The sequence below is a fragment of the Choristoneura fumiferana genome, chromosome 3, assembly GCF_025370935.1.
Source record: "Choristoneura fumiferana chromosome 3, NRCan_CFum_1, whole genome shotgun sequence".
In the NCBI taxonomy this organism is placed as follows: domain Eukaryota; kingdom Metazoa; phylum Arthropoda; class Insecta; order Lepidoptera; family Tortricidae; genus Choristoneura; species Choristoneura fumiferana.
Window position 1 is genome coordinate 21,136,447 of NC_133474.1, and position 72,089 is coordinate 21,208,535.

The 72,089-nt window shown below is 37.4% G+C and overlaps 2 protein-coding genes, 2 long non-coding RNA genes and 1 other non-coding gene across 5 annotated transcripts in view; 2 read left to right on the forward strand and 3 right to left on the reverse strand.

Annotated features, from left to right (window-relative positions):
• Positions 1 to 8,071: 8,071 nt before the first annotated feature.
• LOC141426131 (3-oxoacyl-[acyl-carrier-protein] reductase FabG-like) lies at positions 8,072 to 8,827 on the forward strand. The gene has a single exon (XM_074084992.1). It carries the CDS (start codon positions 8,072 to 8,074, stop codon positions 8,825 to 8,827), a length of 756 nt encoding a protein of 251 aa, XP_073941093.1.
• A 17,093-nt stretch (positions 8,828 to 25,920) lies between these two features.
• TRNAR-UCG (transfer RNA arginine (anticodon UCG)) lies at positions 25,921 to 25,993 on the reverse strand. The gene has a single exon. It is a non-coding gene; the product is annotated as a tRNA-Arg (tRNA).
• Positions 25,994 to 41,593: 15,600 nt separating this feature from the next.
• Positions 41,594 to 43,577, reverse strand: LOC141426278 (uncharacterized). The gene is made up of 3 exons (XR_012451217.1): positions 43,239 to 43,577; positions 42,463 to 42,617; positions 41,594 to 41,690 (listed from the first exon to the last, which is right to left on the reverse strand). It is a non-coding gene; the product is annotated as an uncharacterized lncRNA (long non-coding RNA).
• A 9,501-nt stretch (positions 43,578 to 53,078) lies between these two features.
• LOC141426290 (uncharacterized) lies at positions 53,079 to 56,306 on the forward strand. Its single transcript, XR_012451220.1, has 3 exons — positions 53,079 to 53,163; positions 55,311 to 55,472; positions 56,217 to 56,306. It is a non-coding gene; the product is annotated as an uncharacterized lncRNA (long non-coding RNA).
• Positions 56,307 to 60,632: 4,326 nt separating this feature from the next.
• The window catches only part of LOC141426132 (uncharacterized), a 47,173-nt gene continuing 35,716 nt past the window's right edge, over positions 60,633 to 72,089 (reverse strand). Inside the window, exon 4 of the mRNA XM_074084993.1 lies at positions 60,633 to 62,974. Within this exon, the coding sequence (XP_073941094.1) occupies positions 62,522 to 62,974 (453 nt within the window). The 3' untranslated portion in view covers positions 60,633 to 62,521. The remainder of the gene's footprint in view (positions 62,975 to 72,089) is intronic.

Sequence of the window (72,089 nt, forward strand, 5' to 3'; positions counted from 1 at the left end):
GGTCTGTCTTTTTACTGCGTCATCATTTTAGGGGTTGATTGTCTAAAATAATGAAAGATATAACCACAAACTTCATTAAAAAAAAATAGTTTAGGAGATTTTCATATAAAATTTCACGCTTTTTTTCACACCTTACGTTTAATAGCTGAAACCCGGGTTCGATTTTCCATGTCACGCCGTCTCTGTTTATTTGAACACACAGAGACGGCATCACAGATATCTCTCAAATAAAATGTATCAATGAAACAGACTCTTACCATGTTGACGCGAGCAGGCAGCAGACTTCAAACTAAAATTAAATCTCCACCGAGTGACAGTAGGATCACAGTGTTGTGATTGGCTGACTGACGTAACTAGTAATTTGCTATACGGGTATTGACGTCCAATTATGTTGTGCCAAATAGACAACATTTTAAGAGCGTTTTAACATTCTTCTTCTTCTTCGTCGTGTTCTTCATTCCTGAAGGTCGTGCCCGTCTTGAAAAGCCTTTACGGAGACGTTGACGAACTACTGCTACTGTTTTCACATTATCCGATCCGATATCGGTATCGGACGACGATGGACGACACCCGATAGCCAACACCATGTGCTGTTTTCACATATTTCCGACAAAATCGTTCCGATACGGCCTGCTCAAAATGGCCGCCACGCATCGGGCTCTGCGCACACAGAGACAATTTAGATACACGCATAGCACACATACAAACATTATCGACCGACAGCCCAGCGTCGGTGTCAGTTCCGATATGCGATATCGGGCCGGACAATGTGAAAGACAGGTCCATATTTCATACATTTCACTTTCCCCGATGTCTATCGTCGTCCGATACCGGTATCGGATCGGATGATGTGAAGACGCTCTTAGAGCGTGACCGTAAAGGTATCACCAGATTATCATCAGTAGGGGAAACCGCGGGTAAGCACAAGTCTTCCATAAACACATCTTTTATAAATTTTCCAGCATTAAACAATTCTCTTGCGACATCTCCAGATGGCACCACGTGAGCCAGCGAAGCGTGCTGTGACAGATGCGACACGATTCTCTGTATATCCTCCATACGTTTTAAACGTGGTAACATTTTATAAGAAATCTAGCAGCAAAGTATTAGCAAGTACATTTCTGTTATAATAATATGACCTTAATGATTTTCACTCATAATTAATAGGTACCACGATCGGGACTTATCATACTAACAGTCGAGGAATATTTACCTCGATGTTTTGACCACATTACAGTGGCCGTGGTCACGAGTAGACTACTCTACCACTGTTTTTCTGTCTATTCGTGATCACGGCCACTGTAATGTGGTCGATATGTCGAGATAATTATTACAATACAATTCAATGACTTAATTGTACACCACAAATAGTAAGCTATATGGAAAACTGGTATACAGAGAGAAAATTACAAGGTTCTTACTCGTGTCTTTTCTACGAAAAAGTACTTACTATCTGGACAAAATGACTCATAACACTTGGCTCCTGAAACCAACTTTGGCATATCTTGCGACCTTCGTCCAACTCTCACCAGCCATCGACCCTAAAATCCGACTTTTGGACTTTGTCCCTCCAGCGATACTGGAACGTCAGTTTTTAGGGTTCTGTACCTTAAAAGGAAAAAACGGAATTCTGTTAAATCGCTTTGTTGCCAATTTTCAATGACTTAAATCACTTTAAACTTCAGTGTTTCATATCTAGGTAGGTAAGCAATCTCCGACTTGTGAATGCACTCTCAACTCCGTAAAAGTCAGTGGTACCTACGTTGACGACTTTATAAACAAAGATTTTGCACCGATCCAATTAGTTTAATGTTCTTGAATGGAGACTGCAGTTCAGCAAGCGCAGCGCAGGACGTCCACCAACGAGATGGACGGATTATCTGGTTAAATGCAGGTTGCAGGTTGCTTTCAATCAACCACCACCTATCCAACAGTGGATGTTTTACGGCTGATGTGATGATAATGATGATGATGATGATGATAAATAGTCTAGGTAGGTATAAGTGGGGTAACATTTAGTTATGTTTTTTTTCCTGTATTTTCCATAATAAATAAGTTATATTACTACTTCAAATCTAAATTTTCCACTGAATCACAAACTTTAATGGCGGAGACAATCAGCAGTTCCATCCCTCGGGGTTTCTCTCGATTAGCCGGTGCCATTTTTAATTCCCATCCCATCAATATTAATTCAATCGTAGTAACTAAGTTATCGCGTTTGGTATAAATCTCAAGTAAGTATAGTGAAATTTATAAATTTCATAATGGGACAAGGTTCTATTTTTGTAAACTTTTATGATGGACAGTTTTTCTTTTATTGTTATATATTTTTTGACGATTTTCATTTTATAGTTTTACACGAGTTTAAACTTGCAATTTATTTGTATGCCTGTGGGCCAAACATATTAGTAATACCAATTACGTTGTAACACATTGTGTATAATTGTAAACACCTATGTTGACAAAATAAAGATACTTTGACTTTGACTTTGAAAGTTTTTCTTGTAGATGCATTTCAAAATGGCGTTTTTCTGGTTGGACGTATAATTTCGAATTGCCTCTAACTCTTTATTGTTTTGTAATGACCTAGTCTATGCTATTGCTGTTACTACTACTAACTTGACTAATTTTTTGTCATCAATGACTGAGTACATCGGTGACTAACTGTGACATTATACTATAATTTTACTAACAATAGATGATTACTAACAAAATGGATGTAATTGTCTGAGTAAATAAATAAATGAAAAATAATTTTAACAAATTCGTTCAAACTTAACGAGACCAGCTTGCCTTAATCCACAGTGCAACCCCTTTCATTAATATACAAGACACTATAATTGGGGGTTGAGGGGTCGGGGTTGGAGTCCCGAGGAGGCCAATAACACGAAACGGGTGTGGTCAGGCAAAGTTTGGGAAGCATTGCCCTCTGGTGGCCGATTTTGGGTTGCCATGTTTATGATAAAGTTGTAACGGTAAGTATGCATTGTTTCGGCGTGTGCTAGGCAAGTGCATGGTAACACCGGAGGAATTTAATAGAAAAATAAAGGAAATAATTAAATAAGTAACTATAAAGGCTACCAAATTGTTTTTCAAACCCTAGCCAAAAAAAAAGGAAATTATAATCACAAAAACAACTCAGTGTAGGTACAGTCAAACATTGAGTTGGGTCCTGCGCTTCCGGGCCATGGATGCTAACAGTTCCCACAGCCCGGTTGCAATAAGGCAGCAAAGAGGAACACCCTGGGGTTTTTAGTGGGTACACCGTCCCCCTTCTGGGGCGGGACTCCCACATACCCACCGGTCTCCCCGGGTGAAGTCCGTAACGGATTTTCCCCAGGTTAAAAAAAAAAAAAAAAAGGTACAGTCAAACATATTGAATCATGATCATGATCCAGTGAACCTTTGTGCTACTAATGTCATGTTGACATCTCATACTATTGTCAATCGAATCATAGTGAAATTGATTGTTAAAAGGTTCCACCCTGGGTTATGATTCAATTTGTTCGACTGTACAAATTCTTTCAAATGTGAAATAAGTGCGTTAAATAAAACATTTTGAACATAAGCTATTTTACTGATTATAGTTGATTGTATTTTTGTCATACGTTTATAAAATTTCAAGTCAATCTTCAAGTCTTCGATGATCTTCGATGATTAAACCCACATAAAACCCACTAACCACTAACAAAGCAAGTTAACGCCTATCCTAAACTATCCTACGTTGTTCTATTTTATTCTATACTATCCTACTAATATTAAATGAGATAGTTTCCCTTATTCTCGTAGTGCCACCAACCTTTTGAAGATGCTCGAATGTTTCACTGTTTGTTACTCAATGAAGCAACAACGGTTTGACGAATTCAGCATTTATAGTTTTTTTTGTGGTAGGCCTATGTCCAGCAGTGGACGTCTTTCGGCTGACATGATGATGATGTTGATGAGTATTTTTATTTTGGAATTTATTTCTGTTTTAGTTTCAAAATTTGGCGCATAGAAGGTCTATAACCTAGATTAACACGTGGGGTATTTCTTGTATGAAATGAATAAATTACACACAACCTAACTCACGCTTCTCTCACTCTCTAGTTTGCCAAATGCAAATATTCACTCTACCTCACTGGTACTCATCTAGTTTACCACCATTTCCTTGTGCACTTTGTTTAGAGACGACCAACTTGTCTCACCATGTCTCACTACCCCACTCTCACTATGACCCGTCTCACTATGTCTCACTACACCCTACTTTCACTATGACCCGTCTCACTATGTCTCACTTCACTACCCTACTCTCACTATGACCCGTCTCACTATGTCTCATTACCCTACTCTCACTATGACCCGTCTCACTATGTCTCACTACACCCTACTTTCACTATGACCCGTCTTCACTATGTCTCACTTTACTACCCTACTCTCACTATGACCCGTCTCACTATGTCTCACTACACCCTACTTTCACTATGACCCGTCTTCACTATGTCTCACTACCCTACTCTCACTATGACCCGTCTCACTATATCTCACTACCCTACTCTCACTTAGCCCCGCTGTTCTAAAATCTAGGCACAAATCCGCTAACTCGCAGATTCGCAATAAATATCGGCCACTAGCCAATAAAGCGTTTAGGTATTCGTTGCGCCGCCGACATAACACATTCCGTTTAGTGCACCGGACGCATTGCCCGAGTCATAAGCGGCAGCGTTCTTTAAAGGTACCCGCGTTCGGGGCAATCTTCTAAACAAGGCTCCTTTCACTAGGGCCGTACATTACCTTAAGGCTCCGTTTCCACCAGAGATGTGCGAGGATGTGTTGCGAGGAATGTGTTTTTCATGAACCAATAGAAACGCTTCATTTACCTTCGCTCCGCTTGGCTGTTTCAACTAGAGCTGTGCTGTACAAGGATAGATAAATTAAGCGTTAGCGTAATATTTTGGGGACACATCTGGAGACCCTGTTTTTACAGCTCGTAATCATGGACTGAGTCTACCTCCCAAATTTTGTTGAAATCGGATAGATAAACTCAGGGTACAACTTTAAATAGAAATGCCCCTCTGCAATGCGTGCAGTAATTCTAAAGTGCGTGAAATCCCGATTCACGTTGGGATCGCGTGAAAACTTACGGTCCAATTTTAGATAGAGGGTTTTTCGAAATCAATTTAATAGAAGTATTTTTTTTTATTCGACTGGATGGCAAACGAGCAAGTGGGTCTCCTGATGGTAAGAGGTCACCACCGCCTATAGACACCAGCGACACCAGGGGGATTGCAGATGCGTTGCCAACCTAGAGGCCTAAGATGGGATACCTCAAGTGCCAGTGATTTCACCGGCTGTCTTACTCTCCACGCCGAAACACAACAGTGCAGGCACTGCTGCTTCACGGCAGGATTAGCGAGCAAGATGGTGGTAGCAATCCGGGTGGACCTTGCACAAGGTCCCACCACCTGCAAAAAATATAATATCTAAGCAATGGAATATAATAAAGACCGAAAACGATAACGAAAGTTATAATTATAATGCTAATAGACTAAGAGCCCTGTTAACCACTCTGTTTATTCGAACAAAACATACAGAGACTGCATCACAGATATCAGTCACATAAAAATTATCAACGCGTTGTGAAACAGGCCTTCAGTCTAAAATATTCTTTTCTAAATTATAATGATTTGAGAGAATTTCGCGTCCGTAATACGTATTTTCATTTGTTTATTTTATGTAATGTCACAAATAAAAGTTTTCCTTTTGTCTTCCTAAATCGCTACCGCCCCTCCCCTGCGCCAGCGCATCGCACAACCCGCCGGACGCGCATAACGAATGTCCAAACACTGAATAGCTGATGAACAATTTGCATACGAGACTCGTCGGTGACACGGCGGCTTAGGCTCTGCCTGTATTGATTTGGATCTATACTGGCTTGTATCGACTATTTTAATTAAGACTTCATAAGTTCCAATATTGGAACGTTTTGATCCCAGAGTAGAAAAATCAAGAGGAAATAGCATGTCGATGAGACACACTGAAAATAAGATCAAAAGAGCATAGGAACTATTCACAGTACGGTTGTTTTATCATTATAGTAACGTCCATTTCATCGTCAAATTTGATAAAGAAGCGGCTACACCGCTGCTCAAAATACGGCGACGATTTATACGACGACAAAGCGTCAAGATTTTATCGCATACCCTCCGTATCGCTGCTTAAAATAAACCCGGATTTTTAATCCCACGGAAAAAATGTAAACAAAGTTTCGTCATTGTCAAAGTGACTTTTCAGGGGATTTCAAGGTATGGGCCTGCTAGAAATATTATATATTATTTAAGGTATTTTTTTCTATTTTCGATAAAAGAGCCGTTTTGACCGAGAAGTACTTGGACCGGAGTCCATCCTTTCATATAAAAATAAACGAAAAACAACGGAAAACGTAACAATGAACCACTTAACTACAATAAAAATATAACGACAATGTCGACAGTAAAAAAAATAACAGAACAAGAGTCACTGCAAAACGATTACGAATTCAGTCTCGAATGTTAGAGCATTGAGTGACGTCTCGCGTCGAGCGGCCCACAGATTAAAAACCCGGGTGTAATGTATACCAGGACAAGAAATAAATTATGCATACGAAAACAGTACTCTCTTTGAAAATACAAACTGAAATATAGATGCACAGAAAAACCAGAAAAATAAGACCAGCACTGGGAATCGAACCCAGGTCCTCGGTATTCCGTACCGCGTGCTACTGCTGGTCAACGGTACAGACACGAATTTCCCCTATGCACCTCATATCTCAGCTTGTTTGTTTCTTATTTAGCCACTTAAGCAGTGACGCTAGCGACATCTATACCGTAGCCCTCATCGAGAAACTTTCGACACTCCATTCGAACCCGGACAAGAGATGTCGTTACTAAGCAATCAAATTAAGATTCGTTTTTTTGAATCTTTTTGTATTCTTTAAATTGTACAATTGAAAACATTTTGATCTATTTATTACACTCTTAAGAAGGGAAGTTGCGTTTAATTTTATCAATTTTCAAGAGCAAAAGGATAACGAGAAATTCCTAACACGTTTGTCGTCTTAAAAAATATCACCGCACCGTTTTCTCCCGTCCTCGTGCACCTTAAAAATGGCATCGCTCCCGGATAATCGACGGGCCGCGGGCCTCCAGCGACCCGCCGGACCGTCGCAATATCCGGCCCGTGAACGACTCGGCTCGCCGGAAATTTCATCAAATCTGTCGGACTCTATTTTGATAGCTACTGCTGTTTGAATGTATTTAATTGATATTGCGCGTGCGTCAGTACGCTGCGATGCGATTCGAAGACGGTAGGTAATTTCGAGATGACCATTGGGGTCTCGAATTGACACCGCAAAACAACGAGATAAACAGATGACTTAATTACAACCGCGAGTTCACGGTGGAGTAGGCCGCTTCCGACCGAAGCAACTGGAGGTCTATGGGGGAGGCCTATGCCCAGCCGTGGACGTCTTACGGCTGATATGATGATGATGATGATGTGGTAATTTATGATGGCTTCAATCATACGGTGCGAAATAGTTTTGCTACACATTGCTGAGCTGCGGACGGCGGTCGAAACGTTTTAGAGGTCTACCCAGATAGTTAAAGCACTTACTTGATCCACGCACTTTACACACAAGAAAAATTATAGACCTTTTCTTGTGTGCTAAGTGTTCAAATTTCAACCTACGGTTGAGTAGAAGCTTGAAGCTCTTGAGCTTTATTATACAACTATAAAAAAAAGGTTAGGTTAAATTCCAAAGTTTAATCACAGCCAAGAACAAAAGAGTAAGCAAAATAACGACATCAGCCAATTAGATAATATAGAGAAGGAGGAGGAGAGGAGGAGATTCAATTCAAACCCCAAGGTTATTTCACTATCTAATCTACAAATAGTTATCATCATTGTTTCAATGCAGATGTATTTATTAATAGAATCAATAAGTACTATTGTGTAATAAGAATTATCTCTCAGCGATAAACGAGTATAAAAGCCCAAGTGTCTCGTCTCTCCACATTATACAGTTATCGTTGCGCGACGTACATAGACAAACATGACTTTCCAAAACAAAGTAGTGGTGGTAACGGGAGCCAGCATGGGCATCGGCGCCGCCACAGCCCTTCTCTTCGCCAAGGAGGGGGCCGATGTGGTCCTCGTCGCGCGCACGCAGGCCAAGCTCCACGACGTCGCCAGGCAGATCGAAGCCCTCGGCAGAAAAGCCCTGGTCATCCCAGCAGACCTGTCCAAAGAAGCCGAAGTAGCCACTGTCATCCCCAAAACCATATCCCACTTTGGCAAGCTGGACATCCTTGTCAACAACGCCGGGATAGACGTGGAGGGATCTTTACTGAATGGCAAAGCCTTGCAAGCATATGACAGGGTGATGCAAGTCAACGTGCGAGCAGTGATCCAGCTGACAATGGCCGCGGCGCCACACCTGGTCAAGACCAAAGGCAATGTCGTCAACGTATCCAGCGTGGTTGGCACGCTCGTGTGCAAGTCGCCGACTATGGTACCGTACTTCGTTTCAAAAGCTGCGCTGAATCACTTCACGCGTTGCGCGGCCTTGGAGCTGGCGGCGTTGGGAGTCAGGGTCAACGGGGTGGTTCCAGGCCCCGTGGACAACGACTTCCCGGCCAACAACGGCTATTTAAACCTCGACCGGCAGACCAGAATGGCTGGGACTGCCCAAGGATTCATGGCTCAGAATGAGGAGCTGGGAGAACTGATCCTCTTCCTTGCCAGTGACAAGGCGAAGAGTGTCACTGGCTCCAACTATGTCATGGATAATGGTATACTTCTGAAGTGAATGGCTCTGCCATTAGTTAGTTGATGAGTTAGTGATGTCTATGTAATTCTAAATTTTATTTATGAATTATTGGCTTCTCTACAACATTTTGAAAAATATGAAGCTGTACAAATTTTTAATAATTATACTTTTTAACCAACGCAAATTTAGTTTTAGTAAGCTTTTATTACGTCCGCCTGTATCTAAGGTTGTGATGAAATCTATTTTTGACCCCTGACAAAAAAAAAGGGGGTTGATAGGTATAATAAGTTCAACCAATATGTTTGTGTGTGTTTGTTTGTGTTATCATAGCTTCCAAACGAACCTGTTTTGATGCTATTATTTTTTTTCGAAATCTGATTTACTGGAAATGGTTTTTATCTAAGGTCCATTAAACTCAGTTCAGCCGTTTTGGAGATAATTTTTGAACTTTGAAATAACAATATCTTTCAACTTTTCTTAGTTATTCTGTATTTTTCTTACTGGTAATAAAGTAATTTATTCTTTATTAACGTAAAATTCTGTTTCTTTTAGTCTGTGCATTCGGTTCATATTTGGCCTACGTAATATGATCATGTTTCTAATTTCCGATCACAGCTCAGGTGGCTCCCCATCCGCTTTCGCCGAAACTCTCACATTCTCCATCTTCTCTACGGCATTCTCTTTAACCCTGCAACTCCTTGCTACCTCAAAGAGCGATTTAGCTATGTTACTTCTGTTCGTTGCTCTCAGAACTTCCTCCTTACTGTCCCACTTTCAAACTCTAATTCTATGTTTATTCTTACACTGTCCAGGCCACTCGGTTGTGGAACTCCCTACCGATAGACTTGAGGCGCGCAAAGTCCTTGCCTATCTTTAGGTCTATGCTTAGGGAGCACTACCTATCATCTTGCGTATAAATGTATAGTTAGCTTATTTATGTGTTGTTATGGTATCCATCTACCTATCTATCTGTTTAGATTTGTTGTGTATGTGTATTGTATGTGTTAGTTTTATATTCTTGATACAGCTCTGATCTACTGTAAATTGCACCACCTGCTAAAATGTATTCCTTATTTCTGTCCATTGTAAAGGTTGCCTGGAAGAGATCGCTCTGAAGCGATAAGGCCGCCTATTGCTTACCTTAGAAAATCTCTATGTATATACTTGTTTTCTCTGTACTGTTTACTGTATTGGTGTGCAATAAAGAGTTATTGTATTGTATTGTATTGTAAAACCAAACACACTGGCCATAGCTAATTTTTGTAAATAGAAAAAGAAACCATTCTAAGCACCGCTAAAAATGTTTCCGCTATCAAAACTGGCAACACCTAATTAAAAAAAAATACGATTCCAAATTTGAAATTCAACTGTCATAACCAGCCAGTATCATTCACTTCACACCTCAGGTAATCAGTACCGCAAACACCACTCGACATTTATCACCGGCCGAAACAGAAGGCGCATAAGTAAAAAAATCCATGATTTCTCAAAGGGATGTTTGTCAGGCGCTGCGCCGGGAACGCACGAGTTAACTTTTTGACCGGGATACCTTTACAGACGTGATAGGAATAGCGCTGATGGTCCAAGGGAGAGGGGAATGGTATAATTGATAGTCCGAGGTTTTTTTAATCAACTAAGATGGTGGCATTTTAGATCCCCACGTACTAAAAGCCCTCTTGTTCTGAGAGGAGGCCTGTGCCCAGCAGTGGGACGTATATAGGCTGGGATGGACGTACTAAAAACTTTTTGTCGATCGAGAATTTTGTGGGGTTTTAAATCTGTATGATGGCGACTAAACATACTACAAAGATAATGGTCGGCCGGTAAAAGAGTTTGAAGGGCTGCGCAATTCTCTTCAAACTAAACTGTTGGCGAACTATCAACCCATTGCTTGATCAGTATAGCACTCTACTTACCAAGCACGTATACTGAAACCAATTATTTTCTTCCAAAAATATGCGAGAATGTGTTGCGAGGAACGAGTTTGTCATGAACCAATAGAATCGCTTCATGTGCCTATCCGCGCTCAGCGCAGCTCTAATGGGAACAGGTCAGCGGAGCTGATAGGTGAAGGAAGCGTTTCCATTGGTTCCTGACAAACAAATTTCTCGCGACACATCCTCGCACATCTCTGGTGGAAACGCATTTTTAGTATACTCGGTATACTAAATCATTTTAAAAAAACTTCTTTTTCTAAAATAAGATGGCGTCTGCCACATATAACCGCTCCCGCTCGCGTCACATCATAACTGCGGCGCCGATGTTTTTTCGCTCCGATGATTTCGTCGAGATCTCTTGTTGATCTGCGAAGGCGAATTTTTGGCGGCTACGTGCTTGCTTTCTGTAATATCTCGGGTTGCCGTTTTGTTATATCTTGAGTTACCTCGGTTTGCCGGCCGGCCGTTCTTTGATCACGGGCCTATTTACTTACCTTGTATTTTTGGGTATTTGAATTTTGCACGCGTTTACAGAATTGAAAGTGTGGGATTTTTTGGGACCTTGCTTAATGGTTGTGCGGTAACTTCATTTAGTTTCCTACTTACCTACTTACGTACGTTTTTCGGTACTTATTGAATTTTATAGACAGAAAAAAAACTGCGCAATACAATACATCTGATTATAATAATATAAGTATGATTTTATCCATTTGGTACCTTACGCACTAGACGCAGTATAATATTTACTTTGTCAGTAGGAATGGTTGTAGTTGATAGGTAGGTAATTAAACGACGGTTGAAGGAATCATTCTATTTACAGCTGGTCGGCTTGCGAGGCTTATTGTATTTAAATGATTTGACCGAGCAAATGCTTGCCATCCAATATTAGTAGTAGAAGGCCACGATAGAGAGCTCTCTAAGGCAGATGTTGTTACTGGAGATTGAAATCCGGAGGACGACCGTACCAAGTTTTATTTATGCATCCATATGCATGCAATGCATGGAGAGAACAATACTAGGGGTTTCTTTGAGGGATAAAAGCCGAAATTACATTATCAAACAAAGAACAAAAGTCACCGATATTGCTCAAAGAATTAATTAGTTCACTGAAGTTGCATTGGGCTGGCCACGTCTGTCGCAAGACCGATGAACGGTGGAGCAGAGGAGTCGGACGGGAAAACGTGGTGTAGGGCGTCCTGAGGTACGGTGGACGGATGACCTTAAAAGAGTTGCTGGTAGCGGATGGATGAAAGGGGCTGAGGACAGAGTGTTGTGGCGCGCCATGGAAGAGACCTATGTCCAGCAGTGGACTGGTGTAGGCTGATGATGATGATGATCCATGGCATAGCTAAGAAACTTTGATATTTTTAATAAAACTATGACATCAATTTTCATTAAACTAGTTTTTCATTAAAAAACCGCTTCAAAATGGTTCATCCATGTGGAAGCTATAATCATATAACATAGCATATATACACACACACACACACACACACACACACACACACACACACACACACACACAGTGTTCGAATTTATAACACTTGTTACGTTACTCACACTTTAATAAGTAGAATAAGTACTACATTTATGAAACCTACACAAAACCGCCTTCGCGTGGGAGCGTTATTAAAAATCAGTTAAATGAACACTTACCTTATAGTATATGTAAACTGCACAGCACACACGTATGTTAATACGAACTAATCAAAACATCTCCACTAACGAGTACACTTTGCATATTACGGCCTATCGCGCCCCGGGGGGTGCTGCCGTGTCTTGCCGGATTATCATTTTACGGCCCGGTTTATGGCCGGAATGATTTTCGACGACGAGATTACATTTTGCTGGAAAAAAAAATACAATTCGTTGAGAAATAATTGGGAATGTACTTGGGTGTCGTGGGGTCATGTACACGACATAATGAGATAAGTTGAGTTACAGTTAATAGCCAACTATAAAGTCATCAAAGTCAAAGTCAAAATCGCTTATTGCATATCAAGCTGTTACACTTTTTAACGAACAACTCCCGAACGTGAAGATTATTACGAATTATAGGGTTGTTAGGTATTTAATACGAAGTGGCGTCCTAGTGGCTGTAGCCTTCTAAGCAAAGGATCGTGGGTTCAAATTCAGGCTCTCACTTCTGAGTTTTTCGAAATTCATGTGTGTAATTATATTTCAAATTCACCAGGAGCTTTTCGGTAAACGTTGCGAGGAAACTTGCACAACCTGCGAAACAATTCATTGGTGTGTGTGAAGTTCCCAGTCCGCACTGGGCCCGCAGGGGAACTACGGCCCAAGCCCTCTCATTCTGAGGACTGTGCTCAGCAGTGGCACGTATAGGCTGGAACGATGATGATAACAAAATGTATACCACACGCGTATCCGATATATCGAAGAACCGAACCCGCCATCGATACTCCACTTAACTTTGCATTTCGATTAAGCTAAAAATCTCCTCCGCAACTTTAAAGGTCAGAGATAAATGAGGGTAGTCGGCGAAACTAAGCGCGCGGTCCGCCCCACCACCGCAAGACATCAGTCTGGTCCGGCCGCGGCTGCGAGCGGACGTGTGGACCGAATTAAAAATTAACTGCCAGCATCGATTTATTGCTAGCGGCCATGTTTATGGGCGGTCTAGCGCCCTGTGATTGGCCACTACTAAGTGATTTGGGGTCTTATTCTAGGTTTAGATAGAAACGATGTTTTCCAAGTAAATGTAATGAACATGGTGGGAAACTTTGGTGCCGATAACAGGCATATGACTTCAAGCTACATACATAGTATTTTATCCAGATTTTACATTATCAGTATCATTACTAATAATCACTTATTGGCCTTTTTAGTTTACAGATACTGGCACTTGAGTTGAGACGGCCAGTACTTATAAAAAACATCCACTGCTGAACATAGGCCTCCCCCAAGGCTCTCCACTCAGACCGGTCTTGCGCTTTCCGCATCCAACGCGATCCCGCGATCTTAACCAGGTCATCGCTCCATCTTGACGGAGGCCTAGCGATAGCTCGTCTCCCGGTCCACGGATGCTATTCGAGAACCTTTTGACCCCATCGGCCATCAGTCCTGGAAGCAATGTGCCCCGCCCACTGCCACTTCAGTTTCGCAATTCTTCGGACTATGGCGCTAACCTTAACTACGACATTTGATTTGATTTGAACTTTGTTTATTTGATTGTTCATATAAGTATTTCATCAATTTGACATAGATTTATACTAAGATTGTTTTTTTTGGAATCTTTTTGTATTTTTTATTTCAATTCCAAAATTTTACTTTTACGGTCATCCCGTTAAACCTAAATTGAAAATACAAACTGAAATATAGATGCACAGAAAAACCAGAAAAATAAGACCATCACTGGGAATCGAACCCAGGTCCTCGGTATTCCGTACCGCGTGCTATACCGCTACACCACTGATGGTCAACGGTACAGACACGAATTTCCCCTATGCACCTCATATCTCAGCTTCTTTGTTTCTTAGTTTAGCCACTTAAGCAGTGACGCTAGCGACATCTATACCGTAGCCCTCATCGAGAATTTTTTTTCGGCACTCCATTGGAACTAACCGCTCACCCGGACAAGAGATGTCGTTACTAAGCAATCAAATTAAGATTGGTTTTTTGGTCTAAGTGATGGTCTTATTTTTCTGGTTTTTCTGTGCATCTATATTTCAGTTTGTATTTTCAATATAGATTTATACTCTTGTTTTTTTCTTTAATTATTATTATTTAATTTTACTCTGATTTGACGTTGTAATTTCTGTTTTTTTGTTATTTTATTATTATTACCTGAGATGTGTTTATAATGTATTTTCAAAAGGTAATAAATAAATCTATTTATCTATCATTTGCCACAGTACCTACACCACAAAAAAAAACGTTGGCACTGACGAATCACAGTCACCATCAGTGGTCCCGCGTCGTCAATAGAGACCAATTGAGGTGTTTTCAATGTAGCTAGAGGAAATAGGGAGTAATCTGTAACGTGGCAGTATTCGCTGAAATACTACCCCGGAGCGTCGTTACTGGTTGGCTGAGGCAGCGGGTGCAGAAGCGACAGTGTATTGAGCTAACTGAGCTATAAGGCCCCCGTTACACATGCTCGTTAGTAGCACGAGAGGCTGCTACTACCGAGCAAATGCTACCTACTACCATGTGTGTACAAGACATGCTACTATCGAGCAAATGCTACCTACTACCATGTGTGTACAAGACATGCTACTATCGAGCAAATGCTACCTACTACCATGTGTGTACAAGACATGCTACTATCGAGCAAATGCTACCTACTACCATGTGTGTACAAGACATGCTACTATCGAGCAAACGCTACCTACTACCATGTGTGTACAAGACATGCTACTATCGAGCAAATGCTACCTACTACCATGTGTGTACAAGACATGCTACTATCGAGCATGCTTTTTAGTGGCATGCTCTCTAATAGTAGGCCCCCAGGGCAGGGGGAAAGGTAATAAGCAAGTGTGTGTAAAAGTGAATTTGTTATAAATTAATTAATTTACTACGTTGAATTTGCGAAAAGCCGTAACAGCCACAGGGTTGCAGCCGCAGGCCGTGGATTTTGAGCTTTTTGGCCTGAAAGCCGTAGAACACGGTAATTGCCGTGGCAACACTGACATCGAATTGACAGGAGCATGCTATCAAAAGGCATGTATCGGAGTGTTTGTTTTGAGCATGCTTATTTAGGAGCACACTCAAAACTAGCATGCTTATTGCTAGCAAATGTAAACAGTCCATGAGCATGCTCATTACTGGCATGCTCATAAGCATGCTTATAAGCATGTGTAACAGTAGCTTAAGTGTAGTTAAGCTGTTCTTTACTGCACATCTCAAATGCGCTGTTGTAAAGTGAAAGATGTACGAGTAGGAGTAAGTTTGTGAACTTCTAACAAGACACGGTGAGAGACCGCTAGCCACGAGTACCTTACTATTTTATATATAACTCCCGATGCAATAAAGGGGGTGTTATAAATTTGACGCCAATATCTGTCGGTAGCATCATACCTCTCGAACAGATGGATCAATTTTAATGCAGTTTTTTTTTTATATAAAAGCGAGTTTCTCTGTAATTGTTTGTAGAATGTTTTATGAAGCAACCGTGCCATATTTCTTGACTCTAACTCCAGCTGTTGAGATTTTGAGATACTTTCCAAAATCAGCTTACATACTAAATTTCTTTCAAATCCGCTCAGCAGTTTTTTCGTCAAGGAGTACCTAACTAACAAACACACACGCACACACACGCACACGCACACACACACACACACACACACACACACACACACACACACACACACACACACACACACACACACACACACACACACACACACACACACACACACACACACACACACACACACACACACACACACACACACACACACACACACACAAGCATGCACGCACGCAGTAATTTTGCACGGATATATATGTAAACTATGCCGACAAACTCCCATAGACGTATAAAGTGAGGTGATTTTTTTTTCTCATCCAACGCCATAGTGTGGGGTATCGTTGGATAGGTCTTTTAAAACCATGAGGGGTTTGCTAAGACGATTTTTCGATTCATTTATTTTTTTGCGAAATATTCAACCTAAAGTGCAAATTTTCATTAAAATCGAGCGTCCCCCCCTCTAAAATCTAAACCGGTGGGTGAAAAAATTTGAAAAAAATTCGGGATGGTAGTAAGTATATCAAACTTAACTATAACGGCTGTTTGCTTGAGAATTATTAGTAATTTTACTCTTAAATAGCAGCCTACCTAAGGTATAAGATATACTTAAACTTGGAAGATTCCGCATAAAATACGAAATCCTTAGAAAAATATTACTACGTAATGGCTACGGAACCCTATTTTGGGCGTGTCCGACACGCTCTTGTTATTTATATCTATGAGTGTCGCCTCTGCACGCTTACTCTCTCGGGGTGGCGCAAAATGGTTAATATTCATGACAATCCGCGGGCGCGAGTGAAATTGGTTGCCATTTTTTACATCTACCCGCACTTCGCGCGCTCACTTTAAAAGAAACTTCCTATCTTGGGAAACAAGGGTTTTTTTTGTAGAATACGTTAAGTAATTGCGCTTGCAAACTGCGGTTTTGAATGCTTTGTTTTGTTTTGTTTAATAAGAGAAAGTAAAAAGTGAAAAGTGAAAGTAAGCAAAGCTTGTGCTATGTGTAGTATAGATATATATTAAAATACATACTTGACACCCAACCCCTCGTATTATTCGTCCAAATATCTGCCCTGACCGGGGATCGAACCCGAGACCTCAAGTTTCATAGTCAAGTTCGCTAACCACTCGTCAAAGTATAAAATCTTGTACTTAAAAACAATATGAACCTAACTGAAAATAAACCTAGGGCTTTCGGTTTTTTCCTTTCCCAATATGGAAGTCTAAAAATTATATACTACTAACGAATATTGTTTTTTTCTTTTTTTTTTATTCCCTTTTTATTTATTTTTGAAGATTTTAATTTGATAACTTTTGCATTAGGTACATTTAAACTTGCAAATTATTTGTATGCCTGTGGGCGAAACATAGTGATACCAATAATTACCCTATAACACCTTGTACGAGATGTAACCACCTATGTTTACAAATAAAGATACTTTGACTTTGACTTTGACTTTATCTTTTCCATATTGCATGATTTAGTTTTTTGTAAGTTTGTTCGCCTGCCGTGAAGTCGCCAAGCGGTCACAGCGGAAGACCAGCTAATGCTATGCTGAGCTGGGACCGCTTCGCAATACGGCATTTGACAACTCCTGATTTTGCCATATCTTAATATTATTATGAAAATATAGATATACAGATAATGTTTAGCGAAGAGAAAATTTAAATCGGTTGAAAATTGGATGTATAGTAATTTTTTGAAAAATCTAAATACCTGTCTCTTTCTCAAACGCTTTTCTCTATGCAGCAAGTATGGCGGTACTGGCGTGTGACGTCACATGCCAGTATGTCTTCCTCTGTCTAATCTTGAATTTCAAACCTTTATAACTTTGTTATTTGTAAAGGTAGCTTAAAAATTGTTTTTCTTATACAAAATAGTCAAATACCGTATTTCGCAAAAACTTGTTTTTATTTTTATTTTTGTCAAAAAAAGGGAATAGGGTATTTTTAACGTCTTATATTAAAATTTTGGCATCACCCCTCATTTTCTACTCGGAAAATACCACCTATTTCAAATATCACAATTAAACCCTTGTTAATGCCAGGCGTTTCCACCACAAATTTACCATAAATTACAAATACTACATGGCCGAAGCGAATTGCCACTGAAATTTAAGGAGCCCGCATTATGTCTTAATGTCGTCGCATTTCGCGTATTTGCATTTAAACCATTTGAAATTATAGGGTAAGTGCGGCTGTAAATGGATCTTTGGATGTTACCCTATTTTGTCCGCCGCTGCAGGCTAGAGTGAGGTTTTCTTGGATTCATGTTCAATGACATGTCTTTCCTCGCGATTGCGTTCGCATAATTGCGTTCGCATAAACCATTTCATTCGACAGTTGGATTAAAACTCAAGGAAAATTTGCAAAAGTGACATTTATATTTTCGCTGCATGCAATTTTTTATGACTATAACACTAAGTGATTAAAATTTTGAGATTTAACAGGTAAATTCCGATCTCATGAAAATTTTGGAATTAAAAAATAGTTTAAAAAATGCTTACTGACTTAATTTTTTTTTAATAAAAATTGAAAAGAAAAATCAAGACTAGTAGTTTTGAACTCTGTTAAATTAACAGTTGGGACCCATTTGAAATCGTGACCGGCGCAAAAATTCCCCCTAATGGGTACCAAGGTGGTACCGACTGTTGAACTTCAACTTACTTATCATAATTGTGGACTGCAAGACTGGTTTTTTTCTTTTCAGTTTGTATTTATAGTTTTTTAGGGCAGTCGGTCGACAGTGATGCCATCCTTTGTTTCCTTTTAATTTTCGAAATTCAAAAAAGGTCATTGACCAGCCTCACATAGGAGTTCCACACAAAACACAATAAACTCTTATTAAAAGAACTTTTCTTAACTGTTTAACTAGCCATGACTTCAAAAGGACCAAACTTACATCCACTTAGCCAATTCAGCCCAATAAATTTGCATATAATCTCAAGTTAAAACTCTTGTAAGCCGTTTTGAACAACTGTTTTGTAATTAGTTACTGTTCAAGTACAGTGTCGTTTACCCTGTGAAGTAGGAACTTGCAAATGGCGATTCCATGGACCCTGAACGAAGGGTTATTTACAAATGTAATAAAATAATGTTTTTCACTTCTCATGCTCGTTAAGTTCGTGTTTATGCTGGGTCTAGGCGGTATACCTATTAAATATACCGATATACCTACTAAAACAGTCATGGAAGAGCCCTTATGTTCGATGGCTAGTTTCAACCAGCAAGCCAAATTTTCGAAAGAATAAAGTAAGAAGTTACAGCTTTAGGACTTGCAAAGGCAATATAATTGGGATGCACCAAATAAAATAACCTATAGTTTTTATTTTATTTTTGGAAAGAATAGGATATTTTAAGATACCATTTTCATTGTTTTTGAATTTGGATGAGTATTTCATTTTTTATATTTTTTTACGAAATACGCTGGATAACGTCACAGAGAGACAGCCACGTTCCATTGCCTAGAAAAATTCAGGTCGTACATAACATAATCTGTGGCATTACAATTTGACAATAATTCAAGCACAGTATAGTTTTATTTATTTCTCTTCTTTTAGCTTCGATTATTCCTATGTTTGTTTAATGGTGTGATAGTAAATAATATTTTTATTTAAATCTGATATTTAAATTCTTTTGTATTTACTTGTAACGTAGTAATTTTAATAATTTAATTGGAAAAATACATTGGAAATACTCGTATACATTTCGGACTTTACGATAAATGACAACTGTTTAAAGCCGGGTGCGCATCATGTGATTAAAGTTCTATCTTTGTCACTATTTTCTATTATAAGCAGGACAGCAACATTTCAAACTGTCAATTTGCTTAAGAGTGTAGACCTGCTTTATAACTGCCTTTGTGACGAGACACTGCAGGGGTCAAATGAGGGTCATAACTTACATTTTGTTTATTTAATACAGTTTATCACATTTTTGGAATCTGATTTATGAAAACGCTTCACAAAGCCTATTTCTCCAAATGGTTTTCGATTTATTATATGTACTAGCCTTTATTAAACTAGCCAAGTCCGACCTTAGGCTTCAATGTATTATCCTAATTTATAAGAAGAAATGACACTAAGTTGTAATAACATATTTTATATTGTTATAAATAAATTTTAGGACTGACCATTGAACTTTTAATATAAATAATCAAGGCATAGGTATATCATAATATTGAACTTGGCTCTCGTTTCACATTTATGTTTTGATGGGTCATTACTTTTTGTACAGAAATAATTTAAGTAATTTAAAAATTATAATTAAACGATAAAAAAATATTAGTTTCTAATTTATTCCTTTGTATTCACCCAACTACCTATCTGGATGCCAAATTTGAACTTTCTAGGTCATCTGGAACTGGGGTAGAGTTTTGATCTACTTATAGGTGAGTCAGTGATTAAAATGACGATTTTTGGATATTAATATCTAAATAAACGTTTGAGGTGTGTTTATAAAATTTGGAGCACATAATATATCTCACAAGTCTCAATAAATGAGCCAAATTTGACACGTTTATGTGAAATAGTTTTTGAGTTATGAGGGAGTCAAAAGTGGCTCCAAATGGTTCGGATAAAATAATAATAAAAATAACGTAAATTATTTGTAGAGGCGCTGTACAATTCTCCATTTATTTATTTATTTATTTATTTATTTATTTATTTATTTATTTATTTATGAGTAGTTAGTACGGTACACACCGACTCGAACTCGTCCTATTTTTCAGTGAATCACGCTCAATTGAATATTTACCGCGCTCATGCTTCCAAAATGGCGCCGACCGCACCGGCCATTAGCCATTCCGATTGCCGACTTTAACTGAAAGCTGTCATTTTTAAATGAAGCTTTAGCTTCTGCCGACTCAGTAGTGAATTAAACTGTCTATGAGGCCTCGACCTTATAAATGCGAAAGTTTGTATGTGTTTACTAGCTTTTGCCCGCGGCTTCGCCCGCGTGGAATTCGGTTATCGCGCGCTGTTCCCTCGGAAACTGCATTTTTCCGGGGTAAAAAGTAGCCTATGTCACTCTCTGGCCCATAAACTATCTCTATGCCAAAAATCACGTCGATCCGTCGCTCCGTTTCGACGTGAAAGAAGGACAAACATACAAACACACGGAACACACACACTTTCGAATTTATAATATTAGTATGGTTCTCTGCCTTTTCCCAACTCACGTTTCCCAAATGTTTCATTTGCCAAACTGTTTCATATCCCAACTCTGAATTTTCTCTGAAAGTATATTTTTTTTCAGAGCTTTCATAAAACAAACCTAACCTACTTAACCTCCTGCGTGTTCTATAAAAACATAAGAAAATACACTCAGTTTTTTTGGTTTCGGAGAAAATTGAGAGTTGGCAAATGAAGAAATTTGGCAAACAATAATTCTGCAAAAAACAGGATATTGTGTTTGTATGTATCTTAATCCTTCACTCGAAAACAGCTGGATGGATGAGGAATATTATCTAATATAGGTACAAGTACAAGGTAGGTACAAGTATGTATGTATGTATGTAATCTCTTTATTGTACAAAAGAAAATAACAAAATAAAAACTAACTGACCAAACTAAGATACTTGTACAAAGGCGGACTTATCCCTTTAGGGATCTCTACAGTTCAACCTTTGAGTACAAGTATGTAGCAGTATTTATTGAATCAGGCGTTTACTTTGCGAAGGTCCGATAAGTCCATATCAATGAACTAAAAGAATTTCTTTGCTCACCGCGACCTTATGATAACTAAGTTAATGCAAGTTTATGTCTAATATCTGGTAGCATGGTGTACGGTTGTGTTGCTCTGAAGATGAGCTCTGGTTGAGTTCGAAACGCGTCAGTGTAGTGTGGTCAAGTGTGGTGGTGGTGATAGATGGGTTTGTGTGATTTGTGTGTGTTTTTACAGTGTGGATGGAGGAACTCCATGAACACGCATATCTTGCATAAACTTAGCAATCATAAGGTCGCGGGTGAGGAAAGAAATATTTTAGTTCATGTAGATAGCTGGACATCTGGAATAACATGTGTATAAGACAACCAAATAGCCAAGTGGTTAGAGAACCTGACTATTAAGCTTGAGGTCCCGGGTTCGATTCCCGGTCAATGCAGATATTTGTATGAATAATATGAATGTTTGTCCTAGAGTCTTGGACGTTTCATATGTATTGAGGTAAGTATATATCTTCTAATATATTAAATTCTCGGGTCACAATGTTTGTGACTAAATTTCTCCGAAACGGCTTGACCGATTTTTTATGATTTTTTTGTGTGTATTCGGTATATAGGTCTGCGAATAGGATGTTAATTATTTTTCACTTCTCATGCTCTTAAAATGTTACTTTAGTCTCTGCATATCGGGACTAAAGCTCCTTTTTAATCTCTAGGGATTAAAGTTTTTTTTTATTTACGTTGGAAACAGCCAACACGGTGTGTGTGAATGGAGGATTTTAAGGCGTGGAAATAACCTCAAAATGACTGCTGTGCAAAAATATTAAAAAAGTACGATTTAATTTCGTGAAACACAATTAATGATTGCAAATATAAATCTATTCAATTATATTAAGGATTAATTCATTTTATTATGCATAGTCCAATTAGTTTTGAAATAGTTTTCAATTTTGAAACTGTTGGCTAAATATGCAAGCTTTTATTAAAGCGTCACATTCATAAACAATTAAAGAAAAGAAAAACCGCGCAAATATTTTTTTTGCTTTTTTAATTTTGACCAGAGGGCCTGTCCATTAGTCGAGCGGAGCGTATGTTTTTAAAAAGTAATATTGTAATTTTTAAGAAGACATTGCTTTTTTTTCCTCGCATTCAAAGTGAAAAGTACACTGTTTAACGCGAGACTAAACAACCATAATGCCACTTGAACTATAGCCACCCTCGCTCTGCTCCGGTGGCTAAAAATCTCGTGTCATTATGGCTTGTTTTAGTCCCTCGTTGAAAAATCTACTATTTCATACTTCTACTAGGTCAATTGGTATGAATTGTCCCATGATATTTATTTATTTATTTCTAGGTTTCTTTAATCCCGATATTCCATGCGGGGTGGCGATAATCTCGAAATCTCAACCGCTGAGTTCAGAGTAACTAATGTAATTTGGCGTCGGTGTTTTATATGCTAACTTTAAGGAAACAAAGCCGCGGGTATAGACTAGTAAAATATACTTACCTATTTCTTTTTCTGGGTCAAACCATTGCCATGACTTTTTACAAACTTAACGCCACAAAATCACCTAAACCCAACCCCCCCTAAGTGCAGGAACAAAAGACTGAACTAACAAATGGCCGCCATAGATCCCCCCCCCTCTCCGATAAACGAGTTCCCTGGCATTCCATCAATGTTGCCGTGCCATCATTCACGGGCCAGACGAATTAGGAATAAAAAAGTGGTCTGTGGGAGATAAAAAGGGGGTTTGAATGATTAAGTAGAATATTCACGTGCAAAAAGTGTAAATAATAGGAAAGTTTTACTTGTGTCACGAAAATAAAGAATTAGTGGCCTAGTGCTTGGATCTTTGGCCTCGCATGGAGAGGATCGTGGGTTCAAATCCGGACTCGCGTTTCTGAATTTAATTTTTCAAAATTCATGTGCGAAATATCATTTAATTTTGATATTTACAACGAGCTTTAAGGTGAAGGAAAATATAGTAAGGAAACCTGCACAAAACCTGTGAAGCAATGCAATGGTGTGTGTGAAGTTTCCATCGGCACTGGGCCCGCGTCGAAACTATGGCCCAAGCCCTTTCGTTCTGATAGGAAGCTAATAAAATAAATATATTGTTTCATTATATTCTCTTTTTATAAGTTTCATTTTTGAGATTTCAAGTTCCTGTATTACAGTGGTCGGACAGTGGCAGAAACAATTAAAATATTATTTAATAAGTACCTACCGTTATTAAAACAGTTCATGCGAGACAAAAATTTGATCAAGTAATGGTTTTTTAAAAACAAAAAAACATACAACCGAGTTGATAACCTCGTCCTTTTTAACTGACGAAAGAAAACGGAGGAGGTTCTCAAGTCGACGCGTACCTATATATTTTTATGTATAATCACGCATAACTTTCTTACTTAGTCCATTTCGATATACTTTTTTTTAGACAGGTTATTCTTCGAAGTCGGTTCCATATAAATTTGAACAAACAAATTTTAATAAAAAACTTAAAAAAAGTTAGCCGGGAAAAAACTGAAAACCAAAAAATAACAAATCTTTTTTATTTTACCTTAATCTAGGTACTCAGCACGAGCCAGCGGGAGTGGACCTATAATCGTTAGCCTTAGGCTTCTATCACTCCTCCTGGCTTGTGCTGAAGCACCGACTTCAAAGTGGTACCTACCTAGATTGAGGTTAAATAAAAAGGATTCTTTTTTTGCTTTTTGCTTTTTACGGCGGTTTATTTCGATGGTCCCTATTAACAGAGTCAGATCTGCAATTATTGTGACAAAGTCAGATATACTGTTGTATATTGACTTTGACATATGATCCCATAATTAACAAATTGCAGATCCGACTCTGTTAATAGGGGTGGTCGATTTTGAAGTCGGACTCTTAAATTTATACAGTGTCTTCCACAATGAATATTCAAGACTATCTTTTTGTATTTTTTGTTAATGTAGAAATTTTTAGACTAAGGTAACGACGAGGTTTGAATCATGAACTTTTCAATTTTGACAATTTAAGGAATAATCCATACTAATATTATAAATGCTAAAGTGTGTGTGTTTGTTTGTTTGTGTGTTTGTATGTTTGTCCGTCTTTCACGTCGAAACGGAGCGACGGATCGACGTGATTTTTGGCATAGAGATAGTTTGTGGGCCCGAGACGAGAGTGACATAGGCTACTTTTTATCCTGGAAAAATGCATAGTTCCCGAGGGAACAGCGCGCGATAACCGCATTACACGCGGGTGAAGCCGCGGGTAAAAGCTAGTAAAAAAAAACCGGCCTAGAGCTTCGAACCCCCAAGACCCAACGCCCAAGACAGGGTTCCGTAGCCATTACGAAAAAAAATAAGTATATTATGTGCGTTATAACAATTAAAACACTTACTACAGTCTTAAAATCTATTAAGTACCAGAAAAATAGCGTATCTTCACGGCACTTACGTCCTTTTGTTGAGAAGCTTTGGACAAACGGTTTGGTTTACAAGATAGGGGGGGGGGGGGGGGCACAATTTTTGCTACTTTGGGAGCGCTTATTTCCGGAAATCTTCACCTTAATCAAAAAGTTTTTCAGAAACCTTACTATCTTTTCAAAAGAGCTGTCGAACTTGTGCCACACGTTGATGCGAGTTAAAAAAAAAACAATTTCTTTTACGTGTATGGACTTATAAATATTTATTTTTGTAATTTAACTACAAAACTAAATAGCGGCTTTGACAAGACATCTGTACTCCAAATTTCATTGATATACCTACATCTTGTAGTTTTCGAGAAAAATGCCTGTGACATAGGGACGGACGGACAGACAGACAGACAGACAGACAGACAGACGGACTTGACGAAACTATAAGGGTTCCGTTTTTGCTATTTTGGCTCCGGGGCCCTAAAAATGAACCTCTACAACTCTCCATTCTGATCATATTGTTTTCAGCGCCATCTGCCAGAAATTGTTGGCACTCTTAAGATGCTCGTCACATCGTTCGGTTGGAACTGCTTCCGTGTATCGCGTGCAAGCTAATAGAATGCGCTGTGACTAAATTACAAAATCATGCTAAAAACACCATGATTTCAAATAATAGTATGTGTGTTATATTTATAACTGTTTTTATTGTGTAATATATCTAAAAATGAAAAGCGGTTTCTTACTGTGACTTGAAAAATATCCTCTTTGTTTTAGGACGATGTAGGTAATGAAATTTATAATTTAAAAAAAAAAACAAATACGGAAATGGAAAAAATCTTCATAAAATAAATCACACAAAAATTACAATACATTTTTTTATTAGCTAGAGCAAAATAAAAATGTAAAAGGAATCGTTCGACCGTGACAGGACTCGAACCTGCAATCTTCGGATCCGAAGTCCGACGCCTTATCCATTAGGCCACACGGTCCTTATCATTGAGTTCGAAATTAACTGTCTTATGCTAAAATAATCGATTAGTTTATATTTTATTTAATACGAAGGCCAAGTGCGTGTCGGGCCAAGCTCGTTGTAGGGTTCCGTACTTATCCACAGCAAATATTAAGCAATGATGTAACGAATATTCGCATTCGCATTCGCAAAATATGAATATCGGAAAAAATACAATTATTAAATAGATAGGTTAATAAAATCAAAATACATCTCTTATGTTTTTTATACTAAAAAATAATTTAATGTCGTAATCACATTATCAGTCTTCACTTAATCATTTGGTATTATTGATTTATTTACTTTTCGATGCGTTCGTATAAACTGGGTAAGTCTCGGAACAAAGTACAAACGGAACGCACTTCGTTCGAACGAGACTGCCATAGACAATTTGGCGCCAAAACGAAAAACTGAATATTCGCATTCGCATTCGTATTCGCAAAAGTTCAAAAATCACTAGCAAGCATGGGGGGAGGGGGTACGGTTTTGCTGACTTTCGCTGACAAGGGGGAGGAGGGGGTTAAAAATTACTAAAATTGTGCAATACTTGAATGACTCCCTATCACGATTCATGAGATACAGCCTGGTGAAAGACAGACAGACAGACAAACGGACACTGGAGTCTAAGAAATAGGGTCCCTTTTTTACCCTTTGGGTACGGCCTAAAAATTAAGCAATAAACACAATAAATAATTTATTGAATCAGGCGTTACTTTGCGGTGGTGATAGATGGGTTTGTGTGATTTGTGTGTGTTCTTACAGTGTGGAGGTGGTGGAACTGCATGAACACGCATTTTGCATAAATAAGCTTAGCTATCGTAAGGTTGCGGGTGAGCAAGTAAATTCTTTTAGTTCATTAAACACAATAAACCTACCTAAGTAAACTCATAACTGACATAAATTATGCATTCGATTGATGCCTTTATATTGTACCGTATTACAATGCGCTAAAAGTGGTTTTGGATTGTATTCTTATAACTATAACTACTTATAAGCAACATGATTGACATGCAACAAGCTTTTCATTTTCAATTGCTTAGCACATTTGGTCGGTCTTATCGTGAATTATAAATTAATAAAAAAATTAAGGATGTAAATGGAGCTCAGTAATGATGGTTATTCGACAGGTGAAATATCGCTAGATGAAGTTAGTATTGTTAGGTACGTTTGGCGATAACTTAATTAGCCAATCGCAAGCAAGACTGAAACGTCAAACGGACTACGATACTAACGCCATCTAGCGATACTGCGACTGTCGAAAAACCTTCGAAAAACGGCACTGATGATGTGGATACCGCGCCATCTGTAATATATTACCCAAACTACTAAGCATGTGCATTAGCAACGTGTAAAATGTTTCCGTAGTGCATAAGAAAATTATAGATGGCGCTGTAATACGATAGCGAGCTTCGTGACTTCGTGTTAATAACTACACAACTTAGATGGCGCTAGTTGGGAGAGTAGTCAAGTTTAATATTACGTTGATAGATGGCGCTAGAGTCCTTAATCAGATATTGTAACCGGGTGGGGCTCTTGGTTCAATCTTCTCCTTTGCATTATAATGATGGCTATCGCGTATGAATTCGCCGCCAGTGCTAGTGTAGCGTGATGTCTCCGAAATGTCAAATCTCATAGTTTTTGGGTGAGCTACGCGGGTTTATTTAGAATTAGAATAATTTTGTGAATATTTTGCATTACCTGAAATTAATTAAGTATGGCAATTATGCGTTACGGGGCAATGAATGTCTGTGTTTGGAGGCAGTTTTGTATTTTGGAAACTTTTGTCCTCCCTTTTTTTAGAACAAAACGGGACTACGCAACACTGTGTTGCTCGATATTTTAATGGTACGGTTTTAAGGTGTATTAAATATTATTTTAATCTAAACTTTGTTTTCACGCCCGTAATAACAGACTTTGAAAGCCACACTTAAAACTTCACGCAACAGTGGCGCCATCTAGAAAGACAAAAAACGATAGCCCTCATTGAGAAGTATTTAGGGGAAAAACTATCATAACAGTTGTTACCCGTGACTTGTCGCACGTAAACCTATCCTAAGATTTTACTAAATTCCCTAAAATTACCTACGAGATTTTATCCTGATCCTGCGGGAACATCAAATTAATAAATGTAACCTACGTGCTAAGCTATGCCAGACGTAACAGCTAATGTAATTTTTGGAACTTTCAGTGAGTAGGTATTGAATTTAGTAAAATCTCGGAATGTCGATTCAACTTCTGTTTTTACAAGCTTACCTGTCCCGTTGTCTGTCTGTCTGTTTGTAATCAAATCTTGCAAGTTAAATTCGACTAACTTTCAGTGGTTGGATTGACATGAAATTAGGTATACTTATGTAAATTGCGTGACAATACAATAATCTGGTAGTGACATCCTGGTAGTCCGGCCGGATCGTCTACAGGACGGAACTCTTCAACGGTTAATGGCATCGACTTGGAATTTGGTATGCAAATGTAGTTTGGATGACAAGCACAGTCAGCAAAAAACGCTTGTATTAAAAATGAATTTTTTACTAAACTTTATTACAATGGTTACTAATATTTTTTTTTGTAAAATTCTCAATAAATGAAACTAAATTTGAGTAAGGTACATTATATTACATAAGTACATTAATAGTGCCTACGTGTTTACCCGTCTAAACACTCTAACCCCCTATGCACTTCCAGCCTAAACCTCACTTCTTACACTTGAGGCCATTACAAGGTCCTCGAGCAAGATTGCCGGCAAATTGGCTCGCCACTGTAATGATTGGACTAGGGGATCACGAGACTCAAGGAGCTGAGTTGAAATATTTTGGCATAAACCAAGTTTGGTGAGTTATGTTAAGTTATTTATGTTAAAATGTTGGTAAGGGTGAGTTTTTATTGATGGAAGAAAAGCGGACAGCCAGAATGAAATATAGGTACCTAAATTTATTAGCAGGTGGTAGGACCTTGTGCAAGGTCCGCCCGGATTGCTACCACCATCTTGCTCGCTAATCCTGCCGTGAAGCAGCAGTGCTTGCACTGTTGTGTTTCGGCGTGGAGAGTCAGACAGCCGGTGAAATTACTGGCACGTGAGGTATTCCTTCTTAGACCTCTAGGTTGGCAACGCGTCTGCAATACCCCTGGTGTTGCAGATGTTTATGGGCGGTGGTGATCTCTTACCATCAGGAGACCCACTTGCTCGTTTGCCATCCAGTCGAATAAAAAAAAAAACAAACTAGCCCTTACCCGCGACTCCGTCCACGCAGAATTTGTTTATTGCTATCCCGCGGGAGCTATGCGATTATCCGGGATAAAAACTATCCTATGTCCTTCTCCGGGACCTAAACTATTTGTATACCGAATTTCATCTGAATCGGTGTAGTGGTTTGGACGTGATGAAGTAACAAACAGACTTACAAACTTTCGCATTTATGATATTAGTGAGATGGTTACAGAACTTGACTGCAAAGCTTGAGGTCCCGGGTTCGATGCCCGGTCGGGGCAGATATTTGTATGAAAAATACGAATGTTTATTCTCGAGTCTTGGGTGTCTATCTATTTAGGTAAGTATAGGTAGTGCCACGAGAGTTAAAGTGAATGATTACCACACAGCGACAAAAATAACTGATTGCATAAAAGGAGAATTAATGAAATTAATGAGTTAATGTCAAATCCTGCTGACATTACATGACATGTTCTTGAAGGCGTGACCTCAACTCTGTTGGCACTACCTATAGGTACCTATGAATCTGTTGTCTATGTTTGCTTACTTTGGAACTAGGTCATTTGGTGTCAAGTGTCTATATTTATTTATTTATTTACTTAACTAGCTTTTGCCCGCGGCTTCGCCCACGTGGAATTCAGTTATTGCGCGCTGTTCTCTCAGAAACTGTGAATTTTCCGGGATAATAAGCTAACCTAACCAACAAAAAGTTGGAAAACCCCCGACTTTGTCACTTCAAAGTTGTCTAAGAACCATCGCTAGAAAACCTGCTTCAATTTAAAAAAAACGCATTCTAATCGGTCCGCCCGTTTAAGAGCTACGGTGTCACAGACAGACAGACAAACACACAGACATATAGACACACATAGCGGTCAAACTTATAACATAACACCCGTCTTTTTGCGTCGGGGGTTAAATAAGAATTTATATTAGATAATTGTAACCATAGATTTATTTTATGTAAAACAATATATAAAATAAAATACTTAATTGGCCTCTAATATTGCTGTGTCCTAACAGGGCGTCACATGTATACTGCCTATTTATAATTCCATCTATGTTTGTAATGTGATATGCAATAAATGAATGAAATTAAATGAAAAAGGAGCATGAGTCCCGATATGCAGAGGCTAAAGTAACATTTTAAGAGCATGAGAAGTGAAAATGTTATTTTCAATGTATGCGACACAATACTAAATTGACGGCACATTGATAAATGTTTATCTTAGAGATGTCAAATAAATGTCGAAAACTAGGTACTTTAAGGCCCCCGTACCAAGACACAGCGATAACACCGCCATGTCCTATAGGTACACTGATTTAACAAACTTTATGGTACAATAAATGATCTAAATTTAATATTTAGTTTCGTGAGGAAAAAACCATTTATTAAGAAATATTAAAAAAATACAGAATATCCATAGGACTAAAACTACTATTAAATTAAAATAACTAAAACTTTCCTGAGTAGAATCGAACCTTGAATTTAAAACCCCATGGTCAGAGATATCTACCCCGTATTTTAGCGTGAGACAGTAACAAACAGAAAAATCGCATTTTGTAAGTATTATTAGAATGATATAGGATGAAGTTGTAATGAAATCTACTCGACCGAGTAACCCTTCTGTGGTAGTCGGTTCGAATTCGATCGATATCATTGTCTGGCGCGCTACCGTACCCATAGCTACGTTACACATATATACCACGCGCATAAAGTTTAGCCCCGTTCACATGTATATATAACACGACATTGTAGTTCCTTGAATCTGCTCGCACAAATTCACTCATTTCGTATTGAAAGGTGAAGCCGCTAAAATATGGTCCAAAAGTCAAGCCAAGTGTCGTCGAGAATACAAGATAGCGTTGTCGAAGAAGCAGAGCCAAAATAGTCGTCGAAACTATACAATCGTGGTCCAATTATCATGCAAAGGTCGTGGAGAAATGCGGCAAATTTTAAAAGTACTGAGTTTGTGCTGAGAGGTCTTTAAAAATTATCCAAAAACACATTGATGGCACCAAATCGCAAAGTAAATAAAACGGTTTTAGGTTAGATTCTACTTGACAGTGACAGCAGTGACAGTTGACTTCGTTTTTTTTTTTACTGTTTCTACTAAGTACTGAGCCCTCAACGGTTCTGCCATTTCAATCTCACAAACGTCATATCGACCACTTAAAAAAATATTTCTAATTAATAAGAGGAAATAAAAATAAAACAGCTGCAGTTCCTCGGTTATTAAGACGTCGACTATCGAAGAAAAATATATTTAGCACCTCTTCAAAAAACTTTACTTAGCTAATTATTTATTTATTATATTTAATAATTAATAAAAGTAAAAAGCATCGATCTGCGTGATCTCGCCAACTATTACCAAAACCCCAGAGGTTTCCAACAGTGGCCAACTTTGTAAAACCTATTATGTAAAACTGTACTTAAGTACCTAAATAAATAAATTAAAAAAAAAAGTTGCCCGCACTCCGTCCACGTGGAATTCGTTTATAGATCTCGCGGGAACTTTTCAATTTTCCAGACAAAACTATCCTATGTTCTTCCCCGGGACAAACTATTTGTATACCGAATTAACTATCTGTAGGTAGGTATACCGATTACATTTGAGTCGGTTCAGCTCTTATTGCGTGATAGAGTAACATACATCTTTACAAACTTCCACATTTATAATATTAAATAGGATATTCCCGAGTCCTAACTTTTTTTAACAAACGTAGTACTTAAGATAGACGTGGTTCACCAGCTTTGTTATAATGGATATTATTTCAAAATTCTTTATTCAATGAACAACTTTGTGCTTTAAAATACATTGGCCGTTGTTGTTGAATTCTTGTCAATAGAGGTTTTTCCGAACCGGTGGTAGATTTTTTTGATATTCATAAGTGTTTGTTATAATATGTACTCTAAATTGAATATACCTATTTACATGGTAGATTGTACAACAAGAGCATAAAACGAGCCATTTTAACCGAGACGTTCCTATAGTGGTAGTGGATAGACGCGTCGAGGTGAAAATGAGTTTAATGCTTGGAACTTGCAACAATGGAAACAATTGTTCGCTTGCTAGGTACATTCAGTGACTAAAATTTTGAATACCTAGAGTAGGTATCAGGAGTGTCCTTCCTATTCCCTCTCTTGCAGTCCAGTTAGGATGACTAAATTTAGCCAAGTGTAATAAGCCCTTTCAACCCATTTTCCCTTATTTACACGTGTGGCTATAAGAACGTCTCGGGTAAAATAGCTCGTTTTATGCTCTTCTTGTACAATCTACTACAGTGTTTTGTCTCATAAATTGAATAACAAAATGGAATAAAGTACTAATATTATGCTTCGGGAAACGGGGCTCATCCAGACCAAGAGGCTTTTAGGCGTTTAGGCAATTAGTCTAACGTACTCGGAATTACAATCGTTTTCAGCATTTCTTTCTGTGAAACGGTGTAAGATGAGGGTAGAAAGAGAAATGGAATTAAATAGTAGAAATAATGAAATAGAAAGAGATGGTGAATGCTATAGCAGGCGCCCGAGCGAGAGCGCCTCCACCTGTCTCTTTGACTTTACACACTTGTTGTTTATATTATAAAGTACAAATTTGTCATTGTCAATAACGATTTGTCAAATTGACTATATGAGTGGGTCAGGTAGTTAGTTAAAAGTGAAACTAATAGGTAATAATTAAGGGTGTTAATGAAAAACAGGTTCTTATGTTCTGAACACGTCAATTAAATGTTAGAAAACGTCAGTTAATATCAAAACGTCATACAATTTGAATGGATCATCTTTTAATACAACAAACTGCTCCGACATGTACCAGGGCCGCATAAAAAACCAAGAGGAAATATATTTATAGACAACTGTCAATTTAATACCGATCAAAGCTGCCGGTTGCATTCAAACCATCTGCCTACGCCACAACAAACGCAATCCAACAACGCCCCTAAACCATCACACACAGAATTCAAAATCGATTACCTTGTTGTACACTTAAGTGGGTAGCTCAAAGATAACGTTCTTTTTTCAAACATTCTTCAAACTACGGGTGGTCAATTACCTCCTCCACCAATCACGTGCGTCGCGGCCGAGATGAAACAAAGCGGGGGGCGTGGCCTCCATTGTTCCGTACAATGGGAAGACAGTCGCGCCCTTTGTGTTCATTGTTCGCGCTATTGTTGGCCCATTGTGGAGCGTGGGCGGCGAATCAAGTAATTCTTACAAGGAGGTGTGGCTACGATGTATGTGCTGAAATTTTTGTTCTTACGTGCCGGAATGTGCGTGTTTTGATTGGTGGAGTTTATTCTTCCAATTTCAAAACTGATAATACATTTCTGATAGGTTGATGTTTTGTCTCTACCAGTTCTGTTTAAATGCAAGTAGCGTCAATTAGGTACAGCGATTTTGTAGTCCCTTTTGTCAGCTGACCTCCTAGTACAAATTTCGAGTAAAACTACACAAATTATCTATAATTCAAAGAAACAATTCAATAAGTAGGTGAGTAATTAAATTAAGTAGTTAACTAATTAAGTAACAGCCGTGGTGACCTGACAGTGGTTTAACGTATGCATGGTTTCTCAAGCAGAGGATCGTAGGTAAAGTTAAACTCTCCCTCACTAGTTAAACCAAAGTTGACTTAAGCCCGTTTTAACTCACCATTCTCTACACACAGCGATAATAGATAAGTAGGTATAGATTATCAATACAGTGTCCATTTAAAAAAAAATAAGACTGATCGTTGATCGTTTTTAGGGTAGGCACAGACCTACCGTGCTTTAATAGTACATTGTGTCTTAAGGGCGTTAAGTGAGGAATTACGAACGAGATTCTATTAGAAGCCTGAAGTAGAAGACAGGGCATTAATGAGTCGATGTTCGGAACTCCAGTACCGCCCGTGCGCCATGTTTTTCATCACATTTGCGAGTAAAATTGCTCTCGGGCAGCCCTTATGCGTTATACGCAAAATAAAGGCCCTAGGGTTTTATTTAGGGGTTGCAATCAGCAAGTGTGATGAAAAAAGGCGATCCCAAAGGCAAAAGTGTCAAACACTTAGTTCCGAGTTTTTAGTTTTCCTTTAAGTCCTCGATACCTAAACAATAAGCACTAAGTCTCAATTCAGTAGCGTGACACTCAAACAATTTGATTAAAAACCTCTGGCAATTGGCTGTCGTCGACACGCTACTGGGACGCTATAATTGGCTCTCGCGATAATTGGCCGATTCTAGCCAATCAAAGTTTAGTCCCACAATGCCACGGAATAATTGCTGCGATTCAAGCCTTGGACTTGTTTACTCATAGAAATATACCCAGCTTTTGATTGCGAGTTCTGCCGAGGATTCGATTACTCCCGCGGGAGCCATGCAGTTTTTCGGGATAAAACTATCCTTTATCTACGTTCTATTATGTTAGTTTTTGTGTAAATTTTGTAATATGATTTTTATTGAACATTTCATTTCTAACCGACTTCAAAAAAAGAGGAGGATCAATTCGGTTGTATTTTTTTTGTGTGTGCTACCTCAGAACTTTGTCATTTATGAACCGATTTGAAACTAAATTCGATATAATTAGTAGTAACTCGAGTATTTGCTCTTGAAAATCATCATTTGGTGAAGTGGAACTGATGATGAAGACCACAGTTGACCATGGGAGTTACTACTCAGTAACAAGTTTTTCTCGGGTTGAATTTTAAGCAGGAATTTTAACACGGTTGCTAAGCAATTTATGCTTCCCGTAATGCATATGGTAAAACGGGTGGTGAAGCACCAGGACTCCTCAATAATGATCGTCTCTGCATCGGAAAAAGCAATCTTTCGTTAAAGGTGACGAGCAGTTGATATTAAACTATTGTATCTTAGATTATTTACAATAAAAGCGTTAAAAAAAATTATAACAAAAAATTAAACCCAAATATAATAGTGCGTAGGGGAGGTAGATGACTATAGGTCCACTCCTGCTGGCTCGTGCTGAGGCACCGACCGACTTCAGACTGGTAGAAAATTATTTTCATGGTTTTTTGTAGTCGGTCAATTTTTTTGTTATGTCACTATTTATTTGATGAAATTGTTTCTTATTCCTAAATTTGACTTATCACAGATTCAATCCGTTTAATCATAATAGAAGAATTAATGTGTAATTAGTCACTATCCCCCTTATTCATAAACGACAATCAAACCTATTTTAGTTAAAATGCGCTAAAATTCGTTTGTCCTTATCTGTCACTTCGACATTTGTATTTGTTAGAAAGGGACAAAGCATTTGTTAGTTAACATAGGCTTGTTAAGTTTTATGAATAAGGGGGTAAATCTTTACTTGTTTAGTTTATAGATTACAGACATCATGTTTCAGACATTGTATTAGGAAGTTTAGGAACGCATGAAACGAAAGGGTATAAACACAACAAAGACGAGGTGCTCGCATCTTTAAAATTAAATTGAAACAATTCGAAATATTCACATTTCCAAAACAAACTTTAAATAGAACAAAATAAGGTTGAATTTTAAAATGAGAAAATTTCGAATTATTTCAGTTTAATTTTAAAGGTGCGAATCATCTCAGTCTAATGAATCTTGCACCAAAAAACACCCAATATCCCACCGGCCGTAAAACATTCATCTTGCCGACCATAAAGAGCCTATTGACAACAAAACTCGCCTAACAACCCACCGTTGGCCTAATCATGAGGTGTAAGATACACCTGCCCATTTATTACGCAACCATTTATAAAAAAAAAGTTAAAAGACCAGGAAGTTATAAAAAATCTAACCCTTAACACTATAAATATGTGAAACGGCCATCTTGACTTTATTTATTTTTAAAATTCATTGACAAAATTTTTACGCTGTCTCGACGGCCAGTTCGATTTTGGGCTTTAATAAATTGGTATCAAAACTTTTTGCCGCGTCATCTACCTACAGTTGCCAGTGATAAAAATAATCTTTGGGAGGTGTCGGAAAAAATATTGGGGCGGAGTGTGAATAGGAATATCGCTAATGGGTCCCGTATATACCTAGCTATTCTTTTCATCACCTTTAAATACTATAAGAGAATCAAGTCAACTTTAGCTTTTTTTGGTATTTCAGGTCACAATTCTGAAACTTTCTTTGTAGATAGGTATGCTTCTACACTGAAAAAAAAATTTGTTTACATCAAACAATATCTTGTTTATTATAATCGTCATCTTGATACCATATGAGCCTGTCAAGATCTTGACTTCTGTGGCAAAGAGAAATTTGTTAAATTGTCTTAGTTTCGTCTGTCAAATTACTGTACTGGCCTTATAAAGGTTGATTAGTTAGTTTCATTCAGATCTTGTGCAGTAAAATTATGAAACTTTATTATATTGACAAAGATTGTTTATAGATTCAACTAATCCCTAAGTTCCATCAACTAAGACAGTGATTAGTCGAACAATGATATTTAGTCAAACCAACTTTATTTATGTTCAATGTAAATATTAAGCTTCTTTAGATAAAACAATTTACTAATATAATCAACTAAGTTGCTTACTATGTTGACAAAGATTGTTCATAGATTCAACTAATCCTTAAGTTCCATCAACTAAGACAGTGATTGGTCGAAAAATGATTATTTAGTCAAACCAGCTTAATTTATGTTCAATGTAAATATTAAGCTTCGTTAGATCAAACAATTTATTAATATAATCAACTAAGTTGCTTATTTGCGTTTAAAAAGCTAAATACTGGCCTTAAAAAAGCCACACAGTCGTGACAACCACAACTTGTCCTCTACAACCATGAACCTTCATTGTATTAACAAAATTCGATTCTAGATTTAACTGATCCCATGGCCCCATCAACTAAGATAATGGTTAGTTGAACAATGGTAGTTATTTATTTCAGTTGAAATCATACCCAATATGACTACTTAATTTCATGAGATCAAAAAAATAAATACTTCATTTAACTTGAGTGATTATTTGTATCTATTGGATTTCTAGGTTTAGTTAGACAAGGTAACTTGTTGCATTTACCAAGAATTTTTGTTGATGTGATTATTGACAGATGATAGATTCAGTTGAGATTATTTTTAACATACACATGATTCATCATCATATTTACTAAGTCTATTGGCCAATTTAAGCATTTACGTAGTTGAGACAAGGATGACATAGACTGGATTAGCAATCGCCATAGTCAGAACGACCGCGAAAATTGATCGATTATTAAATCTAGATGGCGCTGACATTATAGCCAGAGGCTTTAAAAGCAAAACAATAATACCACAGATGTCTTATAATATTGCAAATGCATTATTATGCAGTAAAAACATCTGTAGTCTTATTGTTTTGCTTCGAAAGTCTCGAGCTATAATGTCATCGCCATCTAGATTTAATAATCGAACTAAAATTCCGCGACCGCAGCTATGGCGATTGCTAATCCAGTCTATATCATCATTGGTGATAGTGAGATATGTAAATACTTTTGTAAAATCTCAATGTATTTTTGTGTACTGTCAAATGCACATAAACTTTACAATAAAACTCCATTCTACACGCGTCAAAACGCGTCAAAGCTTGATGTGTACTTAAAACGCATTCACTGCCACCGACGCATATAATGCTTCACAGGCGTTTGAACGCACATGTGCATTTGCGGCACCTGAAGAAGGTTCGACTCTGACAGGTGACAACGAATGCGTTAAACTTGGTTGTAATACAAAAAAAGCATTGCAGATTTACAAAGGCTCAAATACGTAAATTATTTAAATTGGCCAATATTTAGTATACTATGCGAGAAATCACGGTCAAATTTTATATCTATTGCCTATCAGCTATATTCAATGATTATAATGTAATAAAATAAATAATAATTTTTAAATATTGCTTTATTGGAATCAAGTCAAAAACAAAAAAAAAACATCAATTTTATAACGTACATCGCAAAGTTACATATTTTTTTCCGTTACTGAGAATATTAATGTTACATGGGATAGGAGACACTAAATTCTTGTGATATTTAACAACATTTTCTTTACTTCTGTTTCTGCAACTTCATATGCAAAAAAATGCTCATCAAAAGACAAAGTACTCATTAATATTCCCATAACAATCAAGTCATTTGAATCATACAAGTAGACATTTTCCACTTTAAAGAACACGGGCAGTGAATTATTAGAAATTGTATCATAAATTAAGATGGTACCTTTAACATAACGTGTAGTACACACAGTGGCCCAAGTAACTTGTACAAGGGACTTATTTTGCAATAATTGTAAACGTGACTGTATGAATTGATTATCGGCAGATTCGTCACTAACGACACGAACAACTGGACCGGTCCTAAGGATCTGAGGCAATTTGCCTTTAAGAAATGTTTCATTTAACTGTAGTTGATGTTTTGTCGTTAAAGTTAGAGTAATATTTTTTCTATTACATGATACAAGGGTTTTATTCTGATTAGCTATCTACTCTATAAATATATTCTAATTTTATTTAAGTACTTACAATAAAATCTATTATAACTGAAGTAAATAATATCGCGTACATTTTTTTTTCTTTTTTTTTAGTTGAATTTTTATGTACTTTTGTGTATTTTTTTGAAAACCTTAGAATACTTACCAGAGTGTAACCATGGGGTTTTTTTAAGGCTGGGTAACAGTTAAAATAGCTTTCTATTGTTTGATATTTTTGTAAGTCGTGCAAGTTGAGAACGCGTTGCTTGGCAGTTTGTTGCCATTTTGTTTCCACAAGGCCCCATGGTTCGGATGAATTTTGAAGCCATACTAGAATTTCTTCGATATTAGCTTGTGTGTCTTGGGTGTCTTGTGTGTCATTAAGGCTGTCAGGCAGTGGCCTCGGGCTTCTTGGATATGACGATCCAGGGCTTTCCACCCTGGTCCTCTTTTTTGTGGCCAAGGACCCCAGCTGCTGAAAGCGCCTCCTTTTGTTCAAAACCTAAAAAAAAAAAGAAACTGAATAAATAAAAACTTACAAAGTTAAGATTACACGTGTGGGTTGTCTGTTTGTGTATGTATCTGTGCGTGCGTCTTGTGCGATGTATGCGTGTATATGTGGGTGCGGTCATGTGGTGTGAGTCTGTGTGTACTTATACCTGATGTACGAGTTTCCCCGAGCTTGTAAAACAACGCCCGTTGCTGTTGTACACGCGGGGATATAGTAGGTAGTGGTTCTTTCCCCCGGAAAGAGTTCGATAATCTGCTTAGCCCACTTAAAATATATTGGTCCCACTATTGGGGAATTTCTATTATTATTTAATATTTCCTTTGCAATGACGGACGCCAGCAAATTTCTAGTTGTGTCGCCGTCCAAAGAGCCACCTTTATATATCAATAAAGAACTTGTCTCCAGTGAATCATTGAGCAATTTTTCCAGTTGCTGAAAAGGAAAATAGAAAATAAGTTTTTGGTAAAAATTTCATTTTTAATAAGTACAAGCTTGTTCTGCGGACTGTACTTGTATTGCCACCCAAACTAAATTTGCATACCAAATTTCAAGTTGATGCCATTAACCTTTGAAGAGTTCCGTCCTGCGAAGACTGAACTACCAGATTATTGTATTGTCAAGCAATTTACATAAGTATACCAAATTTCAAGTCAATCCAATTACTGAAAGTTCGTCGGATTTAACTTGCAAGATTTGATTATAAACAGACAGACAACGGACAGGTGAAACTAAATAAAAGCTAGTAAATATTGTACCTAATTGGTGCATTTAAATTGGAAGAACAATCAATATTACGCCCTGCGCAAATCTGAAATTATTCTGTGTGATAAGTTTATAGAAAGATTACAGGAAATAAAAGCTTGTAAAAACGATTTCTAAATAGCATCTTTTTTAGAAATTAATAAAAATTACATTACTCAAGAGATGGCTTGTTTATACTACAAAATAAAATAAATACAGTTCTTCAAATTTTTAAGAAATGTATGGTTAGTAACACAAATATACATGACACTGACACGGAACCCTCGGTCCGCGAGTCCGACTCACTCTTGCCCGGTTTTTGGTGAGTTACCAGAAAAAAGCAAAATTTAACTATTTAATTTTAAATTATAATAATGATTGATTACAAATTACAATTTTCTTGAATAAGTTTTTGGTAAAAATTAAATTTTTAATACAAGCTTTTTTTGCTGACTGTACATTGTCACCCAAACTACATTTGCATACCAAGTTTCAAGTCGATGTCATTAACCGTTGAAGAGTTCAGTCCTGTGGAGACGATCCTGGCTGAACTACCAGATTATTGTATTGTCACGCAATTTACATAAGTATACCAAATTTCAAGTCAATCTAACCACTGGAAGTCGGTCGATTTAACTTGCAAGATTTGATTATGATTACCATCAGACAGACAGACAACGGGACAGGTAAAACTTTATAAATAAAAGCTTGTAATAATAAATAAAAATAAGTAAGAAGGGTACTTAAGTAGGTAAATTATCAGGTAGGTAGTAATTATTATGTATGTATGTATATTATATTAGTATAGTTCATTATGTATGTAATTGTATGTTTCTATTTACATTTATGTATGTGTATAAACCTCCTCCTTTTTTGAAGTCGGTTAAACTCTTTATTGTACAAAATAAGTAAACAAGCACAATTGTCAACATTGAGATACCTATATACAAAGGCGAACTTATCCCTTTAAGGGATCTCTACCAGTCAACCTTTGAGTGGATGAGAGGAGCATTGGGGACAGACAAAAAATGAGTTTAAAAATTAAAATAGATAGTGGAAGCTATATACAATGCTTTAAACAATATAATATATTATTTATAGCACTGTATTGTAAGGTTGTGTTAAAGTGGTGTATTAAATAACAATATAATCATCATCATCCGAGCCTATATACGTCCTCTACTGGGCACAAATCTCCTATCAGCTACTCGGGCCTTGGGGCTTGGGCCATAGATCCCACGCGGGCCCAGTGCGGATTGGCAACTGCACACATACCATTAAATTGCTTGGCAGGTGTGTACAGGTTTCCTCATGATGTTTTCTTTCACCGTAAAGCTTGTGGTAAATTTAGAATGAAAATTTTGCACATGAATTTCGAAAGACACAGAAGTGCGAGTCGTGGTTTGAGTTTGAACCCATGATCCTCTGCTTGAGAGGCAATAGGTCAAACCACTAAGCCACCATGGCTTTAATATATTAATATAATTTGAATATGCAATTAAGAATTCAACACAATTTTACATGCAAACTTAAAGTTTTTACTGCATTAAATGTTGTGATGAAGATCTTAAAATATGAAGGTTTAACATTTACCCTGTTAGGGCACAGCAATATACAAATAGGTAATTTAATTATAATCTATCAACCCACCAACATAAAATAAATTACTTACCCGCTCTGAGTTTCTAACACCAGCACTGTTTCTTGACTCGGGGAGTATTTTCTTTTTGTGTCACTAGTATACACTCTTTAGGTTTTGGGTCACTGGGGCCAGGGCCAGAGTAGTCTAACTCTATATTTGATAAATCAAAGGCCTAGAAATGAAAGAAGACAACAAATAATCATTTAGGTATGATCTTACAGATTAGTACCTAAGTATGTAATTTCTTTGGGTGTGGAATGGTGGTGTATTTGGATAATGACAATGAACCCGTACAGGGTTCGAAACGCGTATGCGATTACTATGGTGGTGGTGATAGCGAGTTTGTGTGTCATATAATATGTGGATTTATGTGGCGAGGAGGCGGTGTTACATGAAGAAAAATAAGTAATGTGTGTCACATAGTTTACCATTTTCTGCGGAGTAGCAAGGTAAAGGGTGGAAGTTCATTGATATGGCCTCCACAAAGTAACGCTTGATTCAATCAATCATTTAGGTACCATATGTACTATTATTATTATGTATTAATTTTAATTTAATTAATTTAATAAAGGTAGGTAGGTACCATCCATTTCCTTGATTGATTTTAGCTTCAAATGCGGAATAGCTAACTGTAGCCTAGATATAATGCATTCAATTTGGTGTTACTGTAATAAATAGCATTGCTGTTTTTTTCCCTGCTGTTTGTTTAGGTGAAATATTTTAGATAATAAAAAAGATATTCCCTTATATACCACCTTAGTACAAAATATGAATATAGGTGTCTACAGTAATTTCTCATTCAATTTAGGTACACTCAGCGGCAAAAAGTTAGCCCAGTCCCAAAATATATGAAAACCAAACAAAATTTGGGTAATTTTTTTGCTACTGAGTATATTATATCAAGCAAGCCATAAATAAAGTACTTAAGCATATCAAGAACTTACTGAAAATGATACATTGTTTAAGACCGCTGGCAAAAATTCATTTTTCCAGGTATCCCAGCACCTTGTGAATAGGACCCGTGGTCCTGCCTGGGGAATCAAATCTTTGACATCACCCGGGGTCAAGGCTGATAATGCCTGTATAGTAATCCGCTGTTCTAAAAGTGAATGATTTTTTTCTATCAAACAATGTATAAGAATAGGTAACAATATATACATAATGCGTTTTTTAAAACATAACATTTATAAAGTGGAGTGGAAAAGGGAAGAAAGACCTTTGCCCAGCATGGGACAGTGAAGGGCTAGTATAAATATTATTATTTTCAATGCATCTAGGCCCTAGACTAGGGCCTAGATGCGTTGAATCCGCGCTTTCGTATCAAGGAAGGTACGTTAGGCCGATGGTCCTTGCTATAAGGTGATTCCACCGGCGAGGCGAGACGAGAACTGAAATTTGTATGACGGCGCCCGCGGCGACTCGCGGCGGGTGCGCGAAAAGCCATAGAAATTTCAATTCACGTCTCGCCTCGCCGGTGGAAAATCACCATTAACGATTATTAGCAGTTGTGAAGTCATGTTAGAGGCGATCAGAAAGGTTTCCTATACCTTCATACGACATAGGGAGAGTAAAATAAACGAACAATAATTTCAAAGGAATGAAATGTACCTAAACCTACCAACTCTTGAGAGTTTGGTCCTGGTTTGGTAAACTTTAATGAATAATATTTAGACACAGAGTGATTACTATTAAAGTAAATAAACAGCGTTTAGGTACTTACCGGTAAATACAGGAATCAGTTCAGGAAGCTCCCACGTTTGTAGGAGCTCAGCTACTTCATCCATGTTTTTTGGTACAGTTATGTACAAAGTAATACAAACCAATCCAAAGGTAATGTAAAATGTAAGCGCTATTAACAATTATTCGGTGTTGAGCATTTATCTAATCAATCAATTCGCATTACCGCATACGCCAGCCCGGTAACGGAAAAGTGAAATGAACGAACAAGTCAAAACGCGCCGCGTTCTCGCGGGGCAGTGTTGCCAGATGCCGGAATACAAAAAGCGAGAGCTGCGATTTCAAAACGCGGATTTTTAAATGAAAATGCGGATTTGCGGAATACGTTTATAGGTTTTTTACTACGTTGAAAAGCCGAAGAAAAATCACAATATATATATTTTTAAATATATTTTCATTTCTATTCAAATGAAAAAATGTCCTCGACATCTTTTCATCAAAATGATCATCAAAAAGCCGTGGTGGCCTAGTGGTTTGACCTATCGCAGTATCGCCTCTCAAGCAGAGGGTCCTGGGTTCAAACCCCAGCCCGCACCTCTTGAGTTTTTCGAATTTATGTGCGAAATTACATTTGAAATTTACCACGAGCTTTACGGTGAAGGAAACATCGTGAGGAAACCTGCACAAAACCTGCGAAGCAATTCAATGGTGTGTGTGAAGTTCCCAATCCGCACTGGGCCCGCGTGGGAACTACGGCCCAAGCCCTCTCATTCTGAGAGGAGGCCTGTGCCCAGCAGTGGGACGTATATAGGCTGGGATGATGATGATGAACTAATCAATTTGATTTCAATATTTCGTATTTTTTTCAATATCGCAACGCAACGTCGCTTATGCTTGACATCACCTACTTAAATGTTAGTACAAACTACAAGCTTTAAAATGTATAGACATAGACATACATTATCTGTTTATGCTAAAAATGAAATCCATTGAACAAAATATAACAAGCGATGTACGCTGAATAGTAGTCAGTTATTGTTAATTTTGCCCGACCTTTGTTTTCTAAGTATACGCTACCGTGTGAGTGAAATGGCTTTATCGCAAAGCGCGCAAGTGTGAATAGTACAACGAGTGCTTCCGCTGCGCCGTTACGGCTTACGGTTAGCGTTCGGCTGTTTCGTTCGTTCGATGTTTTGAATTTATCACCTTTTTCCACGAGCAAGTGGTAACATTTAAAGATTGTTCGTGTATATTTTAAAAAAGCGGATCCGCGTTAGCTTAACGCGTATAGCGGGGCCAGTGGCAAAAACGCGCGGTATAAAGCGGAAAAGTGGGGTGTCTGGCAACACTGTGGCGGGGCGGGGGACACGCGCGACGCGCGTGGCGGGCTCGCTCTTGCTTGTTTCGATCAAGTCATTCACAGATTCAAATATATGACTATAAAAATCTACTCAGAAGCCTGCTTACTGCAACGTGCTATATATGAATTATAACAATGATCAATAATTTGTAGATTCTACTAAGACGTTGCTTAATATAACGCATTATTTAATTGCAGCAAATTTGAAAATTTATTGTTAGAACATTGTTAGTTTGTTGTTGCTACTAAAAATAACATTGTAGAATACACTTCTTATCTTATTTGATTCTAGTTTAAGTTAAATTATTACAACTTCGCGCTTTGTTAGCTTAACAAACATAAATCGTCAATGTAACACAAGATTTTTGTAAACTCAAACAAAAATAAGGTAATTAATTTTACAAAGAGCCTTTATAAAGGTAAAGAAGAATTAAGTCATTTTTATAAAGAACTTTTATTAAATTAAACAACACATTCGAACAAGATCAGTTTGTTGTTGTAATTACCCACTTTTGACTTTAGTAAACATTTTCAACATTATTTCAATTATTTTGGTACCAACTAAGAGAAAATGTCACTTAGTTGGAGTGTATTTTTTTCAGTGTATAGGACCGCTATTTTCTCATCCAATCTTGTAGTGTGAGGTATCGTTGGATAGGTCTTTAAAGTACAAATTTTCATTGAAATCGAGCGTCCCCCCCTCTCTAAAATCTAAACCGGTGGGTGGAAAAATTTGAAAAAATTCAGAACGGCTTCAAAATTACAAGAAAAACTATAACGGTTAAGTTTTCTTGAGAATTATTAGTAGTTTAAGAGTAAATAGCAGCCTAAGGTATAAAATACACCTAAACTTGGAATATTCCGTACAAAATACGAAATCCTTAGAAGAATATTACTTGATTTTTTCGTAATGCCTACGGAACCCTATTTCGGGCGTGACTGACACGCTCTTGGCCGATTTTTTCATTTCTAATATCATCTCCGCCTCTGCGAAGATAAAGCTCCACCTCCGCTAAGGAGGCCTCCATTTTGTATTGAGAATGATGATTTTCTTTTGGAATGATGATTTTGATTTGTAACATGCATTTTGTAGAGTTGTCTCTAGTGCAAACCATTCTCATTTTTTTTTTGGAAAGCCGAACCCTGTGTCTCTAAAGGTTCCATTTCTTCCTGCGGAACCCCAAGGCCATTCATGGCAGAATGGCGGCGAGGAATGTTCGGTCCCATGGTTTTTTGGGCAGCCGTAACGAAACGTCGTTATGGCCGGACTTGGCCTATTCAACTGAAATAGATTACTTATAATGCCATTTGTTTGGTAGCTGTATAAAGGTTTAATAAGGCCAGAATGAAGTGTGATTGTGTTGCAAGTGGAATAATAGTGGAATAAAGTGTTCACTGCTAAGTGTTTTGAAATAGTATTTTTGCAACAGTGGTACAAAAGGGGTTTAAAAAGGCGAGTGGCGTGGGTTACGATGTGAGCGTAGCGGAACTCGTATGAACACGCCACGAGCTTTCATAGGCTTATGTATAATACGTCGCATACAATACTTTTTCTATGACTAGGTACAATTATCAAATAAAATACAAAATTAGAGAAAAACGTACGAATGAAAATGAATTTGTCTATGGTAAACTTTGTTAACCCCCCACCCAAAGAGAAGAATGTTATAAATTTGAGCTAATGTCTGACTATGTCTATGGCATCGTAGCTCTCACACAGATGAACCGATTTCGATGTTTTTTTACATGAAAACGAGTTTCATAACTCGACATAAAAGTCGGTTGAGCAGATTTTGAAATTAAAAATTACAATATCTGTTTTTTTTTTTCAACTATTCCACATTACTTAGGTTATAATTAACGTTCACTTGTTAGTGACGATATCAAAAATATATTTTTCATATGTATTGGCAGCTATGCGTTTAAATCAAAAAGTTTTGGTTCTATACAGTGTGTGGCCCAGAACCGGGGATAATATTAAAAACAGAGACTCTATAGGTCACCGGCAATAGGATCATGATGGTCATACATAATTAAAATCAAAACATAACTTCTGGTTATTTTCTAACTAACTTAATCGTAAATTCAATGTACGCCATCCTAGAACCCAACTGACGTCGCCTGTCACGCTCAAATATCAAACATTTTGCTTTACATTGATTCTACGAATAAAGTAAAAAGTGTATTAAAAATAAAAAATAAATGAACTAAAATAATTTCCTTGCTCACCCGCGACCTTACGATAGCTAAGCTTATGCAAAATATGCGTGTTCATGCAGTTCCTCCACCTCCACACTGTAAGAACACACACAAATCACACAAACCCATCTATCACCACCACCACACTACACTGACGCGTTTCGAACTCAACCAGAGCTCATCTTCAGAGTGACACAACCGTACACCATGCTACCAGTTGTTAGACTAACGAACCACAACCACCGTTTTAATTTGTCACATTTGTTTCATTGATATGGACCTCCGCAAAGTAACGCCTGATTCAATAAATTATTTAAAAAATAAATATTGTTTTTAAAAGTCGCTGAACTAATGTTGTTCAGTTTGACGAGTAAGATCTGTTTTAATTATTTGCCCGTGTTACAGGCCACACCCGGTATTAACACCATATGAATCAAGTAATTTATTAGCTAAAGACGAACCTCAGAAAAACCTCCAAAAATCCTTTCAACAAACAAAAGCAGTACCCACAAAAGTTATAAAGAATGACAATAAGGGCGGCTGCACACCTAGCGGGATAAAGGCGGGCGCACACTGGCGGTTTTAAATTTAATTAATGGCAAGTGCCGCGGCGCCGATTATATTATTACGCGGCATTGTGCGCTGCGGAGTAGGGGGGATATGATTTGAGGGAAATTTGGGACAGTTTATTAAAAAAAAATGAGAGTAATTTTTTTGTCTGCCAAATATTTCTTTCAGTGTGTAGCTTAGTAGGTAATGCTCAAATGTAAAGTAGTAGCATGATGTTGTAACAACTGGATTCCCATCGAGTTGCTTAAATGCTTGTGTAAAATACGGTATTTGACTATTTTGTATATGTTTTATAAAAAAACAAAACAATTAGAAAAACAATTTTGAAGCTACCTTTACAAATAACAAAGTTATAAAGGTTTGAAATTCAAGATTAGACAGAGAAAGACATACTGGCATGTGATGTCACACGCCAGTACCGCCATACTTGCTGCATAGAGAAAAGCGTTTGAGAAAGAGACAGGTATATAGATTTTTCAAAAAATCACTATAAATCCAATTTTCAACCGATTTAAATTTTCTCTTCGCTAAACACTGTCCGTATATCTATATTTTCATAATAATATTAAGATATGGCAAAATCAGGAGTTGTCAAATACCGTATTAACTCCGAAAGCTTGGGTAAAATTAACTCCGATCAGTAACGTAAACATATTGGTAAAAATGCCGCTTACCGGTGTACTTGGGGCTCGGGAAATGGGGACCACGAACCGGAAAAGGAAGGCCACTAGGTGGACTGGCGGGGAGCGCCAAAATTCGCATACTCTTCGCTAGTCATACCGTAATTTTAGTCCGAATCATCGTTTGTCAGAATTTTTTCACACTGAAACTTTAAATTTTACTGAAAATTTTAAATGGTCATCCTATAGAAAAATGAGAGAGAGAGAGAGAGAGAGAGAGAAATTTATCTACACATATTCGCTACACATAAAAATACATTAGATGGAAAAAATAAAAATAACATCGAATAGAAAATATAGGTTAGGTTAGGTTTGTTTTATAACAATTCTGAACAATCATTGGATTCAGAGAAAAAAGTGTTATGACAAACGATCATTGTGACAAACAATACATTCGGACTTTCAATAAGTTTGCGAGACGATATGGATCCGGACTGGCGACATCGCGAAAGTTGCTGGCAACCGACGGAAGCGAGTAGCGAGTTGTGGCATTCTAAAGGCGTTTGTTGATGATCTGACTGATGATAATGTTATAACGATTAAAGATAAATAAAACAGCTGAATTTTTCAGGCACATGTATGTATGTAAATACTTTATTGAACATAAAACACAGAAATAATACAAAAAGAAAACAACAAAACAAAAGAGTACAAAGGCGAACTTATCCCTAAAAGGGATCTTTTCAAGCTAACCTAAACAGGAAAAGAAAACTTAAAGATAGGCGAACGAACGAAGTGAGAAGAAAGGAATACACATCATGGCACATCATGGCTTGCGCTCTTGTTTGTTTGTCACCTAACTATACCTATGCTGACGAAATAAATAAATGAATTATGAATTATTATGAATTTTAAAAATATCTAGTCTCACCCCCGAAGCCAGTTCGCTGTCACCCTACACGCGCCGAGACGCGTCGGGTGCTTTGTCAGGCAAATCCGAGTCGCCTTAGCTATACATACATTGTGTGTATGTGTTAGGTGTCTACGTATGTTGCCTAGAACCAGGATGAGATCAGGCGCCACACGTATTGTATTAAGTACTCTTTGTTATACATAAAACACAAAAATAATAGTGAGAGTTTGATGTACAAACACGAGATTATCCCATAAGGAATCTCTTCCTGTTAACCCTTGAACGATTGACAGGATAACAGATACAAGAATAGATAATATACGCACCTATGCACTAACTGTTTCTAACCCCCGATGCAAAACGAGGGGTGTATAAGTTTGACCGCTATGTGTGTCTGTGTATCTGTCTGTCTGTGGCACCGTAGCTCTTTAACGGGTGGATCGATTTGAATGCTGGTTTGTTTAAAAGCAGGTTTTCTAGCGATGGTGCTTAGACATGCTTTATCAAAATCGGTTCAGCCGTTTTTGAGATATCAAACTTTTTGTTGCTAAGGTTATTTTAAATTAATGTGTGTACATGTTTAGTCAAGTTTAATTGTCAATTATAGTAGCCGACAGTATTTGAATAGAATCTCCCTCGATCCAGTATCAGCCACAGACAGACCGTCGCCCATCCTTTATAACAGATACATATCGCGCGCGTGCATCATAATTAACTGGTTTTTATGCTAACGCCTTTCATATTGTTTTTGGCTTTGTACATTAAAAATAGTAAAACCGGCCAAGAGAAAGAAAGAAAGAAAGAAAAGTTTATTTTGGCTCCAAAAAGTACCACCTAAAACTAAGCCTAGAACTAGCACAAGAGCATGTAGGACACGCCCGAAATAGGGTTCCGTAGCCATAACGAAAAAATTAAGTACTTAATATTTTTCTAAGGATTTATTATTTTGTACGGAATATTCCAAGTTTAGGTATATTTTATACCTTAGGCTGTTATTTCCTCTTAAACTACTTACTAATAATTCTCAAGAAAACTTCAAAAAATCGTTCTAGCAACCCCTAATGATTTTAAAAGTCCTATCCAACGATACCTCACACTAAAAGGTTGGATGAAAAAAAAAACTTCACCCCCACTTCACGTCTATGGGAGGTAGTCTAAAAAATTTTTTTTTACATTTTTTATTGTACTATTTTGTCGGCATAGTTTACATATATATTCGTGCAAAATTACAGCTTTCTAGCATTAATAGTCTCTGAGCAAAGCCGCGGACGGACAGACAGACAGACATGGTGAAACGATAAGGGTTCCATTTTTGCCATTTTGGCTACGGAACCCTAAAAACTAGAATGAGCTGAAAATAACACTGTTGGTATGTTTAGTATTTCTAACAATTTAAACCCAAGGAGCATTGTTAAAGGATATTGTAACGGATAACTTACGCCTTAAATCGAGTTTATCTCGACATGTTTCGGGCTAGTTCGTAATCCTTCTTCCTAGGAGCAACTCGGCGCCACCGCTCTGCTCGCGCAAGTACCTGACGTAACTAGCACCGGCGCACAACTACCCGCATTTTTATTGTCACTGTCAAATGTAGGGTAGCAGACAACACTAAAAACATCACTCTGTAAATCAAATCACACACACACACACACACACACACACACACACACACTTCACATTTATAATATACGAGGAAGTAGGAAGTAGTATTAGTATAGAATTATAGGCAAATCTGAAGTCGTTTGCAATACATTTATACAGGGTGGAAATTTTAATGCCATCTGGAGGAAAATATATTATACTCTCTTTAGGTAAACTGATAATAAATAAATAAATAAATATCATGGGACACTTGACACCAATTGACCTAGTCCCAAACTAAGCAAAGCTTGTACTATGGATACTAGGACATAAACATACTTATATAGATAAATACATACTTAAATACATTTAAACACCCAAGACCGAGAACAAACATTCGAATTAATCATACAAATATCTGCCCCGGCCGGGAATCGAACCCGGGACCTCAAGCTTCGTAGTCAGGTTCTCTAACCACTTGGCCATCCGGTCGTCTAAATAAAAATTTATCAATGGAAATGTTCAAATACTTATTCTTAAAAGGAAACGAAATTGCATTAAAAGATTATATTTTACTATTTTTTTCGTCTAATTGCGTTTGTTAAAAAAAGTCTCCATTTAAGGGTCGTCCTTTAATTTTATTAAGCATATTAATGGCATTAAATTATTACCTACAGCCAAACCACCACCACCACCAGCCAAATAAGAGGTCTATCAACTTTTAAACAAGTTCCTATCCAATGAATATGTCGCTAAAGTCAAACTTTCAAGTTGACAGACACGTCTATTGGCATTATTGTTTTATGACATGCAAACGATTACCAACTTTAGGGTGGTAGACCACATATTTGGCTGACCTAACCTATGTTTGAATAGTTTTTTTTTAATAACGACATGTTCCTTAATAGACTATGCTATCTTCAGCATTTAGCGAAAATGCATCTTGGACACTAAAATAGTGTTAAAGTACCTAACAAATTTGTCAAGTCATCCCAGCCTATATAAGTCCCACTGCTGGGCACAGGCCTCCGCTCAGAACAAGAGGGCTTGGGCCATAGTTCCCACGCGGGCCCAGTGCGGATTGGGAACTTCACACATACCATTGAATTGCTTCGCAGGTTTGTGCAGGTTTCCTCACGATGTTTTCCTTCACCGCAAAGCTCGTGGTAAATTTCAAATGTAACTCCGCACATGAATTTCGAAAAATTCAGAGGTGCAAGCCGGGGTTTGAACCCACGACCCTCTGCTTGAGAGGCGATAGGTCAAACCACTAGGCCATCACGGCTTCTTTTAACCCTTAATAAGGTAGAGGCGATTTAGTGACCACTGGCATTTATTTGAAAATTCAACCTTTTTTTTTAGTTATAAGTTACAATATTCATTGTAATTATTGAAAATACTACTAGCTTTAAAAAATATCCTTTGCCAGTAGTATGCTCCAAGACCTTATCAAGAGTTAATAACAAGATATATAACCTAACAAATCTGAAAAAAAAACCTTTTTTTTATTATTATATTTAGACTTTCCTTTTCTACTAAAATGTTAAATATTTCCCTCCTGTATATAAATATATCCTGTATAAGAATATCACGAAACGGTATCAAACAAACGTTTCATTGTATGTATATTCAAGCTGCGATAAAGCGGGTAGGCCGGATCACATCTTTGATTCACCCACACACCATTGTGCGTGATACAATTTATATTTATTAACCAATACTATATGAATGAACACATGTATGATATATGTGTACTTAATAGGGTAATACGGTATTTGACTATTTTGTATATGTTTTATAAATTAAAGCTACACAATGCCTGTTATCGAATAGAAAAACAATTTTTAAGTTACCTTTACAAATAACAAAGTTATAAAGGTTTGAAATTCAAGATTAGACAGAGAAAGACATACTGGCATGTGATGTCACACGCCAGTACCGCCATACTTGCTGCATAGAGAAAAGCGTTTGAGAAAGAGTATAGATTTTTCAAAAAATTACTATAAATCCAATTTTCAACCGATTTAAGTTTTCTCTTCGCTAAACACTGTTTGTATATTAAATATATTGACCCGGATAACTTACGTCTTAAAGCGAGTTTAGCTCGACATGTTTTGGGCTAATCCGTAGCCCTTCGTCCTCGGAGCTCGATTTAAGACGTGAGTTATCCGGGTCAATATATTTAATATGAGTGAGTCTCACGGTAGTTTCATGTTCAAAACTGTTTGTATATCTATATTTTCATAATAATATCAAGATATGGCAAATTCAGGAGTTGTCAATACCGTATTACGCCGTGTCAGGTCATTTTATATCGTTACTGACAAACGTAAAATTTCAGACTTACTTACAGACTTTCCTTGTTACTGGTTGTACCAAATTTCAAGTTTCTAGGAAAAAAGGAAATAAATATTTCGGTTATGGAAAGTATGTTAACCTTTTTTAACGACTGTACCTATGATTGGAATGCGTTGACTTGAAGTTTGATTTTTTTCACTACCTACTTACTTCAAGAGGTACCATCAGCCCAATAAGTGATAACTATCAATTTTTAAACAAGTTCCTATCAAAATGAATATGTCGCTAAAGTCGAACTTTGGAGTTGCCAGATACGTCTATTGGCATTATTGATTTATGGGTTTACAATGCAATACAATGACTCATTATTGCACACCAGAAATAGTAAGCGATACAGAAAACAGATACACAGAAAGAAAATTACAAGGTAAGTAATAGGCGGCCTTATCGCTTAACAGCGATCTCTTCCTGGCAACCTTTTTTACAGAAAGAATTAAGGACTAGTTTACAGCTGGTGCAGCCGGTTTACTAATGTTTCGGAGAATAACGTTAGTAACGTTTCATTTCGCAACTTATCATTTCCCAACTGTTCAATATTTCTGAAACTGTAAATATTTCAGGATTTTTATAAAACTAACCTAACTTAATAACCTAAAGGGTTTTTCTACACGATGACCCTGAAGTAAATCCTGAAATATTTCGAGTTTTAGAGTGTGCGAAATGAAACAGGTTGCCAAACGTTAGCGAAAAGGCAGTAGGCGATTATCAACTTTAGGGTGGTAGACCACATTTGTCTGATGGTACCAGACTTGAGTATTTGATAATTATTTTAGATTGATACCTTAACGCATTCCCGAGAAAAAGGGTTTAACAGACGAACAGAACAGATAGACAGTCGGACAACAAAGTGATCCTATAAGAGTTCTGATAAGTACGGAACCCTAAAAACTCTGTCTCGTTCTCTCGATCAACTTTGACTTTTTACTTTCATCCAGCAAGCAACTTATGTACAGTCAACAGCTAACAGGGAGGCTCTCTAAATATGGTCAACCCTACTGATCATACTAAAAAAAATTGCCTGCAATGTATCACTACATGATTGCTACTTTGTTTTACTCGAAACGTCGCACTTGCTGAAGTGACAGCTGTCACAGATCGGCTTCTCTCTCGTGTCAAATTATTGTACGCAATACCTTACACGGCAGCTTAAAATTTTTAAAAATATATAATTTCGATGTGGTAATTAGTGCAAAACTAATTTTTTTTTGCAATATTGTATTAGAAAAAAAAATAGATTTATTTAACGTCATATAACATCACAGGTTTCCTCACGATGTTTTCCTTCACCGCAAAGCTCGTGGTAAATTTCAAATGTAATTCCGCACATGAATTTCGAAAAACTCAGAGGTGCGAGCCGGGGTTTGAACCCACGACCCTCAGCTTGAGAGGCGATAGGTCAAACCACTATGCCACCACGGCTTCCATCCAGGAAAACATCGTGAGGAAACCTGGACAAACCTGCGAAGCAATTCAATGGTGTGTGTGAAGTTCCCAATCCGCACTGGGCCCGCGTGGGAACTATGGCCCAAGCCCTCTTGTTCTGAGAGGAGGCCTGTTACCAGCATGATGAACATCACACAGTACAAAAGAAAGAACATGAGACATACGAGATGCTATAATAGGATATCGCTTAACAGCACTAAAAGCAACGTCTGCTTTTTATATTTGTATAAAAAACACGCGTCTGACTGTACATAACCCCGTCCTTCCAAGTTGGAGAAGCCTAGAACTGCCATAAATTGTCCACCTACGTGACAGTTGGGAAAACACATAATTTACCCCTGTCACGTCGGTAGGGTTGACGACACTGTTAGCCAGCCAGTGCACCCTGGTTAAGCAAGAAATGTTCATACAGTTCCTCCACCTCCGCACTAAGACACACAATCACACAAACCCATCTATCACCACCAACACACTACACCGACGCGTTTCGAACTCAACCAGAGCACATCCTCAGAGCAACACAACCGTTCACCATGTCATGCTACCAGATTTCAGACTAACATCTCTAACATCTGTCATAAACCTCTGTCATCTGTCAAGAAATAGACATAAATAAGCACACAAAATAAAACCGTCTTTCGGGCAGTTGGGTAAAAAAAGTTAAAAGTTGGTGTAGGTATACACTTTGAACATGAAACTACCTTGAGACTCACTCATATTAAATATATTGACCCGGATAACTCACGTCTTAAATCGAGTTTAGCTCGTCATTTTTCGGGCTAATCCGTAGCCCTTCGTCAACATGTCGAGCTAAACTCGATTTAAGACGTGAGTTATCCGGGTCAATATATTTAATACAAATACTTATCTAAACCTTTTTAGTTTTTATTTATCTAAATCAAATAAAATGTATGAACATTTTGAGAAATTATGCTCGTTTTTCGTTTTCACGTATCCTCATTTCGTTTCACAACTTTGACCGTTGCAAAAAATGCAGCTATAAATTGTCTTCAAAACGACATCTACCTACCTATATCTACACAACCTGAATAACAATCTTCTATTTCACAGCCCTACTTGCATTGTCGTACCCTATTTATACGAAAAATACCCTTTGTTGACTGCCCTCCATGGACTTTTAAAGTAGAGGGGGGTACCCCTGTCAATTCGAATATTGAGATTGTCTCGACGGAATTATGTGACGTCGAAATTCAAAGTTAAGCATATTCTGTGGTAAGTAATAAATAGTAGATTTTGACCACGGTCTTACTTACCTTATCTACTTGTTTTGTGCCACGGGTCTCACTTTCTCTGAATGTAGGTATGTTCCTATTGCGTCTATCCACTAAATACATTTACTAAACGAAGAATCAATTAGTCGAGATTTAGTAAGTAAATGCCTCTAATACACTTCCTTTTACTAACCTCCGACGCAAAAAGGGGGGTGTTATAAGTTTGACCGCTATGTGTGTCTGTCTGTGGCACCGTAGCTCTTAAACAGGTGGACCGATTTGAATGCGATTTTTTTATTTGTAAGCGGGTTTTCTAGCGATGGTTCTAGATATGTTTCATCAAAATCGATTCAGCCGTTTTTGACATATTGAACTTTTTAGAGATCTATTCTAAATCAAATTATGGCAAAACGACAAATAGTTATTTTTTAAACCCCGATGCAAAAAAGTTTGACCGCTATGTGTATGCGTATGTACGTATGTTTTTTTTATTTGAAAGCAGGTTTTCTAGCGATGGTTGTTAGACATGTCTCATCGAAACCGGATCGGCCGTTTTTGAAATATTGAACTTTGAAGTGACAAAGTCGGGGGTTTTCCAACTTTTTTGTTGGTTAGGTTATATATGACAATAAGTTTCGATAAGTCAAAGTTGAATTAAAGAACCACTTTGACCTTGCTCATACGCAACTTATATTAAGTATTACGAATATGATCAATTCTCACACATCATTTAATTTCTTCGCAGGTTTCCTCAAAATATACCAACCAACCAGCAGCAGCAGTAGAAGCAGCAGCGGTATGGAACCAGCTTCCTGGGACATTGTTTACGTAGCGGTACAACTTAGGGATCTTTAAAAACGAGCCTATCAGGCTCTCAAAGGGCCGGCAACGTACCTGTGTTTGTATGTGTGTACCCCTCGTGTTGACGTGTCCATGGGCGGCGGTGATCGCTTCCCATCTGGTGACCCGCATGCTCGTTCGCCCCCTCTTATATATAAAAAAATATATACCTACACACAGCTGTTTATGACAAAGTAAAGTATAGTATAACTTTGACGCCCATGTCTGCGGTCTGTGGTAGCATCGTAGAGCTCTCAAACACATACCTTAGCCGCTTTCGATGCGGTTTTTTTCTTGAACGCCAGTTTTCTAGCGGTGGTTCTAAAAAAGGACGATGTCTATGTAGGTTAGGTTATTATATTAGAGCTTATAACTATGAACTAGGTACTACAATCTACCTTTAAACGAGCAATTCTTCTATATACGAGTGTATGTGGAAACAGCTCCAACGATTTCGATGAACTTTGGTATGTAGGGGTTTTCGGGGATGAAAAATCGATCTAGCTTGGTCTTATCTCTGGGAAAACGCTTGGCACCGAGTTTTAGCCCGAGCATAGCTCGGTCACCCAGATATTTATTATTATAAACACTCCATTTCAATTTCGTAACAACTATAGAAATCTTCAAAATCTTTTCGATCTATTCAATCTTTCTTCGAGGGTGTACACAATAGCTGCTGCAATTACACCACCCTCCAGCTTTAAAGCGGCGGCACGTGACAGTTGACAGTTGACAGGTCAGCTGTCAGAGCGGCGGTCAGTTGTCCGCGTGACTTTTGACCAAGGAAATAGCTGTTTCACACGGTTATTGTTTTAAGGGTGACCCATGTGACCTGCTGCAGATGGTAAAACGGCAAAAGAATGTAAAATCAACCAAGACAGTGCCCTTAGTGTAAGTTATCGGTTACAAAATACGTCTCGATCGCGTTCGCGTTAAAATCTCAATTTGTATAGAAACACGAACATCGCAAACGTTCCGCTAGAGGCGCTGTTCGTGTTTCCATATAAATTGTGATTTTAACGCGAACGCGATCGATGCGTATTTTGTAACCGAAAACTTACACTAGGGGTACAGAGCTCAGTAGCCATTACGAAAAAATGAAGTAAGTACTAGGTATATTTTTTCTATGGATTTTGTATTTTGTACGGAATCTTTCAAGTTTAGGGTTTTTTTATATCTTACTTAGGCTACCTATTATTTTACTCTTAAACTCTATTCATTCTCAAGCAAACGTTTGTCGTTATAGTTTTCCTATTAAATTTTCTATATGATATCCTTATTACCATATTTTTATTTCAAATTTAAAACTAACGGTTAGCTTTAAGAGGGAGGAGGACGCCCGATTTGAATTTTAAAATTTGCATTTTAAAGTTGAATATTTCGCAAACCTGGAAAAATCGTCTACACCCCAATGATTTTCAAAGACCTTTCCAATACCCCACAGTATAGGGTTAGACGAGAAAAAAATCACCCCCACCTTACTTCTTGGGAGGTACACTAGAATAGAGAGGACTAACATACACAACCCTCCTACGCGAAGTCGGTTAACAGCATATAAGGTTTTAAGTTGTCACCTATAATTATTCTTTATGTCCTTCGTATTTTTTGCTTAATCAATGGCTTGGCTGTATTACAGAGTTAATAACTGGCTAGACTTATGTCTTCATATAATATGCTAATTGAGGGTTATCTGTTTGTTGGTATACTGGGCCAGGGGACTTTTCAACTTTATTTTGATTGGCGTATCCTACCTGCTTATTATTGTAACTATTTGATATTTTATTGACCAATTTATTGAATCAGGCGTAACATAGCAATGAACTTAAAGATTTTCTTTCAAGAAGATGGTAGTTTTATATGACGATTAAAACTAATTAATATTTTGTGGGTAGTTTTGTTTTGAAAAATAATATAGGTTGGTACTTAGGGAGTTACATTGCAGTGACAAATTAAAACGGTTGTTGTGGTTTGTTAGTCTAACATCTGGTAGCATGGTGTACGGTTTTGTTGCTCTGAAGATGAGCTCTGGTTGAGTTCGAAACGCGTCAGTTCAGTGTGGTGGTGGTGATAGATGGGTTTGTGTGATTTGTGCGTGTTCTTACAGTGTGAAGGTGGAGGAACTGCATGAACACGCATATTTTGCATAAACTTAGTCATCATAAGGTCGCGGGTGAGCAAAGAAGTTCTTTTAGTTAATTTTATTGACCGTTACAGAATTACCTACATAATATAAAGTATGTAAGGAGTATTGCTTAGTATGATTATTGTCCTCTCCTCACCGGTTTTGGCATCCTCCTCGCGGGTGGTGATCGGCTAGAGCAGTGTTTAAAAGAAAGAAAATAAGTTATTAATAACAGCAGTGACACATTACACAGGTTAGAAAAAATACATAAGTAGTACAAGTAGTATAATTAGTAGGTAGAGTAGTACTCATAAATAAGAGTGTCTAAGATTGTCCACTGGCCAATCCAACCGCTTGTCCATTGGCGGCTGCCGGTATAATGTCACGCACATCACACCCTGTATATTTAACTAACTACCCATCGTTTGTATGAATCTGTGCATTATTTGTGTTACCAATGATGTGCAGTATATAATAGTGACAAGAGCAAGTGAGCGTATATTTAGCGATTGTTTGCGCAAACAGCGCCTGCGTCGGACGCCCGTTGGTTTTGCGCTGTGAGGGTGCGGCTACGGATACAGGGTGATCAGGGACTGGCACTGACATCTGCGGTACAACTAGGTACTATGAGATGACATCCCACTAATCCTATATCCTACTTCCTACTAATATTATAAATGCTAATGTTTTGTGTGTGTGTATGTTTGTTACTCCTTCATGCTAAAACGGCTGGACGGATTTGGATGAAATTTGGTATGTAGATAGCTGGACGTCTGGAATAATACATAGGTTACTTTTTATCCCGATATTCACACGGGAAAGGGATAAAATCTTGAAATTTCAACCGCTGGGTTTAGAGTCTTGAAATTTTGGACAGTAGTTCTTAACAAAACCTCAATGAAGCCCACGATAGAAATTTTGGGAATTCCCAGAGGAATTTTATAATATCCCGGAATTAGAATTGTACCTACCAGCTCGAATAGTTTACGCGTGCGAAGCCGCGCGGGTAAACTCTAGTATTATAAATGCGAAATTTTGCAAGCATGTTTGTTTGCTTGTTACCATATCACGTCTAAACAGCTGAACCGATTTAGATGAAATTCGGTATACAGATAGTTTCAGTTCCGCAGAAGGACATAGGATAGTCTTTATCCCGGAAAATTGGATAGTTCTTGCAGGATAGCGATGAACGAATTCTACGCGAACGTAGTCGCGGGCTACAGCTAGTTTTATTCAAGATTCTTAAACGAGAGTTTCAACATGAATGCTAGAACTTGTTGATATTGGGTGTTTAAATTAAGACCTTTATCAGATTTTCAAAAGCTAAGTGTTTATTTATCCACTCAAAGAGTCACCAAGCGTAAATGGCAAATTGTGGAAAGAAATTGATGATTTACATCGATTATTATCAAGTAAGTATAATAAAATATACTTATCCATACCTTTCTCTCGCACTCTCTCTCTGAAGATAGGTACGTACCTACCTACTACAGATAACAAAGAATCAATTAGTCAAGATTTAGTAAATACCTCTTATAATATTACCTTTTAATGATTTTACGGGATCTAAATCAATTTATGGCAAATCGAGTGTAAAAATCATGATCCAAAGTCAAAGTGGAACGAGTCTCTGACAAATAGTTACTTTATTTATAATTCAAAGTAGCATCCTGTAGATGTATTTTCTTTCACCTTCCAACACAAGAGGGCGCTTTGTTTATTATTCCAGCGCATTTTGCCAGCAAGCCCTGGTGTTTACTTTATGCCAAATCACTTCCCTGGCAGTGATATCTATCAACGGATATTTTTATTAAAAAACGCAAATAAAAACACTAGGGAGCGAGTGCCCTTAACTAATTTTTACGTCACTATTAGCATTTTCCACACATGCAAATTTGAACCTTATACTTAGTGGGATTAGCTTTAAATTGTTGTGAGGATTGTAGCGACAGTCGATTGTTTTATTAAGGGGGTGCCGACGTGTTATTACAACGGTTTAAAAATAATTGATAGGTGATAATGACAGAGTAAATATTGCTGTATTATGGCTTGCGAAAATAATTTCAAGTGGATGCTTTTGAAGGGTTATTATGCGTTTAAATAATAGAACATTTTGCGCATGGTATGGATTTTTAGTGAACAAAAAAAAAACCTTAAATATTGGGAATTATCGGTAGTGGTAAAAATTAAAGCAAGATATCAAGTTTTCCAATATTTTTTTTATTTACGTATTATAATTTTTATTTAAGTTCTAGTACAATAGTCTCATCTATACAGACTTCAATAAACAACAAACTGCGTATTTGCAGGATTTGGAAAAAGAAACAAAAATCTCTTATCATCATTGTGGCGTTACAAGTTTAAAAAAATGCAGCACTTTTTCACATCACTTTATTATTTGTTTTGATTTTTTTTAACTAGTGCGTATAGATGTCGCCAGTTTTCAAAGTTCAAAATAATTAAAAATACATCAAAACCAAAAAAAAGTGACTTATTTTTTGTTACTTCTGTCATACACAGCCATGGCTGGTACAAGATGATTAAATAAATAAATGAAAAACAATTCTTAGTCATGATTAAGTACGAGAGAAATAACAAAATATCTGTATTAATTTAAATTAAAACGAAAAACTGATATACAACGTGTTATTTTTGATTTCCGTTACTTTTGTTCCCTACACTTGTTAAGTTTGTGAATTTTGCGATTTGACCTTTGACAATGTCTGTGAAGTTATATTATCACTTAAGTTCGTTAATTTCTGAGCGAAAATTTGATCAAAATATGTGAACACGACTCTATTCTTAACGTAGAAGCGTGTTCAGATATTTTTGATCAGAAGTTTACGAACTTGAGTGTATGTATAAAACGAATTTCGATACCGAAGTTTGTACCAATGAACTGAGTCGAAGTTAACGGAAATCAAGAAAAACACGGTGTATAATACTATGTCGTATAGTAAGTACGCAGTGAATTCAGACCAATGATTCATTTCACTATATATAGCGATATGCTCTGCTCGTAATATGTGATTAGAGATGTAGGCAGTGAATAATGTTTTGCCGTCGGATAAATAAGTTTGTATTTATCTTGCTGTCTCAACTAGCTTATTGAAGTTTACTAAAGCTAATTGAGATAGCAATATAAGTACAAACATATCCAACAAAGTTTGATGGAAAAACATTATCAAATAGATCTGTATATGTACCTACCGTCAGTCACAATTCCCAAAATATAATTATTTCTTTGACCTAATTTACCCTGAGTCATTATAGTAAATTAAAATTGCAGGTTTAATCAGAAATAATATTAATTTGACGTTTAATTATGTATGGCAACACATAAATGCAAAGGGCCTGTTCACACAGGCCGCGGAAAACGCTGCGTCTCGTGACAGCGTTTTTTGAACAGCGGACGAAACATTAAAATCTCCCTTAATCAGGCCCTACATAAGCTAAATCTAAAACATTTTAATTTAAATTAGCTTAGTCCTTTATTATTTACAAATTGACATTATTGTCAAAGATACTTTATTTACATTTTTAATTATCTACTACATAGAATCGTTGTGAAAGTAGCTGGACTCGTTTTTACGAAGTAATTATTAATAAAATAAAATGAAAAAAATAAACAAGTGTAATTCCAGGTAAATGTTTCTCATAATTATTTATTATTAAATTATATCCTCGTACTCGTATAATAAATACGACACGCCAACAGGCTTAAAAATTCGTACAATTTTTAGGCTATAAATATTTTTACAATAACTTAAACTAGAAACTTTAATATTTACAATATACATGAATACTTATCTAAGTTATAACATCTAATCCTACAAGAGGAAACAGAATAAGGAACTTTGGAAAAACACGAAATCGTGAAAATTAGGAAAACAAAAGAGCGCGCGAGCAATTAATTAACTAAAAGGAAACAACGCACATAATTGCGCACAATGAACGCACTGGTTCGATATCGATAAACATAAACAAAAACAAAACGCACTTTATAAAAAAAACGCTCACACCGCTCGCGTGGAAACTTTTTAATGAACCGCCACAGTGTATGAAAAACAGTGGGATTAGGCTTCAGGTCAGAATATGACTGTGAGCGGCCGCCTGAACTCCGCACCGCCTTGGGTGCTCTGAGCGTACTGACCGGGATATTGCGGCATAAGGATACTAGGAGATCCTTGGTAGTAAGGTAAGGACGGGGAAGGATTTGATCCTGAAGAGGAACTACCTTCTGCTCTCTCTTGGCTGCTCTTGGCTGTTATATCTGGGGATTCAGCGGAGGAGCGCGGGGATAGGCTGGACGGAGCTGGCGCTACTGAGTTTAACCCTGCCATGGCTGCGGCAGAAGCTTCAGAGTACATCTTGCTGATGTCCATAGGATACGAACGTTGTTGTTGCTGGTCCATGTACATGTACGCTTTGGATAAAGCTGCCGAGTCCAAGTAGCCTCGCGAGGGATCAGGGTACATGCCGTAGCTCCTGTATTTCTCTGCTTCAATGGAGTATTTTGACATGTCCATTGATGAACCGACCTGAAACAATGGAAATATACGTGAGATATAATCATAGGAGACAAAACAGGTAACATTTTTTGGGGTCTCCAGACCACTAGGAATATCCATTTTGGGGTTTCAAATTATCTCCATACCAAAGTTCCAAACGACCGGTTAAGTACTTGAAGAGCGTTTATACCTGCTGAGCTGGCAACGTTGCATTTTTGTTAGTTTTTCTCGATTATTCCATAAAAATTGAATGAAAATTAAAAATGTTTTCTGATAGAACACTTCTTAATATATAAGTTAATGTGTCTACTCCAATAATTATTCGAGATAAACTTTTATATTCCTTAAAAACGAATTAATGTTTATGCCCGGTTTTTAAAGAATATAAAAGTCTATAACGAATAATTATTGGAGTAGACAAATTAACTTAAGTATATATTAAGAAGTGTTCTATCAGACAACATTATTAATTTTCATTCAATTTTTATGGAATAATCGATAAAAAACTAACAAAAATGCAACGTTGCCAGCTCAGCAGGTATAAACGCTCTTAATTATAAAAGCGTCACAAACAAACATAATCACTTTCACATTTTATAGTAAATATTAGTAAGGATGTTTTAAGAGAGCTTAAATAATAAGTATAGAATTAGCCAAAGAAAAGCACAAGTTTAAATAAATAGGACGAAACTCCACTCAAATCTTGACACGCAATTTAAAATAAGTGTTCACTTAAGTTTAATGGTCAATATATAATTTATAGTGCCTTGACACCGGATTATAGTAATAAACGATAAATAACAACAAGTCGAAATATTTTCAAATCGCCACCTCGATGGATCACAATAACGTATAAAACGTACTTTAATTTATTTAAATGATTACAGAATTGTTATCAAATAATAATATGTGAATGGTCACGACTATGACTATCTTAATCCAGCTTTGCATTAAGTACTTCATTAATAATAATAACTTTATTGAATGTATAATTCTTTATATAAACATGCCTCATTCAAATTTAACGCGCCTACTGTGCTTTGTGTAGCTTGTGACAGAAATGGAGAACGCAGATCTCACGCTCACAGTGGTTGGCGAACATTCTTACATTGACTGTTTCGGTGCTAAATGAGACAAAAAGTACTGAACAGAAATTAATTTCTTTAAGCATCAGTCGAAGAAAACATTTACAGATTGCGGTATATACTCTCGTGTAAGGTCTGTACGCTGTGTAGTGGTGCACGCTGAAAATCAGCGCGGTAAAGCATAGTCCTCACCGGACATGCTGAGCTTAAGCCTTTTGCCACTGATTGATTGATTGGTTGAGCATGTACCTTGTGTTTTTATGGGCATTTTTTTTTCTTTATAATATGTTGATACGAATTTAACTGAAGGAATGCGAAGCGCAAGCAGGTATCTCAGTACGAATGTGTCCAATGTTAAAGACGTACCTACGTGAAGGCAAACAAAATCTTTTATACCACTATAAATCCAAAAAGCTTGATAAGAGTGGATCAATAATAGAATATTAGATTCTAAATCTGAGTACCTTTAAAGCAAGCAAGATTTTCACTCGGCATGTGCACCACAATACACAAACATCAACGTTTTTTTAAACCCACAACGATGAAAAACGTATTTGGGTAAATATTCAGTGTTTTTGCGGTATTTTTTTTTCTTTATTACCGTTTCGGCAAATATTATTGAAAGAGATGATGCTCAGGGGCACATTTTTATGAAAACTAAAGACAATACCGATGCTAAATCTAATATGATTAAAATTGTCGCGAGTTGTCCTTCCGTTGCGTTAATAAACGTGAGATGGTAATGTAATGACGTTTAACCGAGGTTCAAAACGCTTACTAGGAAGTAGGCATACAAAATAAAGGCATTTTGGTGACCCAACAAAAATGACTCTAAAAATTTCTCCCTGTATTTTTACATCACTTATCTCAACAGGTGCCTTAACCTTCACGTAGGTAACCTCAAGATATTCAGTCGTTTGTGTACCCACAAATCATTAAATTATAAAAGGCACAAACGCATCGATTATTTGGAATTTAATGAACTGTGTCAGTTCGGTATTGTGGGAAAAATTATCTCTTATACGCGATACATACTGTCGTATAGTTCGACAAGTAATTTCAAAAGGCCACAGACGGTGGTGCCATAATGCTGATTTATGTCATAAAAAGTGTACTATGGCAGTCGAAAGAATAAAATAATAAATATTTATGTTTTTACGTAAAATATGTTCGTAAATATCCTGGGACGACTTACCTACACCAATTGGTCCTAAGGTAAGTGAAGCTTGTAGTACAATGAGTACTGGACAATCTTAGGCCTCTAGTTTGGCAACGCATCTGTAATACCCCTGGTGTTGCAGATGTTTATGGGCGGTGGTGATCTCTTCCCATCAGGAGACCCACTTGCTCGTTTGCCATCCAGTCGAAAAATAATTATAAAAAAAGTACAATTAGGTACATACATACATATTTAAATACATCGCATAAGTACCAATCATGATTATTTTCGTAACGTTTTAACTTTAGTAGGTAGAAATGGGTTCCGTATCTTGTAATTAGGTTCTACTCTATAGGCAATTATCGACGTTTTAATCTACCATCTATCTTAGAAGGCGCAGAAGGCGTTGTAGTATTATGTCATCGTCGTAAGTCCTGATTTTTTTAATATACCTACCTACATAATTCAGATCAAGACGAAAATTCCCAGTTTTGTGATTTTGGACATTATTTCTAATCGGCAGCGTGTATGGCTTCGTGGACGTTTGTACCCATGTTGTAGCAGGTCTGATCTGTCCATCGCACTTTACTCGCATAGCATTGTACTTTATAAAATACACGAAGACTTAGGAGGCTACACGGGGCGAGTAAATAAAATCATTGCATGTATTTTTACATCCTATATCGTATTGTCTTGCCATCGCCATCGCCCGTGCGTCCCCGTTAGCGTACAGCACGCCGGCCGCTAAATCAGGCTTAGCGCGCGACACCAGTTTACAGCCGGCACAATCGGCGGCTATTTTACGGCGTTCGTAACGACCGACCGGCCGCGCTGATATACGCTGTGCTCAACTTTACAATTGTTTACGAGCTTTGTGGAGGAGCCCTTATGTTGATATATGCACGTACCTACAATATGCACCTACTCTTAAGAGAAGCCGTAATAAGCGGTTGCCCTTTTTGTCAGCTGATCTCCTAGTACAAATTCGAGTAAAATACATAAACTAGACATCTATCATTAAAAGAGACTTCAATAGTTGAAACGTAGGTATATAACTAAGTAATTAGGTAGGTAACAGCCCGTGGTGGCCTAGTGGTTTGACCTATGGCCTCTGAGAGGATAGGGGTTCAAACCCGGGCTCGCATGTCTGAGTTTTTCAAAGTTTATGCGCGAAATTATATTTGAAATTTTATTTTACCTACTATCGGTAAAGGAAACATCGCGAGGAAACCCGTACAAACTGCGAAGCAGTTCAATGGTGTGTGTGAATTTTCAATACGTACCTAATAAAATATCAGTAGTTCAATAATATTACGAGTACACCAGAAGCGATATAATAGTGTTCACTATCTCTCCAGCGCCACTGTTTGACAGACAGAAAAAGCGATTGCTATGGCGACGGCGCTCGCATTAGACGATAGCTTTATTCTCGTAACTGACATTAACTTTGACACATGACCCTAATCCTCCGCGTCTTTATTGAGTGAATCGAATAGTAACGAGCACCCAATTAAAAGTGACCAAATTGTCGCCTTTGGCACCAGCACTCAATCTCCAACGATCGCTAGTGCCATAGAACTAGGAATAAGAAAAATAGAGTCTAAAAACCACCACGCGTATGCTAAAAACTTTTTAGTAAAAAGCTATATTTCACACGCACACCTAGGTTGAATACCTCAAAGTAATACATCAATTTAAAGCTTCCAAAAATTTAATTAAGTTTAGGGGGGGGGCTGTTTCACCACCCATTGATTAATTTTTTTTGACGGATAAATGTGACGCCGTCTCCGTCTTTTTGAACAAAACAAACAGAGACGGCATCGCATTAAACCGTCAGATAAATTTAATCAATGGGTCGTGAAACAGGGAGTTAATGTTATTTTTGTTTACAAAGAAGAAAGAAAACAAAATTAAAAACAAAACATTAAATTGACGTCAAGACATTACAAAAACATATAATGTAATACTCGTACTACTAATATATTAGCTCTGTACCCTTAATGTAAGACTACGTCTCGATCACTCAAGTATTTGCAGTTCCGCTAACGAAGACAAGCTCAAAAAAAAACTTGGGTCATTGTAACGAAAGGAAAAGGCGGTAGTTCAAAAAGGATTACATTTAATTCTTGAGTATCGTAAACGTAATCTACTAAAACCTACAAGTAAAACAACCGGCCAACTGCCAAGTGTGAGTTGTATTTCATCGAGGGTTTAAATTTCAGCTTCCGCCTATTTATTACGTTTATTGGGACACAGCCTTGAGACAGACAAACGGACAGTGCGGCGACATTGAATAGAATTTCGTTTGCCACCCTTTGTGTACGGAACTATAAAAACTTGTGCTCATTGGCAGCGGGAGAACAGTAGCGATATCGACTGTGGAAGGAAATAAACAAGATAACATTTCTATTCCTCGTATAGTTCTGTGGCTAGCCCAGTTCGCCACGCCAACCGTGAAAGCAGCCCGATAAGCCCCCAATAATCGAATTCGAAAATCACAATGGTTCGTTACTCATTTTGAAGAAAACGCCCAATCATTATTTTTAATACAGGTAAAAATCACTGTTTATAGTACACATATGAATGGTAGCTGATTATATTGTTTCGCTTTCGGGGGCGATTCGACACGTTAATCGAAAAAAATGCGTTTTCATGATAGTTCGGAGTCTATTAAGGTGGTACAATGGGTGATGGATCGGGGACGGGGCTACTGATACGTTTTTTTCTTTTCAGACTAGTAATAGCCCGTACAATATCTGTAAGATATCTTTTTTTGAGGAAAGAAAGCAATTTCGTGAACGTGATCTGATAAAAATAATCTATTTTGAGTTTGGTAATGGATCGGCAGGGCTTGCCTACACTTTTACAGCGTTAGTGTTTTTTATCTATTTAAAGATAAATTCTCCCTTTTTGTGAACACCAGTAGTCTTATAGCATGTGAAGATTTAATGTAACATTAGACTCACCATAAGTCAGATATATAATTAATTGATTGATTCCAGCGCCACTTTGCAAAGGTCCATATCAATGAGTTAAGTACTTTAATTTATCTGGCCTCTCCTCTAAAATACAATAACACATATTGATAATAATCGTTTAACGGAGAAGCATGGTAGATTAATGTAAGGGGGCATCCATTAATTACGTGAGGTCTTCAAGGGGGGGGGGTCAAGTAAAATCTTTCCAAATCTCACTGGGAGAGGGGGGGTTTTCAAATATCACGTAAATTTTTTTCAGCAGAAAACCGTGTAAATTGCGTGAAAGTAAAGTTAAATTAAAGTAAAAAAAATCTAGAAAAAAATATGGCGAATTTAACACAATAGTTTTGTCACAGTGATTTTAAACTACCTACAAATCACAAGTCGTAATAAATAATAGAACGAATTTTTTATTTTTTTTTAAATCCGACGGGTTTACAGCCAACACATTTCAAAAAATCTCACGTGAGATTTGAGGAGGGGGGAGGGAGTTAAGGAAAATCTTACGAAATCTCACCAGGGAGGGCGGGGGAGTCAAAAAATCCTAAAAAATGTCTCACGTAATTTATGGACGCCCCCTAAGTGCATAGCAAAGTTTGACATGTGCCTTAAAAGGTTAAGAGCCAGTACAGACAGACGGATTGCATTCCAACTGCAACCTTACTGCCAACTGCCCATACATTTGTCATTGCAGTCGGCACAACTGCACGCTGACTGCGATAAAAATGTATGAGCATTCGGCCGTTCGTACTGATTCTAAGATTTTACTGTCGAACCTTTGTTAGGTAACATGAATGAATCATCATCCCAGCCTATATACGTCCCACTGCAGGGCACAGGCCTCCTCTCAGAATGAGAGGGCTTGGGCAGTAGTTCCAACGCGGGCCCAGTGCGGATTGGGAACTTCGCACACACCATTGAATTGCTTCGCAGGTTTGTGCAGGTTTCTCACGATGTTTTCCTTCACCGTAAAGCTCGTGATAAATTTCAAATCTAATTCCGCACATGAATTTCGAAAAACTCAGAGGTACGAGCCGGGGTTTGAACCCACGATCCTCTGCTTGAGAGGCCATAGGTCAAACCACTCGGCCACCACGGCTTCATAATGTATGAAACTGACACCCAATCTTTAACATATGAACTTTATTCTGTAATTCTCAATTGTCTTTTATAACGCACAATCTCATCTGTCGACATTTATCGCAATAATCGCAACTTTGTCGAAACTTTCACGTAATCCTTTCGCTTTCGAATAGCGATGCCCGATAAGCCACCATTGTTACACGCATTCAATTAGCCGATGAATTCAACTGAGTTTGAATTCAATTAAAATAATTTCATTATCCACTCGTTACGTAAGTTAAGGTATAAATAAACTTTCAATTAAGTTGTTTGTATGATTGACGGGAATTATTGCGCATTTTAATGGTGTTTCTATATAGTAGGTATGATGGTTCATGGAAGCCACTGTTTGAATAGATTGCAAGCGTTTGACAGATTGACATAGTAAAGATTTTACAACTAACAGGAGATTTCCCTATCGATTTACAAATGGTTATATACTACAGACCAGAGTCGAATTTAACACCTGCCAATTAATTTCACTACAAAAGTTGTAGGCTTTGCCAATGTTTTATGGCAGAGGGTAACACGTGACCATCTCCTATGATAAGTATTTTGAGATAAGCTGATGGCTATTGGTAAGAAAGTAGTATGTATGTATGTATTTACAAATACTTTATTGTGCATAAAACACAAAAATAATACAAAAATAAAACAACAAATCAAAAAGAGTACAAAGGCGAATTTATTCCTAAATGAAAGGAAAGGGGGTAGTATTTAATCTTAAATGAACCGATTTTGATAAAAACATCTAAAAACCCTCGCCAGAAAACCTGCTTTCAAATAAAAAAACCGCATTCAAATCGGTCCACCCGTTTAAGAGCTCTACGATGCCACAGACAGACACACATAGCGGTCAAACTTATAACACTCCTCTTTTTGCGTCGGGGGTTAAAAACGGTCAAGTGCGAATCGAACTCACGCACTGGAGGTTCCATACATTACTGAAAAATTAAACTGACTAGGTCTGGATCTGTCTAACTATTATAGTACAGACACCATTAGACAAATTAAAAAGTATTTTTTCCCTAAGACTCGCACTTGACGGGTATTCAATTCAACAACTGTTTGTTGTTGCAGTGGCCATAAACATCCACACCTTTAGAGTGAAACCGACACAATTCCAAACATTCACATTACTAAAATAAACTTTGTTTGTATAAAATGAGAATATTTTGAATTTCATTTTCGTTGTGAAACGTGACATTTGAACTGTTTTTGAGATACAGTCCCGTGACAGGCAGACGGATTGATACTGTAGCACCATTAATAAGGTTAAATTGTCACCTTTCGTTTACGGAACGCTAAAAACGAAAAACACTAACACAAATCCCAATATCACATCATTTAAGGCTACTTGACACATAAACTTGTACAATTAATTCCGCAACCCTCTCATTTTTACACCCTCTCGTAAGATCACATTAACATAGTCCTATGTCTAGTCACTAAGCAATCCAAACTCAACTGTAACCTTTAAGAAATAAAGTATAATTTTGGAAGTATTGAGAGATCGGACCTTGTTGTATGAGTTTAACAGCGAGGGTGGCGCCCCTAGTGAGGGTTGTAAGGAGTCTGTTTCTGGTTTATTGGATTAGTATTGGTTTTTGCAGGTTTTTAATTCGTGTTTTTTATCTTTATCTGTGTTTGGTGAGTTTGCTGATGAGTGAAGAATTGATGATTAGTATCACCCTCAGAGAATACATTTTAGACTAACAAGAACTCTGGTTGAGTTCGAAACGCGTCAGTGTAGTGTGGTGGCGGTGATAGTTGGGTGTTCCTACAGTGTGGAGGTGGAGGAGCTGCAAGAACACACATTTGTTGCATAGACGTAGGTATCGTAAGGTCGCGGGTGAGCAAAGTAATTGTTTTAGTTCATCGATATTATTATGGACCTCCGCAAAGTAACGCCTGATTCAATCAATTAACCTGTTTTTTTTCATCATAAATTCACAATGTCATATTTAATTTGATGTACTGTAGCGAAGTAAAAAAAAATAAAGCGCCTAATAATCTGAATTTAATAAAGTAAAGCCCGAAAATTCCTTTAATTATTTTCGGATCAATAAAGACGCCGTCTTAGAAAGGCCATTGTTGTTTAACGGTGAAATGGTTACTGTATTTTGATCGATCCAATAACACCAACGCTTCGATGACCACGTCTTTTTAAAATAATTAATAATATCCAAAATAAAATAACATTTAAAGCGTAAAAAATGGCACTAATTGAGCGCCGGCATAATTACTTAAATCAGACGATTGAGCATGTTATTAAAATTTACCATTTTGCGGGAAAAAAACAAAAAATGTAAAAAAGCTAGTTGGTGGTGGGCGGTAGCTTGGAATCGCACCGTTTAGCAGAATTACTAACAGGCGTGAAATAGAGGATGCGTGCGTGAATAATAGTAACTGCGATGTAAAAGGGCGTAACTGCAATGTAAAAGGGCATAACTGCGATAATTGGACACAACTGCTATGCCAAATATGGAGCGCAATGCAAGTCCGAGTGCTTGCAGTAGCGAAGGTGTTCTAGTATAGATGTAAATACTTCATTTAATTAAAAATAGAGTTAAATTAGAGTTGTCACTTTTTTTGAGAAATGTAGGTTTACAGCCTTATACATTAAAGTTAGGAATGGTAACTATACCTACCGAGGATTTGGTGAATAAAATTGTACAAGACATGCACGAAATAGGTATGTACCAAGAAATTAATTTATTAGAGTTAACAGTATTTATTAATCAGAATATTATAATTTTCGAAATCAATATTATAAATATTTAATATTAATAATTATTCAT

Excerpts from the sequence above, each read along its gene's own strand:
- LOC141426131 (XM_074084992.1), top strand. The coding sequence starts at position 8,072 with ATGACTTTCCAAAACAAAGTAGTGGTGGTAACGGGAGCCAGCATGGGC.